Raw genomic sequence first — 57,229 nt, 5'->3', positions numbered from 1 at the left:
CTCTAAAAGTTTATTATGTTTCTAAGTGAGCAGCTGTCAGTCCCCACGTTTTCCAAATTAGCATTGTTAGAATAAGACTTTGTTATTGTAACATGTTTTGTAGTTTCAGTTAGTATGTTAATAAACTTTAGTTAATGATTTTATTATTTTTGTTTCCTTCAATTAAAATTTAATTAGAAATGGCATATAGACTTAAAGATAAATACTTTCTTACATATAGAAATTTCTTAACTTACTTAAAACCTACTAAATGTATTATCATGGACTTAGAAGATACAAAATAAATGCAACATTTTCCGTGACTTCATGCCTAATTTCTTCATTCTTAAATGACTATTGCCCCTTATCTTTTACCGCTTCTAAATTGCCCACCTAAATGGGATGTGTACCTTATACAGGTACTATACAAATGCATTCAATTCTACAATATTTTGAACCTCATTTTGTGAAGGAGAATTATCATTTTTCCATATCTTTGTCACAATTGTTATTCCTATGTATTATTGTTCATGATTCTAATTTTTGAATAAATAATTCACTCACAGGGAGGATAATTTATTGCCTTTCAACGGACCACCTCATACAAACATTTAAATAATCAAAACATCTGTATTAAGCCTAAAACCATTAATAATACTTAATGTACATTCTATACAGCGAAACAAATATTACGATTGTTGGGTTTCAGGTATATTTAAATTTGCAACACGAAATGGATTAAATTTGAAGTTATAAATTAATGAATGAATTACACATATGAACATCACCAGACTCACAATTTTAGTTTAATGTACACAAAACAAAATTAAACCAATGTAGTAATTAAGGCGCCATTTTTTCACATATTATGCGGAAAGAACCGCTTGGTTCATAGTTATGCCACTTTTAGCCAAATTGTTTCGGTAGTGCAATACAACGAAACCGTTTGGTTGATGCATGTATGCGTCCCAGTTTGAAAACGCAAAGGGCCACCATTTGGGAGCTCCCACTGATTGTTTTGCATTATAATTCCAGCAATAAATGTCCAATGAGTATTAGGTGAATTCTGCAATACATGCCCGATAAAGTAATTGCAGTCTGCACTGTTTATTTGAACAAGTGTTGCATCGAAATCCGAACACTGCACCAATTGCATTGCACCAAGTCGGATAGATAAAGAAACGTATTGATTCTGAATTTATCGGAGGGAACATAACATTCAGTTTGCACACTCCCTGGTGGAATGTGGCTGAATTGCAGCAACATATCATTGTTGAAACTGACTTTTCTGATTTCAACGCAACATTCGTCACATATGAATCCAATGAAATACTTCGTCTTCCAGATTCAAAACGAAATTTGTCTTTGACGTTACAAAAAACTGTAATTTGTAGTTGCAGACAAAAAAAAGGAAAACATACCATGTCTCGTACCCCTAATCCTGTTTTAACATCCAAATAGCACTTCGCGAAATGCCAAGTAATGTTCGTCTATATTTATGAAATAACTTTAGTTATATGAATATCTTCATTTTTTATGTGTTTGCATAGCTAAGATGAAAACAATTTTAAGACATTCCATTTAGTCTCCATTTATTTTCATTTAATTAAGAAAAAAACGTAGTCATATGAAATCGACAGTCAATTATGATTCATTGACATAAGTACATAATGATATAAAAGCTGATAAAAATTATAAAATTTGCCGAACGGCGCGCAACATATGTTTGTATTCTGTGTCGATCTCAAGAGTTAAAAAGATTCTTTTGAATTCGTTTTGTTGTTGCATTTTCCTACCATTGTCCTAGGTTATGGGAGGGCTGAGCTCTCATAATCATACAAAGATAGGTGTGAATGTCCCACGCCAGGAATCTGTAGTCCAGTGTTTGTCGTTTTTATGTTCAGTTGTTAAAGTTTTTAGGTTCATTGGTTGTCGTTTTTATGTTCAGTGTTTTTTGTTTGCGTTTTGTGTATAAAGTCAGTTTTTATCTTTATGAATAACTTCATTTATTTTGTGACTTTTTACAGCTTGCTTTATGGTATGGATTTTGCCCATCATTGTACATCGTTTTGTGACCTGTAGAAGTTTAGTTGTTTGTTGCTTCACTTTTGGTGGATGACTGATGAAGTAATTCACATTGAAAATCCAACATTTACAACTGTATTTAAGAGTAATCAAGGGAGCCAAGATTCTAGCGGAAAGTCAATTTTTTTCATGCATTCCTCTTGTTAAAACCAGTAATTATATTACTGGGTTGATGGTACTATCGGCGACAAAATTCACCAACAGTGGTATCGACCAGGTGGTGTGAAAGAGTAACCAAGGGAACCAAGGTTCAAGCGGAAAACGATTTTTTCATGCATTTCTCTTGTTCAACAATTAATTATATCAAATATTTAAGTGTCATGTAATGAGTAATGTACCTAAACTTTGAGTTCTACAGTACATTCTACCTCCTAAGAACAAGGATTTTATAAAAAGGCACATATTAATTTCTGTTTGCTATAACAATTTACACAAAACATCAAAAATAAAATGTGTAAGCTTCCCAAAAACCGTGAATCATGTTTTGCATGATTCTTATCTGGAGTGTTACAAAAACCATCGGAAATCACTAGGAATATACGTAGTAAACATTTTACATTTTACATTTGTATATTTGTTTTTAATCATTAACTAAATAACATGGGGAAAAATGAAAATTAGAAAGTATCCACATAACTAATGGTTACAGAGGAGTAAACGTTTAACAATGGAATAACTTTTATCGAAATAAGGTAACCGCGCAAATCAATCAAGCGAAATGAGAAAAATCTATGGTTTGCATTTGAAAATCAAAACGATCAGAAAATAAACTGTAAAGTTGATTGGAGACTTGTAGTTGCAGTCTTATTATGTTATGGTTTAAGTTTTTACTACCATAGAATTCTTGCTTCGTAACTGCACTGACAGCGTGGATATATATACTCAAATGTAGCTAAACGGTAAGGCACTGATTCGAACTATCATGAAATAACATATTTTTTTTATTAACATTAGCAATTCAACTTAATAAAAACTTTTTTATGGAAAAAATAGCATAAATATGACAAACAACTATATATTTATAAATCCCTCAGAGCGTTAGAGGATAATAAAGGACTCCCTATTTAGTTGTTTATGAAAAGTAATCATGATCTACTAAAGCGGAACGGGAATATTATTGTCATGGGTCTTTGGTCAGGTCAGCATTTCGTAATTAATACTACGATCGTATATGTATATACAGATAGGGGACACGTATACAGTAGGGTAGAGAATTTGAAAACAATGCCAAGTTCAGTGAGATGGAAGAAAGTATGAAATTCTGAAAATTCCTCTTTTTATAAAAACCCTACATGTTTTTTGTACACTGTATATATGCCCAAAAAGTAACATTTTAGTTCATGTTGAAACATTTTTTACATGGGTAGGTGTGGCAATATTCTACCATTCTACCTATTTTGACTGGGAAAAGTTCAAATATTTATAACTTTGGCTCATTTGGAAGCTAAACGCAGAAACTATAACTCAATGGGAAATATTTGATTGCCGACCTCTGGTATTCAGACCCCCTCCGCTTTGGAGGATTTTACTACTTCCTCATAACACCTTGAGTCCATTCATATGAACTACTTTTGGTGTAGCCCTAGGTTACTCTTGTACCTTATAAAGTTGATACTGAACCAATTTGGTCATTGCTATCAACATTTTATCTATGAAATATTCCTGTACAACTAGATCTGTCCAAATTGAAAGAAAATTTGTATCTTTTATTTTTTCTTTTTTTGCGGTACTTTGGATGTTAATGTTAATTATTAATTTTTATGAACTTATATTCATCTAGAAAAACAAATCTACTTTGAAAATCCGGTTGCGTCCAAGATCACCGTGATAACACCTCCATTTCTTTAAAACTCTGACGAAATGTAAGTACAAAGTCATCTTACATGGGATGGAGAAAACAGTTGAAAGGGTTATTTTATTAATGAGCAATTTAGGCTCCTTGCTTGAATAGGGCCTCTTTATTTTGAATAGGTTTCTGAAGTAAATGATTAGCAGGTTCTCAAAGGATGTTACAACAGACGAATGGAAAGTTGAAAATACATAATGAAAAGTAATTGCGTTTGTCATATAGATTTGTCAATAGTTTTCCTTTACCATCGATATATCGGTTTTCCACTATTTTCGTTGGAGAATGTAGTGGCGGTATAGATCTTATTACTATTATATTCTATGTCTGCCTCTGATAATAAACATTGGATGTAATACCTTTTGAAGATAAAAAACAATGTTGTTTTGGGGCGTTGTCTGCTGTTACTGTAACATATTTTTCATGTATAGCAGACGATATTTTGCTACATTGGGGTCTTTGAAAACTGATGTAGAATTGACACTCATTTACCTACTTAAAACTTTCATACGTTTCAAAATAAAAGACCTCATAGCTTTTATCCGCTTTGACGGAGAATCATTTTCTTCTTGTTTTCGTTTTATTAATTTTATTGCGTAGTCCTCTACGGTATCCATAAAAACTTTTAAGTGATAAGGCCAATTATGGAGCGTGGTTTTTGGTACTTTGATAATGTTTAAATCTCCCGTAATGACATGACCGGAAGGATCATATTTGAATGGAGAGTTTTTGGGAGAACACTCAGGTGGTTTAGCTTCGTAGTCCTCAATATCGAGTTTCTGCAATAGCCTTTTAATACTGAAAATTTTGGATGCAATAGGTGAAGTATAGGAATATGAAATAACCGGTAATGATTGTCTTTGGTCGTTTTCTTCATCTTGACCTTTTACACAAACTAATTTAAAGAGTATGTGGAAACCAATATCCAAAATGATGACCACAAGTCTGTATAATGATGAGGTAGCTTCCGAAACGGGAGTGACAAGACTTGTTCTGTAAAGGGATTGTAGTAGAATGAGAGATAAAGTTTGGTTCGAATGAAGAAGTCCAAGAAGTTTTTGTATAAAAGAAAGAAGACCATCATCACATCTACGGAGACATCTTGCACCTTAGCTAATGTAGAGTGCTAATGGCTATGACTCCTTATCCGTCTTTGACTTTTGTTAAATAAATTCATCACATTTATTTTGTTGTTATATTGGCTTGAAAGGTTTCCTATACTTTTGTTGTTGTCATTGCACACGTAAGGTATTGCAATACCTAGTCTACGTATCAAGTATTTCTCTCTTTCCCTGTGATAGCTTTTAATTAGGATAGGATTATTCGTTGGGTGGTATTTTTTCTTTCAAAAAGAGGATTGAATGATACTGTTGATTAAAATGTTGATAAAATGTCGGGAATTTGGTCATATTGATTACCAAACTATGGTCGCACATTCGTTAGTTTAGTCGTTCTTGTGTTTCACTGATATATACTAGACCACATACGTTGCATTCAAACCCGTAGATTAAGTTTGTTGTCTTGCAACTTAAGTCATCATGAGTTCTTGTGTGAAAGGCCTTGTTTGTAAGGATACTAGTGAAGAAAGAGTCGGTTATTAAATGTTGCATGTTTTGCTAATTTTGATTCCACATTGTGATAAAATACAATGTGGTTCGTCATCGTTGTAGTAAAATATATCAATTAATGTAAAAGAACACGCATATGGTTTGATTACTTTGAAAAAGTCAGAATTTGTTTGTACTTGAGTAGATGGTCAGGAGACTGAACGTGCGATTACGTACACTTCGTTGAAATCGTCGGGGCATCTATACCAGATGGAGCGTGCTAGGATTCTCATCATGGGGGCACCACAGTCTTACAAGGCAACAGTGTGTCCGGTGTGTTGTTAGGTCCGGACCTTTTTAAATTATATCACTGGGCTGATGATACCTTCGGGACAAAATTGACCAGCAGAGGTATCGACATAACGGACTGAAAGATGGAACCAAGATTCTAGCAGAAATCAAGCGAATGTAATCCTGGGACAATGACCAGACATGGAAATAGACAAACAAAAGAAAGGAAATAAAGTAACCAAATAAATACATACAAAGAAACAAAAGTAAATAAGCAATCCCAGCTTGTTTTACCATAATACCGGCGGCCTTCAGTTTGATCTGTATATATTGGTAACTTACCAGTTACAGATGTAATAACTTCATTGGTGTGAGCAAACTTATATAGTATAGTATATGGGCAAGAAGCATTTTGTCTAGTATTGACAGAATATGTTGCATTAAGTACATTGGTAACTGCATTTGTACTTACATTCTTACTGGATGCATCATTAGTGGTATTTCGTTGGTTGTTACAGTACCTAAACCGAACCGTGCAACTAAAATTGCGATTGGTCATCGATCACCGATCAGTTTCCGATCCGTAATCGATCCGTCAAACCGGTCCATTAAACCGGTGATCGCATCACATTATCATATTGCGTTTTATAATTGTTTTCTTTTTTTAAGACATAATTTTACACATATTTACATAAAGCTGTATATTTAATTATCACTTTATGCAATTACTTCATATTTCTTTTAGTTTTAATCCGTAAGCGATCAATCAGTCAGCGGTCATCGATCCGTCAAATCGTTGCGCGGATCAGTTCAAGGATTGTAGCTTTATTACGCCTGGTAAGCGGCTGATCTATTTGATCACAGAACATCTAGATACGTGAAAAGTTTGCTGTCGCTCAGCTATTGGTCAAATTCATGTTTTAAATTGTCTTTTTTTCTGATCATAGTATTAGTCAACCAAATTACCATATTAATATAGTCTATTGACTTGAGACTCTAAGGACCCAAATTGAATATATTGCTCTGGAGAACCCTTGTTAGATATTTACCGAGATAGTGACCATGCTATATGACCAGATGAAAAAACACGAGAACTCTAAACACTATGGGTATGATGTGAATGAACTGTTAAGTTGAGTTCACTCATTATATAAAATATCATATACATCAGTTGGTATTCTCTATGAGGTTGGGTTTTCGTATTTCGCTGACGGGCACCAAAATATAAAGTGGCCGGGGGCTTGTGATTGTAGTCAGATTGTTATTATGTTGAATACAGAATATAACAAACAACTTTATATCAACAAAGTCCCTTAGAGAATAAACAAGGACCCCCCTATTTGGTTTGTTTATAAATAGTCAACATGACCACTACAGCGGAACGTGATTATTATTTTCATGGGAACTGGGTCAGGCCAGCTCGTCGTAATGAATACAACGATCGTATTTATATGAGGCACGTACACAGGGAAATTATCTATCCTAAAAGTATCAAGACCCAGGTAACGTGTCACAGTCTTATTCTCTTCAGCCTGTGATCTTAGTCTTCGTCAGTCCCCTAGAAGCAGACGACGTTGGGAGTTTGGTATGCCCTTGAAGACCCTTCGGATTATTTATTGTTTGAGTGCCCCCAGTCATGAAAACGGACGCAACACATGTGCAAAAGTGATGAATGGGGACTAACCGGAAAAAGATATCGGTGCCAGGGATTTAATCGGTGAATGAAAAATATATGGAAATGGGCTTAAGAGAACTTATTCTGGTGGTAATAATACATCCACTACACATGAAATGACCGATAGCAAACGGGACAAGACAGTGATTGACTTAATAAGGAGTGGACCTAACAATGGGGATAAACAGTGACTGCGAACTTGTACGTATGAACTTTCCAAAACTACATAAAAACAAACAATAGCATGCACAAATATACATAATAAGAAATATTGTGAGTGTCTACTGCATTCACATAAATGTTCTACTCTACTCAAGCTATAGAAATAACAATAACAGAAAGTGTTTGGTTAGAAACATAGGTTATCGGAACCTTTACCTAAAGTCTGACAGTCTTATTCTTAATAAGTGACGATACTTTCACTGAAGGAAGTTTTTTGATCTGATAATTTTTGAGAATCCAATTAAGGATTTTAATTAAATTTATTCTAATTTTACTTTAATTCTTTATTACATAAATCTGATGGTATAAACATTCAAAACAAGCTGATCAAAGTTGATGATTTTTCCATACCAGGCTTCATGTCCTGTCTGATTTTTACAATTCTGACATTCAATCCTGTTTCAATACTTGATCTTCTATCATTTGCAAACATATTTCATTGTCTTGGTAGTTTTCTGTTTCCCTGAAATGCATTAAAAACTGAAAGAAAAAGAAACAAAAAAACAAAAACAAAACCAAAAAAACAAAAAACAAAAAACAAAAAAAAAAAACAAAATTGAAAACGTCACTTCAAACATCTTTATCTACAACAGAGATCAATTGTGTAAAACTAGGAACAATCTGTGTCGTTCGAATGATTTCATTTCTATGTACATTTATGTTATATAAACTAAGACGTAGACATGAATATTGAATTAAGATGTTAGTTTCAAAAAGCTAATTAGGGTTATTTTTTATGATATTGTATTAAATTTATAATGGAAAATATTTTAGTATTGATTAAACCAGAAGAAAAAGTTTAAATGTTTACAATATTTTAACTCAGCAAGATATGATGTACCTAATATACCTCATTTGTAATACTTAATGAAATCATATTATCGAATTGGACGATTGCAAATGTTATTTCCCCCTGTAAGAGTAATCAAGGGAACCAAAATTCTAGCGGAAATCAAAAGAATGTAATCCAAGTACAACGACCAGACATGGAAACAGACAAAAACAAAAAGAACAAGTCCGGGGAAGAAGAAAGAGGAAAGGAAAACTATGACACGTTGAACAAATCAGGTTTCATGGTACAGACAGATACACCGTAACGATCCATGAGTTCATAATGACGACCGGAAACATTGATGTTATGTGGAGGGAAAAAACAAGGGATCTGTGAGCCTTTACTCACTGAGTTGACCCCACTTTTCCTCAAAATTTTTTTTTCCAAAAGTCGTTAAATAGGAAGTCTGAAAGCGCAGTATACGACCACTAGCTGAGGTTGCATACCAAGTGTCAAGTGTTTATGATCACTAGTTCTTTAGAAAAATGTTACGAAGGTTCTGGTTACGGAAGGAATGACGGGTATAGCTAAAACAACATACCCCCTCTTTTTCGAAGCGGAGTTAAGATAAGTCTTGAAAACAGGAAATGTTCTCATCATTATTAATTACAAAGGTAAAGGCTGATACCATGATCGGATATTTTTTTCAAATTTGTTTCACTGATCCTTGTAATCGAGTATTACAATCTTAGTGAAAAGAAAGTATTATTTCATATAAATACATGTACAAGTATTTGTAACAATCAGATAAAATAAATAACTGTCTTAAAGTTGTGAAAAATTAAAACTATCTGATAAATACTTTCTCTCAAGGAAGTATTCTCTATTAGGAATAACGACAATTTGATCTTTGCTTCAGTGGATATTTTTGCAAAAAATAATGAATATGGTAAACACAATGTGGTTTCTTTACATCGGATATCGAATGAATTAATAAACGTTTCAATAAAGTCATTGGGCAATTAACTTTCATTCTGAAGAAAAAGTCAAATGAAAGTTCAGGGTTATTTCATACCATGTTTCACACTTTATCTGATTCATGTACTTAAGGAGGTAGACCTAGGGTAAGGGAAATAACTCTTGCAATCCCTGATATGTTTGCATCACCAAAGCCTCTCAAACTTTTGTTTAAAGCAGAATGAAATGAATCCAAGTTAATTAGATGCTTATCAATATTGTTGTAAAATGGTGAATACAAACGTTCCAATGATTTTTAAGAGCTGTGTCCCTTACCCTAGGTCTACCTACTTCAGTAGCACTCCAGCTAAATAACATACAAAATGTGATACATGGTTGGAAAGCCTTCATATTTTTATTGTTAATTTGTTTCTTTAAAATACTCACGTAAACAGAAAATTACATGTGACTTTCCATAGAACCCTTATTGATAAGAGATAAAAAAAAATGGATAGAATGCACTGTGAAATTCAAAATATAGAGAGACAGATATTTAAAAGTCACTAAAATACAATAAAAACTGTTGGATTTTCAAAGTGGATTATCTCCTATAAAGCAACTTATAACCAAAATATGTGTAGCCTTTTTTTGGAGTGTATCATATGTTTCAAAATGTGTATGATTCGCACGAAAACTCCTACTGAATTGTTTTTCAACTCATGTCTTTCTTCCGTTTGAACACATTTATAACTGTGTTTTGTGGTTTCTTGTTTCTCTGAAAGGGAAATCAAGAGAACCAAGGTTATTGCGGTAATCAAAAGAATGTAATCCAGGGACAAAGACCAGACATGGAAAACAGACATACACAACAAAGACCATAATGTAACTAAAATCATACATATAAAGTAACAAAAGCAAATGAGCAACTCGGACTCCACTAAAACTGGGTGCATGGACCAGGTGCCATGGACCATGAAAATCATACATGGACTGAAAAGAAGAAAACAGAAAGGTCCATCTTTAATACTGTTGATATTTACAAATCATTATATTATGTAGGCTTGCTCCCTGTTAAAAAAAGAGAACGTAATTAAAATATCAAAAAGGTAATCTGTTGACAATTGAGGCCTCAAATGCATGGAAAGAATGAGCAGTTATCTTTGTTTTAATTACATAACATGCGCTGTGATCTCTCACCTAGATTATTTGACATACATGCATGTTTGTATATTAGACTAAAATATACATTTTTATGGATATTTTTCCCCATAACATCTTTATAAGCGGTAATAACTACTTCCGATATAAATCTTATACCATTCTAAGTTATTTGAAATTATATTTCCAAAAATGAAAAAAAAGTGTTGAAATTTGATTTGATAATATCAATAAGATAAAATGTTAAAACTTGACGGGTTTGTTAATTGGACTGCATGTCCCAAGTTTTTTTAATAAATGCCTGTGTACCCTACGGGCATGCAGTCTAGTAATAATACAGGCAATCATTGCATTTATTATCTAAATTTTATTTCAATTTTAAGTTTGTGAAAATAAATATATCAATTGATCTACTTTGTAGTGATATTTCTATGTAATTTTCAAATAATCTAATTTACGAAAAGCATATAATACTGTATGGTATATTTTACGATCCCTGTGAAAAATTTCCGACTGTTTCCCGGAAATTTTAGTGGCTTAGTGAGGGAGTTTAAATTCGTAACATGAATATATATTGAATGGTTAGGGACGTATATCCTTTTGTTTATTTATGTATTGTCTAACGTTAACATGATATAAACGTTAAGTATAATTTTCACAAAAGAAATAGTATGGTACGTAGATACATGAAGTCTTTTTCTTGCACAAGAATTTATATTAACACGTTAATATTATATTATGTTAACAATATGATATGTCTTTCTTCTTGTCGCACAAGAAGAAAGATGTATCATGCATTTGATCATTGACCAATAAAAACAAGGATTAATATAAACTGTATATCGCGACCATTTACAAACTGTTTCTTTGTAACAAGCACGACAGTAGATAATACTAGTATGTTCGATAAATATTGTAATGGTCTATAATAAACTGTTAAAATTTAAGGTCCAGTTATATTTTTCTCACTAATGGTTACCCGTAACAGTTCGGACAGACCATACCAGGCAATGACAATATTGTTTATATCTATTATGACAATCTCACACAGTTATAAACAGGAATAAAATCGTGTTATCTATCAACACCTATGACAATCTACGACAGTCAATGACAGTCCACTGAAAATTGTCATCACCTATCAAGAACTGCATCAGTGTAGGACAGGCTATGACAACTGGACAAATGTCTATAAACACCGATCATGATCTGGGACAGGAGATGACAGTACATTTTAGGTATAGAGTAGTTACTGTGAACTCCTGTCGTCACCGGTCTTAATTCATGACAGTATTTCATTGCTTTCCCACAGTCATTTATCAGAAACTTACAGTACATAACACGCCTCAAATTACTATCCCTGGGATGGACAGTACTATTTTGTTTCATTATATGACGTACGTCATATCCGAAAGAACACTTTTATCTATTTAAGTTTCAGACCTTTCACCCATAAAGAACGTCGCCGAAGCTCCTTGCATTTTGACTTCTCACATGTAGACTGTTTAAGAATCAAATGACAGTCTCAGTTAGAGTTAGGCAGTGGATGGAACGTGGTGTGTAAAAAAAACAACATTTTATATTGAACTTTTAGAATCAAGGAAAAAAGATAATATTTTCCGCATCACTTTGTTAAATTAAGTTAAAAATTGTATTGAAATGCACTGATAATGAACATTTCTAGGGCAAATAATTCTGTCAACATCATCATGTTCTAACATTCTATTGAAAAATTTCTGAGTAAATCCAGTGATGCAGAGATCTTTTCAAATAGAGAAAGCATCCTTGAGTGAAATTACAATGTCAGATCGTGGCGTTTTTGACATGCATGTTTCTGTTTTTTTTCCCATATTGCCTGATTCTTACAAAAACTCAAACTGAATAACTTGAAGTCATGCCGGCATCAACAAGAAAACAAACTATATAATATAGTCCTTAAAGATATATAATGAGGAATGGAGGCTTGGGGATTGGATGGCGAAACCATAACTCGTATGGGGATGTTGTGATTGAATGGAGATAAAACCGGATTGAAATCAGTTTTTCGTATAAATTTGAGTATATTACTTAGGGTAAGGGACACAATTCTTACAAATCATTGCAAGTGGGCACCACGGGTATTGCGGTCATTCATAATAGATTGAAAACATATCACAGTCATTCCTTATAATTAATTGAAGTATCAAAATTAAAGGAGTGAATTAGCAAAAAAGTTGATGAAGTCACAGTCGCATTACAAAATTGGGTCTACCAGATGATGGAAAAAATGTTTTATACAATCAGAAAGCGTGTTACATCTGAATCGGAATAGAAGCAATTGTTCAAATGATGAAAAATTAAAAAAAAAAAGGTTTTTTTCGAAAAATAAGAAAATGCGATACAGTTTTAAAGTTATAGATTTACAAATAAATAATTGAATTTGATTATGTTATTATACTTTTACAAAAATATCGAAGGGATTCTATGGGACATAAAAAATCCTCCCTAAGTGGGGTATCGGTGACAATGGTTTTTTGAAAATTGGTATTGTATTTGGTGTTAACAGGAAGTTTTGTATTATTCAGGGGCTGTACAATATACAAAATAACAACAACAATATATAATCATTTGAAACACATAAAATAAACTTTGTAAAAAATGTTCACTATTTGTCAGTCAATCAAGTTAGCAATGTGTTGTATAAGTTATCATTAGATGATATCAACTTATTTTGCATTATTAACTTTTGACAATTTCAAACAGTTACAAATGTGTTCTCTCAATCTATAACATAGTTGTATCAATGTACCATTCCATATAAAATTCAGGCACTGCCAGTGATGAAAAATCCACAAAGCACATAATGCTTTTTAAGTCTTCTTATGCTATATTTTTACAAAACAATAGCCCTTTCTGTAATCACATTATATATATATAAGCAACAACCAAATGAAAAATTAAGACTGCTTATGTCATCAGTAACTGTTTCTGAACAGGAAATAAAAATGAGTTCGGTGGGTTTTTGACATGCATGAATCGCCTCCTGTCTGATTTTTATGAAGACTGGTTCTGAATTATAGAACATTATCAAGCTTTACATATTGTTGAGATAATAACTTTTTACATATTAATGCTCTTCACAAAATAAGTATACAGTGGTAGGATGATAAAAATACGTTTGCAGCATGTGATGAGATCATTTAAGCACTTTTTTTATAATTGATATTACAAAATAAGTTCGAAGTTTAAATGCAAGAATATGACAAATTTGATTAAATTGCAGCATTTTATCAGATAATATATTTACTACACGTAAATTTATTTTTCAATTGAATTATACCATTATTTCTGCAGCTATTTAATTGTCTTTCAAACCGTGCATGCATGTATTCTAGTGATGATTCTCCTAAACCTCTTTGTGCATTTTCAGCACTTGAATTTCTGTGTTTGTTCATATTTATTACAACAAACATGATAATGAATTGCAGAAAATGATTTTGATATTCCCTTGATAAAATAACTTTCACCTGACGAAACAACCATCAAAGCTGTAAAATTCAAAAATGATGAAAAAAAACAAACAAACAAACAAACAAACAAACAAGGGCAATTTACCCCTTTTACTAGAACTAAAAGTTAAACACAACTAATTTTAGTAGTTTTAGGCTTCAATACTTAAATTTGCATTTTAATACTTTTCCAAGACATTTTTAACTTTAACTTTAATTTTGGTTCCCTTGGTTACTCTTTAACACAAACAAGACGAAATGTCAGCATATTGGTAGATGTGACGGCTCAGAATGCTCAGTTTGACTTACAAAGTAACATATTTCACCGGAACTGATTTAAACTCACCAGTCCATGTGGGAATCGGAGGAAGGGTTGGGATTGTCGTATTGGGAAAACTGTGAAATCAGAGGATTAATTATTCAAGATATATCTATCCCTTCTGGTCAAATCACAAAGGGTTCATACTGAATATTTTTTTTTATAAAAAAATGATATAAAAATAAAAAAATGTAATGTAACTGTGTGTGTAGCGTGCATTTCAACTTAGAAATTAATGATTTTTTTTTATTGAGTAATGATAAATGGGGACTGATATATTATGTAAATTAGTCTATAAACTTTACTTTACACGGCTGTATATTTATGAGTCATTATTGAGATGAAGCATTGTAACACATATAAAATTAGTATCTTAATATACAAAAAAGAGATTTTCCTTTCAGGAAATCTAAACCTTATAATGGAATATTTTTTTTTCACAGTGCAAAACTGGAGATGGTCGACCTTTGGTGTAAACTGAAACTATTAAATTTGTGGTATGACAATAATTAGCTCTGTCAACATAACCCTATTCAAATGAATTTAGTTTGTAATGGATTAATTGCTATTAATTGTTCTTGCAGCACATTTTATTCATTTCAGAACGAGAACGTTCGATCAATCGAATAAACCCTGCCCTGAACTGGTCTTACATGTTGAGCCATTTTTCTTTAAGTGTAAGCGTTTGTAAGAATCAGGCAAAATGGAAAAATCAGAAACATGCATGTCAAAATCCCACCATTCTGACAATATAATACCAGTCATGGATACTTTCTCCATTTGAAAAGATCATTATTTGATCTCTGCAGGTCTGGCTTTGCTCAGAAATTTTTCAGTAAGATGTTAAATGTTTTTGACAGGGTTATATGCCCTTAAAATGTTCATTTTCAGTGCATTTCAATAATGTCCAGCATGATATGGCAAATCTTGACTTTTTCTTTTGATTTTGATAGTGAAAGAAGTCAAATGAAACTATCAAAATGATGTTTTTTTAAACCATGTTTCACCCCCTGCCTTATTCTTACAGATACTGGCACTTAATGTGTACTATCACAGAAGTAATATCCTACCACTGTATCCTCTTTATGCTGTCTATTTGACACAATAGCAATAACTGCCAATTCTGATCTTCGATAAAGCTTGCTCTGGTATTGATACCTATGACGTACTACAAAAAATAACAAAATTTAAGTAGTAGATAAGGTCAATAGGAAAAATTGAAAAGCAAAAAAAATGGAATAACAGTTCGGTAAGACTACCGTGGGTTTGATTTCTAAACTGGTGAAGATGTATTCAAAACGTACAACAACAAAAAAGGAATCAAGTATCAGTTTTGTAAAAATCAGACAGCTGGTGATTCATGCTTAAAAATCTCTTTTACTTCTAGTTCAGACACAGTCACAGAGCATATAAACAATATTATTTTGTCATCAGTTGTTGCACTTTTTAAATAAAAAAATGCACAAAATTGTGTTTGAAATTGGCATTATGCAGGGGTTATGGTTCTTCATTTGATTTGGTTGATATCGGTGAGAAATGAGTGAAACATTATCCACTAAATGCAGATCAGAATATAGCAATGAAGATCATTACGTAAAAAATATAGCATATGTAGACCGAAAAATCATCATTTGTTCGGTGGGTTTTTCTACACCATGAATAATCTCTACCGTAGGCAGTGTCTGAATTCTACATGGACGGGTATTTCAACCCTCAAAGTCATTATAAGAATCTAGTTCCATTGAATGAGTGAACTTCGACAGTTCCGTAAAAATATATGAAACGTACTATTTCTTATCATTGAAGCACCAAAGCACATTTAATTCGAATACAGTATTTAGGTTTATTGTCTATATAATCATGTTAAAGGGATTGTTTGGTAGTATCACTGCAATAGTCTTTGGCACAAATAAATGAATAAAAATACTTACACTAGGCTATTGGTCTCTTATATTTACACACGACCGCTGAAAATTTACGTGTCCATCCACGCACTATTCATTCATAAAACGGTTTGACAAAGTAATTCATCAGGTGAATGTTTCGATAAAACTATGTGCCGGTGATTACAATATGTTATTACAAATACACACTAAAAACGAAGACGATATACAAAACATAATATGCATGTAATTATAGCAATAAGATTTTATGCACACAATGCGTAAAGATCGAATATACATCTTGAATGGAAACTTTGAAATAAAAACAATATGAAAATGAAAATTGATTAGTTTAACGTGTTACAGTTTTCCTGTCCTGTTTCGTCTACCCCTGACGACTTTTTATGAGCAACTCGGCGGGTGTTTCTAGAAAAGAAGAGGACTCTTACCCTACCGATGCACCTGGTCCATGCTCCTAGTTTTTAGTGGAGTCCGAGTTCCTCATTACATTTTTGTTACCTTGTATTATTTCAGTTAACTTATGTTCTATGTTGTGTATGTCTGTTTTCCATGTCTGGTGTTTGTCCCTGTATTACATTCTTTGATTTCCGCTAGAATCTTGGTTCCATGACTACTCTTTTGTAATCCCGAATATACATGTAGGGACATATTTGATATGTGTACATGTACATGGAGATATTTTTCCGGATATGAAAAAACAGAGTTAAAAAAGCTTCGTTAGATAGGACAGTTCTGCATACTTTGCAAAATATCCAGAGCCCGGATTTTTTTTTTCATGCAAACAAATTAAATGGCTTTTGAATATTCGACCTTCAAAAAAGGAATTGGTTTAAGAGCGGTGTTTTTGCCGAATCACTTGAAAAGATAGAATTCATTGCGACATTTGTTGCAATCAAAATAATTTCAAGACGACGTGTTACTGGTTTTAAAACACAAAAACAGTCAGTTTGACTGTTTGAAAGTCTACAGGAATCAGTTTTTATGACAGTCAACGCAAATGATAATCATATTGAAACACTGCGAAAATTTATACGGATACAAAAAAACAAACGAAAATTGAAAACTTTTGATTTTAAAATATGAAAACCAGGAAAATATTTCAACTAAACAGTGACGCGGTTCAAAAAAGTTCATGTACGTACATGCATGCATATTCACTGCAGTGGCTAAAACAAAGTTGAATCAGATGGAAAAATGAAATATTTTATGCTTTATTTTAATAGAAACTTCAATAAGCTTAATTTAGAAGAAACAAAATGATTTTTCATATCTACTCCACGTGCTAGCGTAAAGTTAGGGTTTTCAGGGTAATTTTCACGGATGCAAGGTGTTTCATCCTATACTAATTAAAAAAAAACATGATACATGTACAGGTAAAATTGAACAAATTAATGTTTTAAGCGATTTTGACGGTGACGTTTAACGATTTAAAAAAAAAAACAAAACAAATGTTCTTCCTAAGGAAAATATGAGTCCATACATAATTTTTGTTTCAATGGTTTTGTTGTTTATGCGGATCTCACTATACAATACGTTGCAAAAAAGTAAAACTGTTCTATTGTACTCACTGAAAAGCCTGCTAGACGATCTTGGTGCATTCATGTCTCAGACGTTGCATTTAAATTACCAATTTTATGCATCAAATTGAAAATTTAACCATATAATTTTCTGTATTATTGAGGTTTTTCGTAACTTTGTATTCAGTATGTGTCTTGTGTCTATTATAATGAATTCGTCAATACTCTTGCTCCGCCTTCTTTATTTACTTGACACGTGGATAATTGATGATTTTATTTGAAAGGGAGTATTTCAGAGGATCGATAACAATTTCAAAGTGTATGTATATATAAATAAGGGCCAGAGTAAATAGTTTTGATAGTTCCTTATAATACTCACTACTTCTGTGCATTTGGGCAAGAAAGGTATGTACTGGCTTTCGATTTTCGTTTTGTTTTCTACAGAATTAGAGAGATTTGAATGTCAGTATACAAATCCATTTACAGTAGAGGTACCAGAAACTAAAGAATCGGATTCTAAGATACCCATGAGACCAACGACGGAAACCATTGAGTCACTAAGCTTACAAATCAAAAACCTTGAGGGAAAAGTCGAAACGAACCATCAAAACGTGATGGAAATGTTGGAAGAATTTAGCATAGGGTCATCGCCTGACGAAATTCGAATACAAGTCGAGACGCAGTTAAAGAAGGAATTGGCAGAATTTGCCCAAAAACTATCTGAACTGCGGAAGGAGATAACAACAACAATTGAAACTCAACTAGAATCAAAAGTAGAACAACTGCTTGGGATGAAGGAGGATGCTGTGACGACAATTGAAACGAAAATGATGACAAAATTGGAGAAAGAAGTAAATGACAAATTACATGAACTACATAATAATGTTGACATGTCAATTGAGGTCAAACTTGAGAGACAAATTCAGGACCTACTTATTGAAATTGTACCCAAATGGCAGAAAGATGTTCAGAAAAATATTGAAACAATCATGATGACAAAATTAGAGACAGAGCTTAATGATAAATTACATGAATTGCAAACTGGTGTTAACGCAAAACTTGATACGGTTATTGAGATAAAATTAGAGGGTGCACTTTTGGAACAAATACCAAAACTGCAAGACAGTGTTCAGAAAACCATTCAGACAAATATGGTGACCACAGTTGAGAAAGAAACAAATGAAAAATTGTCAGACTTGAAAAACAGGTTTGAGACGGTAATTGAAACGACAGTGAATACAAAACTTGAGGAGGCTCAACAGGAAATAGCACAACAACTGCAGACAATTTTAGAGACGAAATTCGAAGAAGTCATTCTTGTACACTTACCAGTCTTTCAGGAGAATGTTGAAACAAAAATAACGACAATATTTGAGAAAAAATTGAAGGACAAATTATCTGCATTGAGGAAGCATATTGATACAATTAAAACGCAAATTGGAGCTAAAGGAAAAACAGACCTTCGAAAGCAATTATCAAATTTGCAAAACAATATAAGAACGAAATTAAACAGAGAACTCCATAAAAGATTCTCCAAATTGCAAAAGGATATAGTGTCGAAAGCTGCTAAGTTCAATAAAGACGTTGAGAAGTGTACAAAGTCGGTTAAGCAAAAGGAAAATAAAAAATCACAGGAAGCAACAGGTAAAGGTGTTAGAAAATAATTAAATATTAACGTTTAACATTTAAAGAAAAATATTGCAAAATACCAATCATAAAAAATAGACAGTGTGCAACTTTTTATTTAGATAAACGAATGTAAAAGTTATGCGGGAAAAGAATTTCTATAGCTTGTCCAAAGGCTTTCTCTTAGTAGGTTTTGTCCATATCAACTCAAGACTCATTTATCATCCAAAGGGACAAAAGCATGAGGGATGATATAGGTCACGGACTCATTCGGCATGTGGTACAAACGTTGACACGTCATGTTTATTCTATCTCATATTTCAACTTTTTAACTGTTTTAAGTTTGACAAGTTTTAACATCTACTATATAAAAAATGAAGTTATACTATCAAAAAATTGTTATTGGAGAACAATTAGCTTCGTCCATCGAGGCCTAATTATGTATTTATATTTAATGATTGAATAGTATTAGAACATGTATATCTTTTTACAGTAATAACGTTAAAAAGAAAAATACATGTACATCAAGTTTATCACTGTAACTATTAGGCATAACTGATGTATCTAATAAGAAAGTCATAAGTGAAAACATAAAATTTATGACGTTTCAATACTGTTTTTATTTTCACATTTACGATCAATTTTACACTTAAGAACTTAAGACTTTTGTTTCTGAAATAAGCTGCATGTCGTTAAATTGACCGTAACTTAACTTATGTTTTGCTTTTATCATGATTGTTACATGTATATACATTGTTTTTCATTCTTTAGGTTTTTTAACGTATACTCACTGGGGGAAAGATAAATGCACTGGTATGAATGTCAAAACTATATACAGTGGTAAGTTTACATTACACTTTAGAATACATTTATTCATGTTATTTATCTTTTATTCAGGAATTATAAAATATCTTTTGATTATTTAAACTCACGATTAATAATTTTGCCCAATATTGGAAGAAAATTTAAAGGCGAACCGATTTTAGTTAATGTATTTTATAATGTGTTCTACACAGCAACATGTCTGCACTCAAGTAAATATTTTGTAACTGAAGCATTTGTTGAAACGCAAAGGAAGATTTCAAAATTGAATTAAATCCAGCCTGTGATTTCTATCAATTAATATTTTTCTATTTTATTATTATTATTTTATTTTTTTTTTGGGGGGGGGGATTTTTTTAGTCTAGTTCCTTTCTTTTTATGGGAAATATCCTGCATCAACAATTTATAACATTCCAGACCTTAATGAGAATTTTGGCATTGCAGTGTTTTTTTTTTTGCAGTAAATAACATTTGTCTTTTATATCGTTAGACATTTTTTCTGCCCTTCTTAAACTGCTAAATAATTTAGACCTGTAGTGAGGTATGATATCAAATCCTCAACGAGAAATTAAGAAAATTCTCATAAGTCAACAAAATCTTTGTGTGTGTGTGTGAGAGAGAGAGAAGTAGTATCATTTTGTAATGACACTGTTTATTTGCATGGCTTTTAAAGATACCTATTTATGTTTAGGCTTTACTGGTGGTTCCTGTTCATATGATAATGGATACGGCGCACCTCGTAAGTTATGTCTATCAAACGAGGCGCAGTGGGGAAAACGTTACAATTTGGTTAACGATAATTCTGATTCGGGAGCAATTTATATTCGTAATTCTGATCTAGACATTGAAATTCATTTAAATGGTAAGAACACACAATATAGACTCAAATGCGCTGCATGTCTTAAGTCAGGATCGGTGACTGTGATGGTTCCCGGACGGGAAGACTGTTATGAAGGATGGACTAAGGAGTACAGTGGGTTACTTTTTGTCGGATATCCTACACATACAGTAGCGTCAGGGCACATCTGCGTTGATCATAATCCAAGTGTATTTAAAAAGAGAACGTCTTGGAACTACAAATCTCTTTTATATTCTATTCTAATCAAATGGAAAGGTAACAACTCATGCCCTCCCTATTCATTAGACGAAACCATTGTTTGTGTGGTGTGTTCTAAATAAGAAAAAACACCCAAACAAATTCATGAAACAACTGCAGATAAAAATAAGTGGATGAACACGGCATTGACACATTATTTGACATATAAATGTATATAATGATTTTATCATATGATTAAGTTATTATTGACGTTTTATAGACACATTTCATATATTGAGAGAGTAATCAAGGGAACCAAGGATAAAGCGGTAATCAAAAGAATGTAATCTAGAGACAAATACCAGACATGGAAAACAGACATACACAACAAAGACCATAAAGTAAATAAAATCATACATACAAAGTAACAAAAGCAAATGAGGAACTCGGACTCCATTATAAACTAGGAGCATGGACCAGGTGCACCGGTAGGTTAAGTGTCCTCTGCTTTTCTAGAAACACCCGCTGAGTTGCTCATAAAAAGTCCGGAGTAGACAAACGAGGAAATGAAAACTTTGACCCGTTGAACAAGTCAGTTTTCATGGTGCAGATGGATACCCAATAACGATCCACGTGTTCATGATGACGACCATAATACTTCTGAAGCAATGACTTCAATCTTGTATCAACATAACCCTGTTCCAGAAGCCTATTAACAAATGTCTCAATTGTACGTCGAATCCTTCACTTAACGTAAACAAACTACATATAAGTAGGCCAAAACAAACAAAGTTATATAATATTTACAAAGACAGTTATTATTAGTATCAATTTTATTATAAACTTTGATGGCTAAATTATTGGTCAACAATTCATATTTTTTATCAATTATGGTGGTTCCATGGTTCTACGGTATACAAATTGCTATTAGTAAATGGAAATGGCCATTGTATACCTTCATCCATAATCTAAACATGTCTTAAGTGACGTTACATTAAATCGTTAAAAAAGTATTGCGAATTGTTCTGACAATGCCAAATTCTAACAAAAAGGTAAAAATACATTGAAGTATATAAATTGATATAGAGACTTACGGTATATCATACCTAATATTTCTAGTATATAAATGTTCCTAGTTTTTTTTCTAAATGATTTCCTTGGATGTACATTCTTTAGAATTTTAATATAAAAAACATAGGTCATCGAACTTGATTTCAAGACAAATGAGCCTAATAAAAGGCATTTTTACAACATTTTAATGATTCTTTAACGAGTGTTCACTATTTTGAAAACAATTAAAAACAATTATATAGAATTTTATATGAATTTAGGTAAAGACTATTTTACTTAAATTCCTTCAGATTAAAAAAATATGGTCACCAAACTCTTTTTCTTTTAACATTAACAAAACTAAAATTCCATTACATTGCTATGGAACATTTTCCCGCGATTTATGTACACTTTCAAAAGGCATTTTTTAATAATGTTTGTAATTTTAATGTTCACTTTTTTGTGTGGATAATAATTCAAATAATTTACACACATTTTTTTTAACACTGTAAATTATTATAGTATATATGTGGGTATGATCTGCAAGATGACAGAACAAAATGCCCCGTGGAATAGGTCTGATTTTACTTAAATTAATAGTTCATTATTTTTTTGCATTCAGGTTAAATTATTTTTACATATATGACCCAATTTTTACTCAAAACCTTTTTCTATGTTGATGACCCCCATTAACAATGTACATGAAATAATAGTGTTACCATCAGATAAATCGTGTACAATTTTAAATAACATAAATAAATTTAGAAGGTAGACCTTGGGTAAGGGACACAACTCTTACAAATCATTGGAACGTTTGTATTTACCATTTTACGTCAATCTCATGTAAGCATCAAAGTAACTTGTACTGATTTCTTTCTGTTTCAAACGAAAGCTAGAAAGGCTTTGGTGATATTGAATATGATACAACACATCACTGATTTAAAGAGTTAGGTCCCTTACCCTAGGTCTACCGTCTTAAATAATGAACAATCATAGATAAGTACATATCGGTCACATGTTGAAAGAACCAGGCAAAATTAAAACAAAAATGATCATGTTTATGAAACAAATTGACAGTGAGAGCATGTATGTAATGGCGTGTTGAAAACACATTGACAGATTGTCATTCTAAAATATGTTTAAGAATGCACAAAAAAGAAAAAAAAAACGAATTCAAAGTAACAATGGTATGATAAGGGAAAAGTGAGTTAAATCCCTTTGATGGTGAAATTACAATGCATTTTATAAAATTTATACCTCGAGTAAGAAATGAATCCATTTTTAGAAAACATTTAAAGTTATATTTTACGTACACCAACATTTTTTTTTTAAATCCCCTTATGTAAGTTTTCATTTATTTTGATTTCTATGTTAAGCAAACCCATGTCTATTAAGTACTTCTCCGTCAAAGAATCAGGCAAATTGTGTATAAGGTGTGGCACATGAAGGAAAAAACACAGAGATTTTATTGCATTAACCAAATATTTATATCCTATAACCTCCAGAAATAACCATCAAAGTGTTTGTAAAGTTTACCTTTTTAATGCAATTATTGAAAAATGGCGGGAAAATTTCCCTGGACTTTTTTCTTATATAAGCAGTCAAAAATATCTATTTCACAAATGCTTCAGTATAAATTTAAATAGCTTTTCAGTTGTTTTCTAGATGAATTGAATATATTTGTGGCAAAACAGACCAAATTGATAAATATGATGTGCCACCCATTGCCTGATTCTTACACGGAATGGTACTACATGGTTCAACATTGGCTCCTATTCGACATAAGGAAACCTGTACACAATTATTTGTTTCCTGTTTTTGTTAACGTACTTAAAAACATTTTGAATGTGTTGTTATATCAACGACTTACAAAGTTTTAATAAATAAACTTCCTACCTATACCGCTCTGCTGTTTTTTTTAATATATAAGATTAACAAATTGTCTTACAGTTTGCTCTGTGAGTGTATTTTTCTGTGTGTAATTACTTAACGAAGCATTTAGCAATGTTTCAGTGTTTAATTTAATGTATTATTAAAACTATGAATGAAAACATTTCATCGAGGAATGTCCTAGATATTGACTTTAGCAGAACCGTAAGCTTTCAAATTGATTTCGACTTAACTTTATTGGAGTGTTATTATTTATATATCGATGTACAAAAAGACAACAAAATACCATGTGATGTCAACCGAGGAAAACAACAGAATTAAGTAGTTTATGACATGCTCACATCTAGAATTACTAGAAAAAATTGCATTAAAATTTGATGAAAACCTATATAAGTAGTATAGACATTTGCAAAAGAGGATAATAATACGAACGTGCAATGAATGGTTTCAGTTAATGTTTTAATAGTTGAATTCTTGATTTGCACATTTCAGAGTTAACTCCCTTTGTCCACAATTAGTGTAGGTATCTCCATATAGCCCCAATAGTGAGTCAAGTTTTAATTTTTTTCTAAATAATTCCTGACCAACACCAGGGGTTGATGTTTAGCTAAATTTGATACGTATCCTTTATGTCACAGTTTTTCTTATACGATATAGAAACATGTTTTGAAGAAAACAGAGGGAGATTACTTTTGCATGATGGCTAAATTATGTTCTGTTGCCACGGGATGTGAAAAAGGGGAATCCAATAAGGAAATATCTCTATTGTTGTTTTTAGTGGGAGATAAGTGTATAATTTTCTCAAAAATGCAAATCGTGCTCTAGTGCCACAAAACTGAAAAAAGACTTAAATCTGCGAAAATTCATGTCAGCTCAAGTATAAATTGATTTCATTGTCTACTGCACAATTTCTAAGACTACCGCTCACTTTTAACAAAATATGTAAAAGAATTAAGTGTACGCAGACAACTGTGTGGAAAAGTGCAAAGTTTCAATATTTTCTGTACATTTTCAAAGTATCAAGTTTCAAAGTATCAAAGCGGTAATACTTAAGACATGCAATGCAAAGTTCATAATCTTACTATACCTGGCCGCCAGCCCAAAAGATTAATGTTCCAATTGATAACTTAAAGGGACCTGTTCAAGCAGAGTAGGTATAAGGAAATATTTGACAGAGTCCAAATTCAAAACCAAGTAAGGTAGTCCGGAAAATAGACACTGAATAATTTGTCTAAGAGAAATGACAAACCCAATGATGTTAAATCAGAAGGAATACTTTAGCTTTTTTACTTTTCTCCATTTCAGACATTAGCTTTAAAATTACACTTTTTTTCTTACCTGTGGGGCAAAATACCTTTATCTGCTGAATATTGTGTTTACATTTCAAAATTGATTCGCTACGCAAGAGCAAATACTAACAACTCTAATTTCCTTGAAGGCAAAACATATCAGAGAAAGAGACCCCTGATTCAAGAGTATGAGGGAATGCGTCTCAGATGTGTCATAGCAAATTATTTTTTTCAGATATCAGTCTTCGTTTCAGAACAATTGATAATGATTGCTTTCTGTAAATTATTCTCAGTGCTGAAGTTACCACTGCTTTTCCGATTATGACAATATAGCATGCACATGCTACATAATCATTACTGTTATATTCACGTCGTTGTGGTAGAGACAGCTTTGGTACGGTACAAAACCTAGAATTAACTCACTTATCGTTCGAAATGCAATACATTCTTGCTATATGTCTTAAACGATTATGCTGCGACTACACCACACGTTTTCATGCTCTGACTATGTTTCTTTTCGTATTAATACCCAAAAGTTAAGATAACAATTTCAACAAAATATATGTATATGAGAACATTAGTATGTTAACCAAAGAAAGTCAAGGTGGAAGTACAGATACAATCCATACATAATGTACCATATTATACAATTCAAGGGGGAAATGATGATGCCACAAGCAAAACCACAGAATTATGAAGAAAAGAAAGAACCGTTAGCCTGTTATTTTATAATTCGATAGATATTTTGTTGAGTGTAATATATTGAATCTAAACTAAAGATTGCATTATAGTATTTTAATATTTTGGAAAAGAATAAACACAATATTAAGGCGACGTTGTATGTACACAGTGTAACAGTTCATGTGAGCAAACGAGCTCTACTGCAATACTTATTAGAACAAGGCAATCAGGAGCAATACTATACATACAGTACAAAAGAACATTAACACACAATCATAAGTTGTAACATGTGTTTTTTACGTAGTGGGTTTACCATTTATAAAATCTTATTATTTATCTGTCTTTATCAAAACACGGTACAATATCCATGTAGATGTATCCATATCTGAACACTACTTAGGCGCAATTCACAAACACAAATATACATTGCGTTTTGTAAATATTATTAACAAATCGTGACTAAATTCAATGATCTCAATTTATTTACCATGGGAGATAATGCAAAATTGCAAAAATATACGTAATTTATCCATGTAAAGTCATGCAGTTCACTATGAGCATCCACATACTTGTTGTGCCTATAAAAGAAAACAAGTTCTATTTTTTTTTCGAAAAAAAGATAACCGACGCAGTAAAATGTTGTTCCATTTACTTCAACATTTATACATTTTCTGTTAAGAAAATGACACATACGGCACGTCATTTCAAATTTTCTATACAGTTTTTTTTTCGAATGCCACTAAGTTATCAATATTTGGCCAATCGTGAAACAGAATTGCGATCAGGTGAATTGCGTTGCCATAGAAGACCGTCCTTAAGGTCAAAGGGCAAAAAGCGAATCTATACCGACTGCGTCGAGAAAAAAAAACCGACGAAACACCGAAACATCATACAATGTAACAGAACATTATTCTATTAAAAAAAGAGGGAAACAAAGTCAATCCACATACAGAGTGTAGATGAAAGAATGAAAAAAACCAAAAAAAAAACAATAATGCATCAAAGAAACAAAACAAAAAAAGATGACACATTAACAACTAATACACCTACAGTATGACCACCCACAAAAAGTCTGAAGTGAATTTTAGAATATATTATTAATATTTCACCATCACAACAAATAACCTATCTGCCACAAAAGCATTCAGTCATTCATCTTGATAAACTGTAAAACAATTTACTTGTGTGATCCAAAAAGTTGTTTAGAAATACATTTTTGGCATTGGATGCAGTGATAATTGATACAAGAGTGGACATATTTGAGAAATTCCGTTTAAGCGAAATGAATTAAACAGTTATTAGTTCCTTAGGTGATATAGAATGCTTTAAACTAGAATTGTAAATAAACTAATTATGGGCATTTCATGCATACTGAACTGCCAATCACGTCAAAGTACAAAGAGGAAATTTGTATTCCGAATAGAACCACAGAGACAGAATGCTAGCACCATATCCAAAATAATTTGTTCGAAATAAAACAGAAAAAAAGATATACTTACAAGATCGATCTCACAAAAAAAAATCATCAGGATCATGGCATTCTTCATACGCAGTTGTAGGGTTGTTTGGTGGTGCTACCCTTATCACCAAACAGTCCTGATTTTGTGTGATTGCTGAAAAAGAAAACATGTTGTGTTAATATATCCAGGAACTCAGATCTTTTTAAACTGATTTTTAGATGTGTTTTATTGTGTAAAATATTTTCCAAAGTGGCCAGATTAAAAAGAGTGGGGGTTTTGATCTTCCCAAAGTAATTTTACCCAGCCGTATTTTAGTGCCTGTCCCAAGTCAGGTATTTTTAGTCTCTGTATGTATTGTTTCGCAACACTTTCAGTCCAGTTTTTTTCAACAAACGGTCGGCATTCCAACGGGAACAAATTGTGAATATCGTTTAGCTACATAATTTAACCACCTCAGTTTCCGCTATATAGATGACGTATTATCTTTAAAAAATCCTTATTTTGGTGACTCGATACATCGCATCTACCCCAAATAACTTTAGATGAAGGATACAACAGACACTGTGAAGTCAGCCTCATATCTTCCCCCCGCCCCTTGCAGGTCCGGGTGTTAAAAGAATAGGCCTGCAGCAGCGCTAAGCTTGACCGCAAACCATAGTGGTGCACCGTGTTGGGAAAGATGCCACGTTCCTCGCACGTTACAGAACCCTGCTGTGGTATTCGATAGGAGTAGGAACCTTTGCGCTCCGCCACAGGAGGCTAAATTGCCCGACCTTACCCATCCTCCTTTTTCCAGTGGCAATCAAAATTTGTCGACCCTATTATCCTTGTGACCCATCCTTTTTTTTCATTTCATGTTCATTTTATCACCCATTTCATGTTTATTGTCTGAATATAGCTGAAATATTGCTGCTCGGACGTTAAACCCCGACAAACAAACACCGCCACAGGAGGCTATATTGCCCAACCCTACCCACCTCTCCCAATTTCCAGTGGCAATCAAAATTTGTCGCCCCATTGTCCTTGTGTCCCATCCCTTTTTCATTTCATCATCATTTCATGTTCATTGTATCATCAATTTCATGTTCATCGTCTGAATATAGCTGATATATTGTTGCTCGGACGTTAAACCCCAACCAAGAAACAAACAAACAGCCTCATATCTTGACCTACACTTAGAAATCGATGGTAAAGGAAAACTATTGACCAAACTTTACGACAAACATGATGATTTTTCATTCACAATTGTCAACTTTCCTTTCATCTGTGGCAAAATCCCTTCAGTACCTGCGTGTGGAGTGTTCATTTCACAACTCATACGTTATGCCAGAGCTTGCCGAGACTACGCTTTCTTTTTGTATCGCGCTACAATTCTAACAAATAAGCTCCTGGAGCAGGGTTATGTTGATACAAGATTGAAGTCATCACAACAAACGTTTTATTTGTCGTCATCATGAACACGTGGATCGTTACGGTGTATCCATCTGCGCCATAAAAACTGATTTGTTCAACGTGTCATAGTTTTCCCTTCCTCTTTTGTCTGCCCCGGACTTGACTTTTTATGAGCACCTCGGTAAGTGTTTCTAGAAAAGAGGAGGACGCTTACCCTACCGGTGCACCTGGTCCATGCTCCCAGTTGTTAGTGGAGTCCGAGTTGCTCATTTGTCTGTTTTCCATGTCTGGTATTTGTCCCTGGATTACATTCGTTTGATTTCCGCTATAACCATGGTTCCCTTGATTACTCTTTCAGTTTACTTTTATGTTGCTGGAGTATATGGGGGCACCTTGTTGCTTAACCTGTGTATAATGTTGTTCTGGAGGCAATTTGCAGCCTGTCCTGTGATGCAAGCGTTTCCTCGTCATTCATGGAAGGCCCATAGCAGGTCTTGATCAAATATTTGCCATCCCTTTCAGGTTGTCTCTTTGATATATTCACCTTATTACTTCTCGTTATATTCGAATGTCGTAGGAAAACTTGCAACTATACTTTACGTGGGAATTCAGTGGTTCGTAGTAAAATGATATTGAAGTATTTATAGACAAAGGTATCAGTTAAGATATCATATTCATAATATTATTGGTATTGTTTCTTTTAGTAAAGGTTATTTCTTTTTTTTTTCAATTAATTGTTATAAAGATAAAAAAAACATCAATTTATGGTCCCCCTTTTTTGTTGCATTGAAGCAAAGATAAAATACACAATTGTAGTTTAATGTTATGTTTCTCGTCATATGACAATAAAATTAGATGGTTTAATAGTAAAAACAATCGATAATTGACTCTGTAAAATTTGAAAATTAAAAACTATCTATCTATTCAATTTTCTACAGTTTCAATATATATACAAAGAATTTCTTTGTGATTTAACCCATCTTTTGGATGGCTAGATATTTGCAATATCACACAATGGGCGATGTAATACGAACTATTGATATGAAAAAATCGCCATTACTAATTATTGATGTGTGGTACTGTAGTATTTTCTATAATATCTGATTGGTCGACCTTTCTGATTTTCTTTTCACGATACAATTGGTAACATCATTGACGTATGATCGTTTGAATTTTGTCCGTGACAGTTAATAAATGTATGCTGCCAATTATTCGAAAGAAATCATAACTCGAGAAAGTTGAATATCGTTCAAATATTTGTTATGATGTTGAAATTAAATAACTTTAATATTTTACGTATTTTGAAACCTATGAATATATTAATACAGGTTTTTTCTTATTGCGAAACAACCAACAATGTTAAGATTTTAGTCAAAAACAAAAACATACGAGGTATATCTCCAAAAACAGGAAGATTAGTGGAACCACCTGAGAGTCCAAGCACTTGTCCATCTGAAATCCGTGTATCCAACGAAAGCGTCGTTACCAAAATTATCTGAAAATATAGTATATACAATACAATACATAACAGTTTTTAATTTCCATTTTAATTGCATCATGTCCTACCTTAAAATTCCAAAGATAATCTTAAAACATATCGAATAAATAGATCTTCCTAATAGCATAGTCTGATAAAAATCTCGAATATGTCTATATCTGAGAATTTGTGATATTCTAACTTGAGTCCATTCTTTTTATTTATACTTAATCGTCTTTACAAAAGTAACAAAAAATAACTATTTTACAAACTTGTTCGCAGAAACTCCCTTACTGCTTCTCCTTCCTCATTTGTATGTATGTTCAAAAGACGTCCACCCAGGCTAGCACAGTAAATCTATTTAAGTGAGTGTTATCAAAATAAATTTGATGATAATGTACACATAATTTATCGTAACTGTTAATAGTAGCGTAGGATACACACGTACAGCAAATATGAAAGCCAACGACTTTTTTTGTTTTGTTTTTTTTTTTGTTTTTGTTTTTGTTTTTGTTTTTTTTTTTGGGGGGGTGGGATGTTGTGTTTCGGGGTGGTGGTTAAAAGAACCAGCAACAATTCAATAATGAACGAAGTTAAGTTGTTAGTTTATTGAATACAAAAAGTAATTAATTACATGGAAAGCATTCAAATTACTTCAAGGGGTGGATAACTCTTTAAATTGAACAAAAGTTGGTTGCATTGTCAGGGAACTTTCTAATCATTATCTTTGCCACCTATTATCGATCTAAATCAAAATGTATATATATATATATATATATATATGGTATGTACATCACATCGGAATAAACAATTCAGTAGTATAAAATTTACCCTTTTCAACCCATATCATAGGATTTATATATATATAAACAGCCTAATATTACTTTATTGTCGATGAAATATATTAGTTATCCAATATGTTCATTGTCAGTTTATCTACCATCTTATAGCGTTGTTTAACATATTTAGACGTTAATCTATACAAGTCTGAACATTTGTAGGTTTCAACCCCGGACTTGACTTTTTATGAGCAACTCTGCGGGTGTAAGCAAAGGACGCTTACCCTACCGGTGCACCTGGTCCATGCTCCCAGTTTTTAGTGGAGTCCGAGTTGCTCATTTGCTTTTGTTACTTTGTATGTATGATTTTAGTTGATTTATGTTCTTTGTTGTGTTTGTCTGTTTTCCATGTCTGGTCTTTGTCCCTGGATTACATTCTTTTGATTACCGCTATAACCTTGGTTCCCTTGATTACTCTTTCATATAGTATTGTAACTTATTGCACAATATATATATATGATGGTACAGAGCAATTGATCTAACTTGTTTCGAAATGTAGGATAAATATTATAAAACAGTTACTTCCGATTTTGATACTGATAATATCATATTGCATAAATCGAGCGCGTATTAATATATTCCACATGATATTGTCAGTATCAAATTATTTTGTAAATCGGTAATTGAAGTATTGCATATTTAATCATTTTATGTATATGTAGTTTTAGACTACTAATCTAGTATTGTGACTATACACTTTTGTTGTGTGATGTCATTTCCATTCACAATTCTAAAACGAGTTGCCATGTACAAGAGATGGAGAAATATTGGTCCAAAGGATCAAAGAAAACGCACAGATCAAATTTATGATGTTATACACATTAAATGATTTATCATATTTACATCTAAGGATATGTCCACATATTTCGCTAAACTCCTCCATCTGTTAATACAGCATGTAGGAGAGACAATGTTAGCATATCTGTGTATGAAAACGTTTAAATGGAATTAAAACTTTTATAACTGCATGTGGAATTTGTATTTCTTCGTATGGTCTCGAACTCATACCCTTGCAAAAATAATGGCAACATCGGCTGTGCCAAAATCAGAAAATGTAGTGTGGCAGGAAACCTCTATCAGAAATGTATTTGTCTCACGGTGTTTGAAGTCACCTTCTCTTCCAGTAACCAAGACGAATACAAAAAATAAAACCTTTGTTATACATAATGTATATTGTACGCGTGTTTTAAAGAGTAGATCCTCATCATCAGCAATAAAACAAATATCATTTAGATAAGTGCAAAACATATTGATAACTTTGACTTACCATGCTTTTTAAGAAGGTTCTTTCCATCGTGGAAAAGAAATAGCACTTGTTTGGTATGTTCATTCCTCCATTTGAAAGTTTGAAAAATGGTGAGGGACACTGTGGAGTCGATGAACATTGTGCTTTTTGAATAAATCAAAATGAAAACTATTAATTATGTTATCCGTTGTATTTTCAAGTGCAAGACGAACTAATTACTAATCGATGTCGTGGAGAGCGTCATGCTCTGAAACAAGAAGAGCTTGAAATCGTCCTGTTTGAAGTTATGTATTTAGGAGATTACGAATGGAGTGAGGAAGTTACTGTTTTACATTTAAATGCAGACGATAACCGATTGTCATATGATAACTCACATTTCCCGTTGGAACAGGCATCATTCATAACTAAGTTGCTAATTTTGTTTACAAAGCTCCGTCCCTCATAACAAACACTTCAAATTATATTCTAAATAAACAAAGCGTCTGGAAATAATCCACAGATCAAGTGTAACTCATTATAATTGACGTTTTAATAAACGGTCTGCTGTTTACCGATTGCGGCTTTAATTGTCATTAAATATTAATCAAAATGAAAATATGTTCAAAAGTGATACATATTTTGATGTGATAACAAATTATTTAGCTTTATTTCCATGATGTGCACAAAGATCAAATTAGTAGTAAAATTTCGTTTTTCGTATATTATGAAAACAATTGAGTTTCCGACATTTATTTTTTAAATATCATATATTTAATCGTTCATGAAGATTTGTTAAATGACTGATGGTAACAGACAGAACAATAATAAGTCCTTGAGCAATGATATAAAAGATTGATAATTCATTAAAAAGTAAACAAACCTTGTACCTACTGTACTAGAATCTAATAAGAAAATCCAAGAGAAATGTTAGTAAATCGCAGTATTTATATCTGACGTTCCTGTGATAGGAATATCGATTATAAAAAAACGTCGGGCGAGCTTGTGGACAAAATACCAAACCGCGGACCCAAAGGGTGTCAGACAAGGTAGAGGTCTCATCTAATATTAATGATCTTAGAGGTAGAGGTAACGCCACCAGCCCAAATATCAATCTTGTGCTTCAGCTATTCTTTGTACCAAGAAGTCTTATGTTTGTCATAAAAGAAATCGATTTTTTTGTCAATCAATTATTGAAGATGTGCTTCAGCCTTTTTTGTACCAAGAAGTCGTATGTTTGTCATAAAAGAAATCGATTTTTTTCTCAAACATTCGAAAAAAATATTAAGTATGAAAGTGTTCTTCTTGAAGCTTTTACATTTGTCTAGCTTTCCTTTATGTCAAGTTATTGACCGTTATGAATATTCAAACAATCACTTCCTTGCTACATACGTCATATTCGAAATACATCATTGATGACAGAAAAATTTGAGCCACTACTTTTCAAAGCATGACACACCCTATTAAATCGATCAAATTCGAATGTGTTTGGTAATGTATTTGTTGAGATGATAATTCGATGATTAGTCATTGATTGTGTTGGCTTTGTCTTTTGACAAATCAATAGTTTTCCCATGTTTTACTATTAGAAAATAATGTCTTCTAACCTTGTTGTTTTATCCTTAAAATACAAGCTATAATCAAAAAGAAAGACTCTCTTAATATGGCATTAGAACATCTTAACAAGACATACAATACAAAAACTTAAGAAGCCAACAAATGAGTTCCCAATGAGTTGACAAGAAAAAGTAGAAGAACAATCATACTTACCTGGGCAGGTCGTTGGGGCCGGTGTTGTACAGACTGGGCAAGTTACAACTGGTGGTGAAACGGGCATTTGAAAAAATGTCAAACTTGTAATTAACACAGGCAACAAACCTAAGAGAATGTATACTCTGGTTAAAACAAACAGGAAATAATATATTCAGATGGCTGTATTTCAATTCGTAATAAACTTTTTATCGACCTCGGAACGTTGCATATTGAAGAGAATAGTATGTCTTTTATGGTAAACACTTGATGTTTTCCAGAATCAAGCTTTATATTGTATTAGGTTCTTCGTCGTTGAAGTCAACAATGGCTGCTTGTATTTTAAATTCAATGTTTAAGAGTGGTATTTTATTGTGTCTAGAAAATTAAAAACAGTTGAAGAAAATTACTTTGTTGGCTTTTTCTTCGGAAAGAAAACCGTTAGGCAACGAGCTTTCTCAAGCACCAGTCTTTGCTTTAATTAGCCAGTGGGTGAAACATGGTAAAAAAAACACACTTAGACAGTGTCCAATGTACTTTAAATCCTTGACTTGTACAAGTTAAATTAGCAGCATTCATTAGGTTTTCTTTTTTTTTTGTGGCATCCTAAGCTTAATCGAACTAGTTTATACGAAAGCACAAAGAGTTTAAATAATTATACAATTATCTTATAACTAAAATGTTTTATTGTGAATACGCAATGCACGACATCTTTTATTCCTATTAGTAATAAGGGTGTGTGATATTTATTAAGTTCGACACAATTACCTCATAACACCACAAGCTTTGATTTCAAAGCCCACCACGCTTATCATTACGTCACCAATTATCCCCGAGTTATATACTGGGAAGTAAATTGCCTTTGAATCTGAATATGCAGCGCTGTAGACAGTGTTCCCTACTCTCAATGTTAAAGGAGATTAAAAAAGGGGGTAGTTACCTGTATGTTCAGATCTTAATGGCACATAGTGAATGATATATTATATACGTTTCTTTTCGTATTTCAATCAGATAGAACCCCTTAGTAACCTATGAATTTTACGAAATTATTAAGGCTGCACTAACCCGTGAGTGCAAATCATTCTTAGCGTTTCGGAAGTTATATTGTAAATAAATACACCAATGTCTTTGAGGTATCTAATTTCTTAAAGAAAATCCTTATTTCAAAGGGACAGTTTGATAGTTTATTTTTTTTTAAACTTCAAAACTGGTGTCGTCAATATAAAATACCGTTTTACCAAGAAGAAGAACTGCATTAATAATATTTTCTCCACCAAAAAGCGGGGGTTGTACCACTGGTATTTCATTTTGTAACAGAAAGATCTCCGGAAGTCTGGACAACAAAACAAAATAATATTCATAACCGTTGTTTAGACTCAATCCGTATTTTGCTTCTCAAAATGTGTTCCAGTCTAAAGTGATCACTTAATTTTTTTTATCAAATATCAGAAACTGAATTCGGAATAATAAATGTTACATTACTAATACTCATTATCAATACCGAAATTGAATTTGTCTGAATTTAATTTCAAATCACACACCTTTTCTGCTTTTGGATTGTTTTCCAGAAACACAATAATTAGCTAATTAAAATGTTAAACTAACCTTAACGGATTCACTTCTGTTCCATCAGTCATCCTTCAAAAACAAATTGGAATACAGAGTCACAATATGAAGTTTTCAATTGACGTTTTACGGGATATTTCACCTTGACAAAATCATACTTTCGGAGATATATTTCATAAAGTGGCTTACTGCTACCACTGATGCCATACATTGTCTTTTGGAATCTTTTCTCGTGTTGACAGTTATCGGATATTCAAAAATACCAATCATGTTTATGACAATTTCGATAGGCTGTACACAAACTTCAAAAAGTAACCTTTCATTATAGGCAGGATTGAAATCAAATATATACTGTATCAAACCATTAATTGTATCCAAGAAATACTGAAAACCAACTTCACCTCCTGAAACGTGTAACGTTCCCAATCCTACGCACACGAAGCACAAGAAACACGATCCCACGAAACACGAAACATGATACAATGAAACACGCACACGATACACGAAAGCCACACGATACACATTACACGAAGCACGATGAACGAATAATCGGAAGTATTATTCTCAGTAATTGGTATATTTCGAAATCTGACTTGTAAAACGAAACTAATAATATTTGTGACATACGGTGTACGCGTTCGTCGTATTTTGTTGATTGCTAACCTCTTACATGTAATTTTATATGAATGTGTATTATGCTTTAATAAACACATTCGATATACACAATTTTTAAATGTCTATAAATGTTTTGATATATAATCACGTTAATTTTCGTTATACATCGTACATTGCGAAAACATTGTCATTGGTCTGGAAGTATAAAAATGTTGAAAGTTCTTAAAAATGAAGAAAAATTCTAAAACAAAAAAGTTGATATAAAAATGTTTTTACCATACAATCATATTGCTTTGAATATGAAATACATAGAACTACTTTCATGTGTAAAATGTCCACATTTGTTGAATTTGGATCATTGTGATAAAAGCACTCTATTTTAAAATAATTAATAGCTATTTTAACTAATGCAATACCATCTTATTGGTCTTAAAAATAATATTGCATTGTTGATATGTAAAATGTCCATTTTGTTATACATGGTACATTCCAAAGCATTTTCACTGGTCTCTGAGTATAAAAATATTGAAATTTCATGACATTTGGGTAAACTATTCTCAATTTTCAGATAGTAGAGTGTTTTGGACCGATGCGATACCATCTAATTGCCCTGAATATGATAAGAAAGTAATTTCCATGTGAAAAATGCCCAAATTTGTTGTATATGGATAATTCAGAACACATTTTTCTTGTTCCAGGAGAATAAAAATACTAAAATTTCATTAAGTATTGGTAAAAAGTACCCTATTATTGAAATAATTTAGCTATTTTAACTACTGGGATACCATCTTATTTGTCTAAAAAAGAAAATATTGAATTGTTTGTATGAAAAGTGTCTATTTGTATTATACATGGTACATTGTAAAAACATTTTATGACTGGACTGGTCGTATGAAAAAAAAATTGAACTTTCATAAAATTTGTGTAAAATATACAAAATTTGTAGATAAAAGAGGGTTTTTGGCTTATGAAACACCATAATATTGCTCTAAATATGAAAAGAAAGTAATTTTTATGTGACAAATGTCCAAAAATTTCATAAAGTATTGGTAAAAAGCACTCTATTTTGAAATAATTTATCTCGTATAACTGATGCGATACAGTCTTACTTGTCTAAAAAAGAAAATATTGCATTGTTGGTGTGAAAAATATCCATTTTTTTATTATACATGGTACATTATGAAAACATTTTCACTGGTCTCTAAGTATGAAAATATTAAAATTTCAGAAAATTGGGGAAAATATATACACATTTTAGATAATAGTGTATTTTTGAATTGCTCTAAATATGAAAAGAAAGTAATTTTTATGCGAAAAATGTCCATATGTATTGTATATGGATCATTGGGAAGTCGTTTAGATGCACGTTTGAGTTATTATTTTCATGGGATTCAGGAGATTAGTCCCAATGCGCATGACGTCACATCCGGTGATCACGGACCAAAGTGACTATTGACCACTGACCCCTGCGGCGACCACATGCGTCAATATGCTGTCGACCGTGACATCATGCAACAACCCAGAAAATCATTAATTGGCAGTATCTTTGGCGAACAAATATTATTCATTACTCCGTTGATGAAGTGGTACCTGGCCCATGGACTGGTCGTCAGCAAAGTACACCAAGACCTGGAATATACACCGTCCATATGTTTTCAAAAGATCTGAGAGGATATCAGTAACGCCAGAAGAGCTGGAAAGGTCGATCCACATCAGAAAATCGTGACCGAAACCAAACAACTAACTGGCAACTCCATGTACGGGACCACTGTTACAAACAAAGAAAAACATATTGACATTTTTTTTATACTAAGGGAGATTCAGTTGGACAATATCTTAGAGACCCCTTATTTCGTACATGCAATCAATTGAATTACAATCCATTTGAAATTGCAATGGCCAAAGGTCAATTAATCTAGATTTACCTTTTTACATTGGATGTTTTGTGTACATGTATGCCAAGTTACGGATATTGCAATTTTATTATAATTTCATTGATGTATTCGTTGATCGTAGGGACTATCAATATTGATCTATGGACACGGAGTCTGTGTACATGACCCTTTCCGCAGAGTCCTTAAGAACAGGTGATACGTCCCTATTTAAAACTAACGTACGAGGGGGAAAACATCTCTGGTTTCCTCGATCTGACACTCCCAAACATGCCGCTGTCGATAAAAGGACTCCCGTTCCGTCTAAAGAAGAATACAGAGGGGATGGGATTGTTTCCCTTTGCAGTAAAACCTATTACTGTTTCGGTCATTCTGATAAATTTAGCTGCAAAGGGGTAAAAAAAATTACATGACATTATTAAATCGACCTACATGGACGTCATCTATCGAAAAAGTCTGGATCGGGTGACAATCGCGGATTCCGATCCGTGGACAACAAAATATGTACATATTTATAAGAAAAGGTGGGCTTTCCCTATTTTACCCTAAACGAAAAGTTTTGGCGTACGGTGTGTCCACGGAAACCCTCGATCTTTAGTTGATTGTTTACAAATAAATAACTATTTTCTAAATACAATGTCCATTATTTTTTAAATAATTTTTAAGTGGTCGTATATGTGTACTCGTTGGCAAAATATTTTATCTTAACATATACTAAGTGGTCCTCAGTAGTTTTGATATTTGATAATAGTTTGTATAATTTACTATTTTTTAATTGTCATTTTTCCTCAATGGTTTGTCAATTTTATATACTTATTACGTATGCTAAGAGGTCCCTCGGTCGTCTTCACAATAACAGTTTGTATATATTTAACTTGTCATTTATCTTCTTAATAGATGTCCATTTTTGAATCAAATCTTCTTCATACATTCAATGAATTAAATGTCGTGGTGGTTTGATAATACTAAGTGGTCCTCGGTGGTCTTCATAATAATAGTTTCTATATTTCACTATTTTATTTGTCATTTTTTTCGTCTGAATTCCTCAATAGTTTATCTTTACATATACTATGTGGTCCTCGGTGGTTTTACGGGTGGTGTGGTCTAAATATTGTACAATACTATATATTTTTAATTTGCATCTTCTGTAAATATTTGAATCATATAGATTCAATGATTCAAATGTCTCGGTGGCTTGATAATACTGCATTGGAGGTTTTTGTTCAGTGTGTAATAGTTTTTTTTAATGAGTTTCTTTTTACAATCCCTATATTTTTGAATGTGACGTGTTAATACCTAGGTCGAATGGATCAACTACCTTATAATGATTTTGTAGAATATGTATGCATATTTTTTATACATGTACCACAATTAAATACATGTACTTGACAATAAATTGTGTATGTTTTGTATAGAATTGTATTTGACTGTTTCGTGGACCTAATGAAAATAGACCCACTACACACAATAAAGGTAAATAACAAGCGAATAAAGGAACGTAATAGACGTATACCAAATGAAAACAGAGAGACGTATTTCTTGAGTAAAGCATGTTAAAAACACAATGGAGATGGACCAAATGAAAGAGGCACATAAAAATAGAGCCAATACACAAACACTTAAAAGCAAATACCAATCAAAAGTTGGACCCTCTTTTAACAAACAATGAATAGAAAAACCAAATAAGCGAATAAACATAATAGACATAGACAATAAAACAAAGAGACGCACAGAAGCGTAAAGAATAATCAAAGGAACCAAGGTTCTAGCAGAAAAGAACGCAATTCACGGACAAACATGGAAAACAGGCATACACATGATAACCATGTTTTGTTCAGCAGAAAAAGGAGATATCTTTATTACAATTATTAACTTTTCTGCAAGTTATATTATATTAACTACAATATTCAATGAAAAATGTTTTTTATTTTTCAAAAAAATAAGAAACTTAAAGTGTAGTCTGCTATCGTAAATAAATCGGTCGTTCACACGTATCCGTCACATGTCAACGTATCTGAGGTCGCCAGTGCGTTAGTTTCTATGTCGCCGCTATGTGAAAAAGTATATGGTTTAGAAAATGCAAAAGTGACGTGGCATGCGCTATGTCGATTTACCTGACTTATACTTCATTCCAAAGAGCATATTTCATTTTACCAGAAAACTGCTGCAGGAAGTTATCTATCGGTAGCGTTTTGTTTTAATATTCGTTTAAATACAAGGAAACGACAAAATATCTTAACTCATGCAGGTTACAAGGCATTGTTTATTTTCCATGTAGATTTTTCAGACTTCCCGCAGCACCTTTCGAAAAATATGCATATTCATTGACCTTCCATTAAAATTTGGATGTACAAATTTGTCATCTTCCAACTACACTTTTGACATTTATGTGGTCCGACCAAGGCTTGATTAACCGATCACGTGACTCATTCTTATTGCACATATTGACATTTTGTTGATCTGTATAAGTTTCATTTTATGCCCTTGTATACTTAAAATAGGAACATCGATGAAATTTCACGTATTAAGATGAGTTTAAAAGTAGTTTGTTTTCGTTGATGAAATTATGACAATTTAAGACATTTCTCCTTAACACACCCGCGTGATTCTACCACGGACTGTATGGAACTTGAAACGTCAACGCCTGCACTGAATGATAGTTTACGTTCTTATGCTACGCATTTTCCTTTGTCGAAAAACTACTTTGTTACGGTATGCACCTATCTAGGCAAAGTGAGAATCAATGTGAGAAGGTTCATACAAAATCGACCTACAATCCAGGGACACTTTTGAGATGCGGCATAGTGGGATCACTTGAAAAGACTCGTCCCTCGCATTGCCATCGCCGAAGCCTCAACATGAACCAATCAAAGGACAGAATGATCGACCAATCAGAGGCGACGTCTCATAAAGAATACACCAATCAGAAACCAGAAAAGACTTGACCAATCGGATAAGAGAGATGACTACTATATAAAGTACGTGCGACGATTCAATACCATAAACGAATGCAACATGTCAAAACGTCAACTTCAAATAGAAGACTATCATGGTACAAAGAAGGAAGTGGAGCACCCAGTCAGACGGTTGGTCCAAAATCTGTTCAACAAAAACAAGTATCACACAACCGTCAGTCTGAATGCCCATTACTTGGTTTTGTTTAAAAATCCCAAGGACGTATCACATGACCATGGCCCAACAAATGTTTCCCAAAAAGACAAGCTACTTGATGAAATCGTACAAGTATGCCACTACCAAATCCCACGGATATTTACTGATCGACATGAAACAGGCTACTCCCGACATCTTGAGATTAAGGACCAACATTTTCCAAGCTGAGAATCAGGACGTATTCAACATTATATAAGGCGACTTTATCGCGACTGGACTTCATTCTCCGACCGGATACGGAAGGAGTAACATCGTGTCTCCAAGCCTGAGAAAACACGCGACAGATATCGCCTATTTACAGAAAGCGAAACCCTGCATCAGAAAGGCATTGATACAGCAAGAAGACAGGAGTTTGGTAGATTGTTTTTGCGAAATAGCGGACAACATACTCAGGGGAAAGGTCTAGCTTACATCCCAACGAAAAGCCAGACTGACGAAAAGGAAGAGTGGACAAAGAAAACGATCCCTCTGAAACAGAAGAAAGCCGTCTTACAAAAAGGACGCTTTCTGGGTTCTCTTCTGGCACCTTTGGCTTCTGTGGTGGTTCTCATCCTGTCAATGAAACGAATGGTATTGACCATACCCTATCTCCGACCCCAACCAACACCTACATTACCCGTCGACAAAAGAGTGAAAGCCATGGGTACATCGATCAAAACATGAGAACGCTAATCGAACGTGAAGACCTAACAGCAGACGAACGCATGAAATGATACGGCCAGATACATGAATATCTACGACGACTTTAAACTACGGACCGTCAAAACGGATGTCCCCACCCCCGTGACGACCGAGCAAACTGACTCCGTCGAAGAATAAATCTTGCGAAGCGTACCCAAAACGATGAAAAACAGAGAAACGATAGAAGGAACGAACGTGGTCGACTTGGTCAAAGACATACTCAGAAAAAGAAATACTTTTAATCCGGAAGGGTGGCCCACTTTTGTCAAAGCTCTCCGGAAAGCTAATGTTCCACAGGATTTGATTTGACACGAGGAACGATGAAAATACATGACACAAAATAGGACCCCGAGAAGACGGACAGACAGCGAGTTTCCCGTAAGATTCGAAATACCCATGAAACCCCCGACGTCGACCCCCATGACGAAACCTAGACTTCCAAAATGGACCCAGTATAAAGGAAAAGTAACGACAAAAAATAATTTGTTCACAACATGGAATCGAGCTATTACCATCTATCGGAGCCTGGCAGTTACGGCGGAATCATTAAATTTAAACATAAAGGATAGGCCGAAAAAGGAAGTGAAGCGATGGTTACAGACGCAGGATGTATATACGTTACACAAACCGACCCGACGGAGATTTCCTGGGAGAAAAGTCATAGTCTACGGTATAGACCATCTTTGGCAAGCCGACTAGGTGGACGTGGCAAAACTGAGTTCATACAACAACGGCTTCAAGTATCTATTGACCTTTATAGACGTGCAATCCAGATATGCATGGGTTGTTCCGATAAAAGGTAATACTGGAAAAACTGGAAGAAGCTTTCAACACCATCTATGAAGAAGGAAGTGTTCCCATACGACTACAGACAGACAGAGGAACCGAATTTACGAATAGAGTGATTCGTTCACTTTTTCACCACGTATAACGATGAAAACAAGGCCAGTATCGTTTAACAGAACGTTAAATACCAAGATGTGGAAATATTTTACCCATAGAGAAACTCTCACTTACCTCCAAGTGCCTCCTCGAAGACATGGTAGACTCGTATAACAGAACGATTCACAGATCCACGGAAACCGTCAACTGGGCCAATCATGGCGTTGGTATTCATAAAGCCCGAGGCGAAAATAATACATTCATTCACAACATTACAACAATCCATCCGGATTACATTCAAAACAACACATGGCATCTTCTACGTTTTGATGTGTCTCCTTTAAATCCGGAACTAGGACCGGAATGATTTTCATCACGTCCAACGATGTATCATATTGTTCGAATGTCAGAATGATTCTATGCTCACTTGGGTGTCTAAGGTTGTCGTTGGGTGATATCAAGAGAATGACGATTTTGAAAATGTCTGGAGTGTTTATTCTCCCCGCAACCACACGCGATTGGATCTCACACGTTTGAATTTCATTGGTCGCAATTATCACATTTAACTCTATAGGACGACGCTAATGGAAGTGTGGTTGTGTAATGAACGATTCGAATCCATAGGACGATGCTAATGAGAAGGCGGGTGCCGTTTTGAATTCGTCCGCGTCATACTAATACACTATAGCGTGGGGGAGGTACGGGTCAGAATGGTCATTAGTCAGAATAATCAGTGGTCAAGAGAGGACACTTCCGGTCACACCCAAGGGTCACTTCCGGTCCTTGACCAACGGATGTGACGTCATGCGCATGCGCATTGGGGTACACCTCTTTGTACCTCCTGAAATATAATAACCCAAACGTGCATATATACTACTTTGGTAACACAATTTCCTTGTTTCAGGAGAATAAAAATACCAAAATTTCATAAATTTTTATTAAAAAGTACTCTTTTCTGAATAATTAAGCTATTTTAACTAATGCAATACCATGTTATTATTCTAAAATGAAAATATATCATTGTTGATATGAAAAGTGTCCATTTTTATAATACGTGTTACATAATGAAAACATTTTCACTGGTCTCCGAATATGAAAATAGTAAAAGTTCATAAAATTGGTGTAAGGTATACTCAATTTTAAATTAAAGGGTACTTTTGACTTATGCAATACCATCTTATTCCTCTGAATGTGGAAAGAAAGTATTTGTTATGGGAACAAATGTTGTTTATGGCATATAGGGAACACATTTTCTTCATTCAAGGAAAATTAAAATACCAAAATTTGAAAGAAAAAGTATTAGTAAAAAATATTCTATTTTGTAATAATATAGCTTTTAAATTAATGCAATAACATCTTGTCTAAAACAGAAAATATCAAATTGTTGATATGAAAAAAATCCATTTTAATTATACATGGTACAATGCGAACACATTTGCACTGGTCTGGGAGTATAAACATATTGAAATTTCATAAAATTGGGGTAATATATACTCCATTTTTATTCTCAAAAGACAAACTATCCATTAGGGGAATGATCGACTTGAAATCTTAACATATATAGTTCGGGAAACTTTTTCCACAATCATTCCGAAAGGCCTTTCAAATTTTTACAGTATTTTATTATATGTACAAATAATGTTCGAATGTTTGAAACCAATTAATTCCTACAAGTATTGATTCTTGACAAATGTAAAAGGAATATTGATTTTGGAAAAGAAAACGAAATTACAACGGTATTCCGTAAAATTAATCTACCATAGGAGCTATTTTTAGAACACAATCCGTTGCACGAAGAACAAAACACGAAGTGCACACACGAAAGCCTTACGCACACGATGCCTACACTGCACGATGCATGATTCCACGATACACGCACACGATGCCTACACTGCACGATGCATGATTCCACGATATACGCACACGGAGGACATGAAGCACGCTAAAATGGGAATGTTACACATTTCATATCTAAATATGAAACCAAATACACAAATATGAGGTTTTACTATGCGAAGAACAAGGCATTAAGCCATGGAGGTTTAGGTCTTTGTAACATTGCACATTTTTGATAAATAAGGTATGATATAAATCGTTATCAGGCGAGTTTGTCTACTAGGTTACAAAAGTACCATCGTCCAAGTGGTCATAAATGCAAAAAATACTAACGAAATTGCACTTTACGGTTTATCAAAGAGTAATCAAGGGAAACAAGGCTGTAGTGGTAATCAAAAGAATGTAGTCCAGGGACAAAGACCAGACATGGAAAACAGACATACACAACAAAGAACATAAAATTACTAAAATAATACATACAAAGCAACAAATGCAAATGAGCAACTCGGACTCCATTAAAAACTGGGAGCATGAACCAGGTGCAACGGTAGGGTAAACATCCTCTGCCCTCCTAGAAACATCACCGAATAAAAAGTCATATAGACAAAAGAGGAAAGGAAAACTATGACATGTCGAAGAAATCAGTTTTCATGGCGCCGATGGATACACCGTAACGATCCACAAGTTCATGATGGCGACCATAATACTTCTAATTTCTATAGAGAAAATTATTTTTTACAGTGCTATTAAACAGTGATATAACAGCGGTAACCTTCGACAACATACAATAATGCATTACTCAAACCGAAGGAGCTTTGAAATATGTACACAAAATGTGTAAGAAGGCATTCGAATGATGCAAATTCAACACCAAATCTTATAATTATTGTTAAGTATTTATGATTTTCCTCTTCCATCAACTTGCATTGAAGAGTTAAAGGTAGAACTTAATTTGAAAACAAAAAACACATCTTAAAATAATAGTCTGAAATTTTTGTTCAATCAAAAATAAACTGTTCAGGTCAATGTTGATAAAGACTTACCTTTTTGCTCAATCCTTATTCACCGAAAATCATACTGATTGATTTTGTTTTTATGTCTGTGCTTTTTATTGGTTGAAATTCTAGGTTTTTATTGAGAAACATTTGCATTAACGAATGCAAAGACGGTAAACTGTCAACGTAAAAAAAACATAACATTTGCCTGATAGCTACAATGAAATACACACATACTGATGTCCTCATCTTCTACAAGGAAGTTGAGCGGCTTGGGAATTCTGAATAATAATCGAGCCAGGGATTTCATAAATTCTATTTTTACAGGAGAAAAAATAAACTCAGATTTTTTATCTCTTGAAATTCTAAAAATTGCTGTGAGTGTACTATTTTTCGTGGGGTACCAGTTTTCGTGGATTTCGTTGGTATGCCAAACCACGAATTTTGGTTCCTAACGAAAAGGAGATTTCCTTTGATGTGTATACTGAAAACCTTCAAACCACGAATTTAAGAATCCACGAACCTGTGTTTCTTCCCCAATCCACGAAAATTGGTAACCACGAATTAAAGTACTTTCATAGTAATTCAAATTTTAATTTTTATTTCATTGAAGCGGTAAAATTCTGCTAGGGCTTCCTCCTGTTGAAAATCCTGGGTACATCAAATATGCTTACACGTATAAGGGATGACCCGGAATGACATCCCAATCAAATCAACTAGAATATGCCATTACTGCATGATTACTGAAAGTTGTTCTCTTGTGTTTTATAATAAATGTAATACTTAGGTAAATTTCAATTGGTATCATATCAATTAATAACAAGTCTTGGAATATATATATATACAACTTGTAGGTAGATGTACACATGTATTATAAAAGAGTAATCAACTGATCCAAGGTTATAGCGGTTATCAAAGAGTAATCAATGGAACCAAGGTTATAGAGGTAATCAAAAGAATGTAATCCAGGGACAAAGACTAGACATGGAAAACAGATGTACACAACAAAGAACATAGAGTAACTAAAATCATACATACAAAGTGACAAAAGCAAATGAGCAACTCGAACTCCACTAAAAACTATGAGCATGGACCAGGTGCACCGGTAGGGTAAGCATGCTCTGCTTGTCTAGAAACACCCGCCAAGTTGATCGTAAAAAGTCAAAAGAACGCAATCCAGGGACAAAGACCAGATATGGAAAACAGACACACATTACCAAGAACAAAGAGCAACCAAAATCACACACACAAAGCAACAAAAGCAAACGAGCACACTAAAAACTGAGAGCATGGACCCGATGTACCGATAGGGTAAGCGTCCTCTGATTTTCTAGCAAAAAACCCGCGGAGTTGCTTATAAAAAAGTCAAGTCTGGAGTAGACGAAAGAGGAAGGGAAAACTATTACTCGTTGAAGAAATACGTTTTTATGGCGCAGATGGATACACCGTAGCGATCCACGTGTTCATGATGACGACCATAAAACGTTTGTTGTGTTGACTTCAATCTTGTAGCAACATAACCCTGCTCTTGTTAGAATTCTAGCGCGATACAAAAAGTCTTCGTAGTTTCGGCAAGGCAAGCTCTGGCATAACGTATGAGTTGTGATATGAACACTCCATATGCAGGTGCTGAAGGGATGTTGTCACTGATGAAAGGAAATTGTCAATTCTGAATGAAACGTCATCACATTTGTCGATAAGTTTGGTCAATAGTTTTCATTTGCCATCGATTTCATAGTGTAAGTCAACAAATGAGGCTGATCTCACAGTGTCTGTAGTATCCATTATCTCAAGTTCTTTGGGGTAGATGCGATGTATCAAATCCCCGAAATGCGGATTATTGAAAGATAATAAGTCATCTAAATAGCGGAAACTGAGATTAAAGGATCTAGCTAAACGATTTTTTTCGGATCAGATCGGCTATAAAATTAGCCTTATAAGAGTGAAGGAATAGGTCAGCAAGTAGAGGAGCACAATTTGTTCCAATTAAATGCCGACCGTTTGTTAAAAAATGCGTCCACCACACTGGACAAATATCTTGTCGATTAAAAATTCCAGCATTTTGTAAACATCTCTATACTTATTATATATATTTGGAAGATGATTTTGGAATTACTTTTTACAAAGTATGAGGAATCTCTACCAACCTTAAAAACAACCATGTATAATGTTTTGAAGTTGGGATTAAAATATGGTAGATCAATTTTACGAAATACCGTTGGAATTTCGTTTTCTATTCCTAAATCAATATTCCTTTTACATTGATAAGACAATATTTTGCCAGGAATCAATACTTGTAGAATTTAATTGGTTTCCAAATTATACTATAGTCTGATAATAGTCTTGAATGATTTTCTCCAAAAGATCTTTCGAATTTCTCAGGATCCACAATGAATTAATACCACTACAGGAGTAACAAGTGTTGTGATAGGATTTCAGACCCTCTTTGACAGCTGTGAGTATAGAAGTTGATTTTTTTAAAAATACCTTGTTCCAGATAATGAGATAGAATCGGGTAATTCTGTAGGCTTATCTGGCGTTGTTGTTGATAGAAGTTTCTCTGTTCTTTGGCCAACCATGCATGGTCATGGTAATTTTGTAACACATTTTCTTTTTCTTCGTCTGATAAGTTACAGGTACCACTCCGGGAAATTCTCTCTGCAAGTATTGGCATTGTTTACACAGACTTCTACAAAGTTTGGCTAATACAATATGTGGACATAAATCCTTCCAGGTTCTTTGGAATGTTAACTAACTAAACCATCTGCTTTCATTTTCTTTGCAACAGTTTAATACATGTTATTTATATCTGCAGTTGTGTCTGATGGTATTACTCTTAACATAACATTATTGGACTGTTTAAAATTTGGCAGTCGACCTGGCAAAAGGAGCATATTGCCCATGGCATTAAAAATTCTTGATTCTTTCTCTTTCATTATACTCGAGTGCATTCATATTTGGTTTGTCTATGGATCCTTGCTGATAATCCATACTTATCCAGTGATTGTGCAATAGCTTGCAATATTTTTGTACTGCGTGTATGAAACAAAATGTAGCCTGACATACCCTGTTGTCATTGAAAACAAATCCTGATATGAACGCTTTCTTTTTTTTATTTTTATTATTATTTTTTTTTATATCTTTGGTTTTATGTTTTTTTGCTTCCGTAATGTACCCAATTCGTCTATGAGAAAAAAAAACTGAACTATAATAATAATGTCCAACCCCACCCTAGACAATTCTCTCCTATGTTCACAAAATTCCATAGCATTATCAAAGGCATAATAAAAACTCTTCACACCCGCAAGTTTCAATTTAAAAAATGGTTCTGGATTATATAATCAATATTGTGACTTTATGATGGTTCTTCAAAAACAGGCTTGTCTTCGTCAGAATCAAGTATAGTAATTAATATATGTTTCAAAGTCGTTGTCTCCTTCCACTGAATCACTGACTTGTTCATTTACTGCAAAATAATGTTAAAAAATTCGTCATCATATTGTTCTTAGGTTTCTGATTGTAATGTGCTTTCAACGAACTATTTAAAACAAGTTTCAACATTAAGAAATTATTTATCATATTGTGCTGAAGATTTCGATTGTAATGTAGAGTCAACAAACTTTTTTCTCGACTCATTACATCTTACTTTCATAAACAAACATAAAAAATCAATCGCTGAATTTTCCTGTCATGCAAATACTCAGGACGTAGAGGGGGATAATTAAGGACGAATGGACCTGGATTCATTTAACACAAAAGCTGTATAATTAGGAACTCGTGATATTCTTTCATGTTTTATTAAAAAAAAAGGAATTCACCACAATGTTTTGGAATTACTTTAAAACAGGAGCCCGGAAATGTGTCATAACTTTGCGACGTTATGCGATGTACTATTTTGCCGCATTTTGCCCTACATTATTTAAGTAGAAAACTGTACTTGATCCGGTACTCGGCACAAAAAGAACACAGTCGTATTGCAATCAATAATTAAGATAAATTTGCTTTAAACAAACTATTTAAAACAAGTTTAAACAATAATGAAACCTCGGAGAGTAATACATGTTTGGGGTGGATAAGCTTTCTTTCATTTTTTTCTCTAATCTACATAATTATACAAGATAATATTCTATCGAGCAGTATAGAAAAAATGTATTGTGATCGTCTTTCGTTTATTTAAATGATTTTCAGTAAATGTTTGTTAAACTTATAGGGTTTACCTATTAGTACTGAGTTCAAAGGGTTGAAACCACTAGAATTCTGACGTAATGTCAAACCTCTAAGACCAAATTAGGAGCAAAAAATAGACTCATGTCACGTGCTATTTAAATAGACTCATGTCACGTGCTATTTAATGACCAATCGCTTCAGTTACTTTTAACCACAACTACAACTGTATAATGCGTTGCTTACGTGTACATTACGATAAAATGTCCTTTCATTTACCAGTTATGTTTTATTTTTGATTCCATTTTATTTCAAACACATATTAAGTTAACATAATGTTATATCATTTCCATATCCACATAAGAAAAAATATTGAAAAAAATGATCTCGCTGTAAGGAGTTTACTTTCCAGTTACTACACGATAAAGCATCTACAACTTTCTTGGAGATAATAAAGACATCAATTCGTGTGTATTACATTGTAGCTAACAGTCAAATGTTATGTTCTTTACGTGGAACATCACTATTTAAAGATTTCTTCGGGGTAAGCGGCGGCTTTCAGAAATCTAGGGCTAAGGTTTTTCAACACATATTTGACCTCAGATTCACTGATTACAAATTCGTTAATTTCATTTTTACCTATGATAGGACGCAGAAGATGAGTGTAAGAGTCGTCTAGTTCCGTTTGTAAGACGAAAAACCCGTTAAGTTCACCCGTTTCGGCAGTATCATCGGTGAATAGATTACCATTTATTTGCAACGGGGTTGTTTTATGCGATATCTCCGAGGCCTTTGACCGTGTTTGGCATAGATACTTACTATACAAATTACAAAAGTACGGTATAGAAGAACGTCTTTTGCGATGGTTTAGTAGTTGTATGTCGGACCGACATCAGAGAGTTGTTTTAAATGGTTGTTTTTCTAGTTGGAAACCAGTAAGAGCTCGAGTTTCGCAAGGATCTATACTCGACCCTTTATTATTGCTCGTTTTTTATTAAAGACAACGTCAACGAAATCGATCCTTGTATTAAATTATTCGCCGACGCCAGATATTGCAGCTCGAACATTGAATAGTGATAAATACAAAAATCCACCTATGGGCTACGCGATGGTTGGTTCGATTTAATCCTCATAAAACGGAAGTGATGTTAATAACACGTAAGAATGCAAGACAAAACCACCTTATTTTACAGATGAATGATTTTGTTCTTCAACAGGTCATTAGCCACAAGCACCTCGTTATCTATTTCTCCGATAACGGATCCTGGCATGATTATATCATTAAAAAGGCATACAACATGATTAATATCCAACGACGTGTGCGATTGGTTCTTGATCGTTTTACAAGAGAAAAAAATGTATATGTCGTTTATCAGACCGATCTTAGAATACGGAAGACGTTGTGTGGGATAATAATTTACAAATCTTGATTAAGATCGAGGGAATTCAAGTAGAAGCCATTCGAGTTGTTACAGGTGGTACACAATTTACATCACTAGACGAGCTATATCGCGAAACCGGTTGGGATAAATTCCCCAATTGGAGGAAAAAACATGAACTTGTCATGATGTATAGGATGGTGAATGGTGATACCCCCGAGTATTTGAGTACCCTGGTGCCAAATTCGCGGGCTAACATCTATGACCACTTTACCGGCCAATCACATAACTTAACCGATTCAAGTACGAGGACGTTACTATACTCCAATTATGTTTTTTTTGCCGTCCACTATCAAAATGTTGAACGACTTTCCAATCACTACTCGTGATTCTAGATATTTGAATATATGGGCATCTGTATAGGCGAGGTCTGGTGGTCAGTCCGAACTGTATCTGCAGACAAAGAGGAATAAACAGTCAGTTTTTACTTGACTCTAGCAATTACTCAGAGATTCGATGTAACACTCTACATAATTTGAATTTCAATATCAATACGGACATTTTTTTCAAAGGGTCTTATGCTCTAACTATGGTTTCAAAGGGTCTGATGCTCTAACTATGGAGCAAAATACAGATTTATTCTGAAAGGTGCAAGCTTACATTTTAAAGGTAAACAATTTATCAATGCTTAACTGTGTATACACATATATCTCTTTGTATTGTGTGTTATCTTCTTTGCATTTCAACTCCTCAATATCCTTTTTGTATACTTTCCTATCTATCCCTCTTCAATTTCAATACATATTCTTTATTCAACCCTTACATCTCCAATAAATAGTTGCACTAAAGATCTATACTTTTTAAGCGCATGTTATTATTGTCTCAAGATAGTTCATTGTTTATTAGGAGACAGATTAGCATAAGCTTCAACTTGTTTCCGAATCCTTGTGTTGTATTATAATATCGTTATATCATATATTGATGTATTATTTAAATATGTTAAAACTAAAAGATGTCTTATGTCTATAACTATAAACCTGCATACTAATTTTGCTTACATCTTTAAGGCGAAACAATTCATAATGGTACTAATACATGTAAACATGCAAAATGTTGTATTGCGTAATTTTAACATAATTAGTTCTGTACATGTAACAGAACATTCTTCAACTTCACGTTGTTATGATGGTTTTGTCAATGGAGAAAAAAATGAAACAGTGACCAATGACTCTATATATCGATTGCATCGTGTACTAAGTAATACATAAAACTTACAAAATAAAAAAAAAATCATAACCTTGTTATAAGCCGAAATATTATCTTCGACATTATATATTACTTGAAGAAAAACACATTGTACTTGACCAAATCACATTTGATTTTTTTTCAAAATAAAGACAATAGTTATAGACCTTTTACAAGAGGCTCTACCAGAGATTCTTTACATCTGTGTAGTTCCTATATAATACGCAAGAAATATCAAATAATAAGTGAGTGAAAAATCAAAATTACCAAACACTGATCCGATCAACAATAAAGTTAAGTCCTAAATAAATATGGCAAAATAAATAAATTACACAACCAAAACATCTGTCCACGCAACGATCCTGACTTGATATAGACATTTCAAACGCAATGGTGGGAAAAATCTAAGTTTTACATCGCGCTAAACCTTCCTCTTCCATTGCGGCCAGATTATACTAGTAGTGTACTAGTGGTTATCAAATAGCATTTGAATGCTTCATTTACATATAAAGTAATAACAATGTTACATGTACTATATGTGTACTCTCATGGTGTGTATGTGGTCATACTAAATGCCAGCTACGCCTATCTACATATAAAGTAAACACATTCTAACATGTACACTGTGTTAATTTCATGGTGTGGATGTTGTCATATTTCCTGCTAAGCTAACTACATATAATTATTAATAACATTCTTACATATACACAATTTGTACTCTCATGGTGTGTATGTGGTCATATTACCTTGAAGTTATGCATTTATACATATAACGTAATAGCATTCTTATATGTATACTGTGTTTACTCTCATGGTGTGCATGTGGTCATTTTCCCTGCTAGTGAAACTAATCTACATATGGAGGAATAACGTTTTTTAATACACAGCCTGTGTCCCCTCATGGTGTGTATGTGGTCATATTCCCTGCTAGTGAAACTAATCTACATATGTAGGAATAACGATTTTTAAGACAAAGTCTGTGTCCACTCATGGTGTGTATGTAGTCATATTGCCTGCTGGTGAAAATAATCTACATATGGAGGAATAACGTTACTAAAAACACAGTCTGTGTCTTCTCATGGTGTGTATGCGGACATTCTATCTGCTAGCTTAGCTTCTTAACATATCAATTAATAACATTCTAACATGTACATTGTGTGTACGCTCATGGTGTGCATGTGGTTATACTCCCTGCCAGATAAGCCTATCTGTATATAAAGTAATAACAATCTTCAATATACACTGTGTGTATTCTCATGGTGTATATGCAGTCATACTACCTTTTAGATATAAAGTAATAACAGTCTTAGATGTACACTGTGTGTAATAATATCCTGGTATCTCGTTAACTTGATTGGTAGGTCATTCCGTGTCATCCCTTACAGTGTACATGTATTCAACGTACTCAGGATTTTCAACAGGAGGAAGCTCCACAAGAATTTAACGACTTTAATGACATCAAAATTAAAATTATTTGTTTTGAGTTGAAGCGAAAAAAAATTTCCCCTGTGAAAATATAATTTTGAAATCCTTGGTCCGTATATAGCAGAATTCCCAAGCCGTTCAACTTCCTTGTAGATAATAAGGACATCAAAACGTGTGTATTACATAGTAGCTAACAGGCAAACGTTATGTTGTTTATGAGGAAATTCACTATTAAAAGATTTCTTATTTCTTTAAATAAAAATTCTTTTGATAGTGAATTTCCTTGTAATGAAAATAGCATTTGCCTGTAAGCTTCTATGTATTACTTACGTATTAATGTCCTTATTAATCTACGAGGACGTTGAACGGCTTGAGAGTTCTGCTACATACGAACCAAAGATTTGTGGTAGACGAAACCTAGCTTAAATTTGAAATAACAGGTTCGGTTCGATATCTTACGAAGTGGTGATGTAGAAAAAATGATGGAAAAAAAAACACTTCTTTACTAATCGTATGCAGAGTATTTCAGAATCTGCATGTTCATGTAATTGAAATATATCTTTATTTTTAAAATGCACTGTTGCGGTCATGTGACTGGGAACCGAAAATAATTGATCAAAATCATTTTACAAATGGAGAGAGTTGCAGTGATTGATATGGTTTTACATGAAAGTATTCAAATTCAAAATTATATGAAGCTTACAGAAATTTGCTTTTGTCTATTTAGATAAAATTCTTGAAATATATTTCTGAGCTGATTTGATGAGAAATCATCCCCGAAGATTGATAAAACACAAACGGACTATAACCCAAGACTACTTTGTCTCTTCCAATTTTCCAGGTAGATAATAAATATTCATTTATTTTACATTCTAATTAATTCTATACATTTCCAAAATATTTGTTAAAATTAAGTGTAGTTTTCTACTTAAATGTTGTTTTTTTAACAACTGAAAAAGAAACAAAATGGACAATTAAGCATGTGTTATACCGGTCAGAGAGTAGATCTCACCGCTTTGAAGTGAGAACCAACTCTCACCAAACAGCTTGCCTAAAAATTATTCTTCAATAAAAATCGTTGTACAATAGCTCTTTTTACAGCAAAATGGCAGCAATCTAACTTTTTTTTCTAAATTTTAAGCATGAATTTGTTTCACAGGATAGGACGAAAAATCGGTTGGAAAGAATAACTTGCCGGCTAGAATTACTCCTTCAGTAGTGTATAAAGTTATAGTTAATAGAACAGTAAGTAATTTTGCCAGGAAAATGGTATACAGCATACAGAAGCCTTAAACACCAAGCAAACATTCCTACATTTAAATCGAAGGAAACTCGTCATTATTTACAAACATGCGTAAAAATATTTACGAAAAATCCACAGCTCAGAGCATTTAACAATAATTTTTATCTTTACATTAGTTTATTTTGGGTACTTTGTCTAATGAAAAAACACAATAGCCATTCAATACCCAAATAGATTCTCTATTACAAATAAACAGTAATGGCTTTGCACGTCATACAATACGATGAATGAGTTTATTTCATTTATCAACAGTTTTTTTAGGAAGTATCAACATTTTTTTTCTTTCGCGCAAGTAATTTCTTTATTTGGATTTTGCAATTACAAAAATGTACCGGATTGACAGATTGATGGACAAGATGATTGCAATATAGCCCCTAAAACAGTAAAAGAATACTCTAACATTTATTTATGTAAGACCACATTGGATAAATCTTTGATATTTTGATCATGTCAATGAACACTTTACACTGTTGATAATACAATTTTATCGACTAATTTAATGAACTATAGATTTCTTTACTGAGTCCATTTTTTGTACATGTATTCATTTTGTAAAATAATAAATACCATAAAAGGCGGGCTAGTTCCAGCTACCCTTTCCCCAGATATGATTACACGCAGCAGAGCTTGAAATATCGTCAGGACATCATAAAAATGCTTGTTTCTGGCCTTTTTGTGCCCCTCATTCTGGAATTGTTGAAGTCACTTGTCCCTAATTAATCCTGGTCTTCAGTTGATGGTGAGGCACTTTATGTTACAATTTCAAAAAGATTCAATGTACTTAAGTCATGCATTTTGTTAACTTCTAAAAGTATATGTTTCTGGACCACTTTGGGTCAATTCCTAATATAACAGGTCAATTTACAACCCCAAATTTCAATTCAAACTCACTTTTTTCTGTGGAATGATACATTATGGTCAAATTAAAAAACAAATTGAGGTCATGCTGTGATTCTGATAATATCAGGACAATGATTTTTTTTGTCCTAATTCCTAAACACAAATCAATTCCAGGCTTCTTGTTGTGTAATTGCACCTTGTAGTATAATTTCATACATACAAATGTATCTATACACCTATACTGACGTGGTTTAACGCACATAATGAAATTGCCTGTTTCGGGCCCTTTATGTCCCCAAATTCCTGAACGGATCAAGTTGAATCCCTGACTTTATGTTGTTGTAATGCACCTTATGGAATAATTTCATAAAGATCTATACAGAAATACATAAGTTATTTAGTGAGTGTGTGTATGCAGCCATATTACCTGGTAGCTTAACTATCTACATATAGAGTAATTAACAATCTACATATACACTGTGTGTACTCATATGGTGTGTACGCAGTCATATTCCCTGGTACATGTAGCTGAACCTTTTTACATATAAAGTAATAACACTGTCACACTATGTGTACTCTCATGATTTGTTTTCGGTCATATCCCCTGCCAGCTTAGCTCATATACATATAAAAGCAAATCATTCTTAAATGTACAATGTGCGTACAGTCATGTATTTTATGCAGACATTTTCCCAGACAACTCTACATATAAGGAAATGACATTATTTCATGACATTCTTTCATATACGATGCATGCACACTCATGATGTATATATGCTTCTATATTCCCTGTTATCTATCATGTATCTAAATATCCATCATGTAAATTTCAATCATACTAATGAATACCACTTGATTTTAATTAGGGGTCAGAATATTCGTTTTTGAATTTTTTGGTTATATTTTATATATTTAATTTTCAGTTATATGATATTTATTTTC

General features: G+C 33.2%; 2 protein-coding genes across 4 annotated transcripts; one reads left to right on the top strand and one right to left on the bottom strand.

Moving 5' to 3' along the window:
- Window positions 1-18,093: 18,093 nt before the first annotated feature.
- On the top strand, window positions 18,094-22,739 carry LOC148602941 (uncharacterized). Its single transcript, XM_088553397.1, has 3 exons — window positions 18,094-19,404; window positions 20,158-20,226; window positions 20,900-22,739. The coding sequence occupies exons 1-3, from the start codon at window positions 18,168-18,170 to the stop codon at window positions 21,385-21,387; spliced, it is 1,794 nt and encodes a 597-aa protein (XP_088409523.1). The 5' UTR covers window positions 18,094-18,167; the 3' UTR covers window positions 21,388-22,739.
- Window positions 22,740-25,793: 3,054 nt separating this feature from the next.
- Window positions 25,794-46,661, bottom strand: LOC148602940 (uncharacterized). Of its 3 annotated transcripts, XR_015916759.1 has the most exons (9): window positions 45,980-46,661; window positions 35,899-35,931; window positions 35,532-35,626; window positions 34,315-34,422; window positions 32,590-32,711; window positions 30,756-30,840; window positions 30,396-30,501; window positions 27,654-27,767; window positions 25,794-26,732 (listed from the first exon to the last, which is right to left on the bottom strand). XR_015916759.1 is itself a non-coding variant. In XM_088553252.1 (8 exons), exons 2-7 carry the CDS (start codon window positions 35,928-35,930, stop codon window positions 27,664-27,666), a joined length of 546 nt encoding a protein of 181 aa, XP_088409378.1. In that variant the 5' UTR covers window position 35,931; window positions 45,980-46,661; the 3' UTR covers window positions 25,794-26,732; window positions 27,654-27,663. The 3 variants fall into 3 exon arrangements, 2 of the variants coding, with proteins under 2 accessions (XP_088409378.1, XP_088409379.1); XM_088553252.1 differs by lacking the exon at window positions 30,396-30,501; XM_088553253.1 differs by lacking the exons at window positions 30,396-30,501; window positions 45,980-46,661 and having other exon boundaries at window positions 35,899-37,126.
- Between the last annotated feature and the right edge of the window lie 10,568 nt (window positions 46,662-57,229).

The sequence above is a fragment of the Perna viridis genome, chromosome 11 (assembly GCF_037379345.1).
Source record: "Perna viridis isolate PV_CMFRI_1.1 ecotype Kerala chromosome 11, ASM3737934v1, whole genome shotgun sequence".
In the NCBI taxonomy this organism is placed as follows: domain Eukaryota; kingdom Metazoa; phylum Mollusca; class Bivalvia; order Mytilida; family Mytilidae; genus Perna; species Perna viridis.
This window is presented reverse-complemented; position numbering and strand designations above follow the sequence as displayed.

Excerpts from the sequence above, each read along its gene's own strand:
- LOC148602941 (XM_088553397.1), top strand. The coding sequence starts at position 18,168 with ATGTACTGGCTTTCGATTTTCGTTTTGTTTTCTACAGAATTAGAGAGA. Across the intron at positions 19,405-20,157 it reads AAAATCACAGGAAGCAACAG|GTTTTTTAACGTATACTCAC; the intron begins GTAAAGGTGTTA and ends TTCATTCTTTAG. Across the intron at positions 20,227-20,899 it reads TGTCAAAACTATATACAGTG|GCTTTACTGGTGGTTCCTGT; the intron begins GTAAGTTTACAT and ends ATTTATGTTTAG.
- LOC148602940 (XM_088553252.1), bottom strand. The coding sequence starts at position 35,930 with ATGACTGATGGAACAGAAGTGAATCCGTTAAG. Across the intron at positions 35,627-35,898 it reads ACAGAAGTGAATCCGTTAAG|ACTTCCGGAGATCTTTCTGT; the intron begins GTTAGTTTAACA and ends TTTGTTGTCCAG. Across the intron at positions 27,768-30,755 it reads AAGGGAGTTTCTGCGAACAA|CAATCACACAAAATCAGGAC; the intron begins GTTTGTAAAATA and ends TTTCTTTTTCAG.